General features: G+C 42.8%; 1 pseudogene; it reads left to right on the forward strand.

Annotated features, from left to right (window-relative positions):
• The first annotated feature begins 31,491 nt into the window (after window positions 1-31,491).
• Window positions 31,492-49,594, forward strand: LOC140724604 (carboxypeptidase B-like; annotated as a pseudogene).
• The last annotated feature ends 22,495 nt before the right edge of the window (window positions 49,595-72,089 follow it).

Genomic DNA, 72,089 nt, shown 5'->3' on the forward strand with positions numbered 1-72,089 from the left:
CAATCTGTGAATTGCCCATGACATTAGTCAAACATCAAGTCTGTAGGCTCACACTGGCTGGCGTCCATACATGGTTGGGGGGGGGGCGGGGGGGTGATGCACCATCAATAACTCTCTGAGACGTGAGGCGAGATATTGGCTTTTATTGACTGGAAGAAAGAACAAGCAGCAATTGACCACCATGCTACATCCTGGAGACTGAGAGGCAGGTCTCAGGCCCCAATCGCCTTTATACCGGGGTCAGTGGGAGGAGCCACAGGAGCAGTCAGCAGGGGGGGCATGTCCAGACAGGTATATGTAGTTCACCACAGGGGGGGAGGCTGTAGGTAGTATGGCTGTACGGGTGGCAGCCATGGGACCAGTCCTGGTGCACGGTAGAGGGGCAACATTTGAGGTGCTGGCTGGACACTGTAGCAGGAAGGGATGCCAAGCTGATTGTAGATTATACGTCTCGGCGGGTGTCTATGCCTTTGTGGCAGCTGGTAGGGCGGCTCCTCGGGTTCAGCAGCAGCACTTGATGAAGAGGAGGGGTGTAAGGAATGCTCACCAGGCAGATTTCCAGCAGGTAAGTCTGTTTCCTCACCAGGCAGGTTTTCAGCAGGTGCACTAAACTCCTCCAGCTGATCCCCTTCAGGGGGCTGTGCTGGTGGTGCAACAGGAGCTTGCGTTTCAACCCTCCCTTCTGCTGGTGGGTGCCTGTGTTCAGGCTCCATCTCTGGTTCACCCAATGTCTCATTTCCTTCTGCTGGCACCATGGGGGGCTGGAGTGGCTCATAATGAAGCTCATACTCATCCTCACCGACCTCATCCGATTCCTGAGTTTGATGTGCAGGCTGGTGTCTCTTTTTCTGTCTCCCCTGGTCATTTGTAGCTATCTCTGGTTGTGTCTCAAAAGGTAAATGATCACAGGGCATTAGCAAGTTTCTGTGCAGGACTCTGGAGCGTCCCTTACCCCTTTCTGGTCTCAGTTCATAAATTGGCAGGTCTGACCCCATTTGTCTCACTACTGTGCGGACTGTGTCCTCCCAATAGTTCCGGAGTTTACCTGGTCCTCCTCTGGGTGTCAGGACACGCTCACTGGGTTGTAGCACTGAACTCCTTACTTTGTGTCATAGTACCTTTAACTCCTTTGGGCAGCCCTTTGAGCATTTTGGTTTACAATGGCGTATGCTTCCTCCATACCTTGTTTCCATTTTTCCACATAATTTGGCTGATCACTGGAACCTGGCTCTGTGTGCAGTCCAAAGAGCATATCAACTGGCAGCCTGGGTGATCTCCCATACAGGAGGTAAAATGGTGAGTATCCTGTCACTTCGCAGCCTGTGCAGTTATAGGCACACACCAGTTTGTTCAGGGACTCCCTCCAGTTTGATTTCTGTGTCTCCGTCAGTGTCCTTAGCATTTGCAACAATGTCCACTTGACCGTTCCCCATTGGGTGAGAGGGCGTTGTTCTGGACCCAGCCACTCCGCTGAGTTTCTTTAACTGACTGAACAACTGATTCTTGCACTCTCCTCCTTGGTCGTGGTGGATGCGAGAGGGGAAGCCAAACTTCAGGGCATAGTCATTGAAGATGAGATTTGCAGCAGTTTTCCCCAACTTTGATGTGGTTGTGTACGCCTGAGCAAAATGTGTGAAATGATCAACAATAACAAGGATGTACTCATATCCAACTTTGCATCGGTCGAGATGGAGGAAGTCAATACACAACAATTCAAATGGCTGTGTCGTCACAATATTTGTCAAGGGGGCCCTGGTATCGTGGCAGGGCTTTTTCTGTTTTAGACAAGTACAGGCTTTGGTCACATAGTGCTCCACGTCTGACTGCATACATGGCTAGAAGAAGCGGTCACGCACTAAAGATACTGTGCAATCAGCGCATTAGTGTCCCATGTGATTATGCAGTTCTTCCAACACCTTCCCTTTGTAGCTTTCTGGCAAGACTAATTGCTTGCGGGCAGTGGTGGTTCGGTGTAGAATGCCATCATCATCTATTGTCAATCTGTCCCATTCTCTGAACAGGCATGTTCTCCTTGGACTGAATGCTCTCAGCTCTCTGACTGGTGGCTTGGAACCTGACAGTTTACTCTCTAACACAGGACAGATGACGGGGTCTGATGTTTGTGCTACCCTTAGCTGTTCTTTTGGTATGGGGCTGATTGACACAGTGGCTGGCTCATCTTCAGCTGAGGCTGACATGGATACAGCTGAGTGACCAAGTTGCAGGGGACTCTTTCTGTACCTCAACAGCTTGTATGATGGCAGCGATGGTGTTAGGCGGCAGTTCCTCTTGTTACGAACCCCGTAACTGGGTCACTTACCAGCAAAGATAGAGAGGTCCGTTGAAGTCTGATGGGACTATTTTTAACAGTATTTATTGGTAAAAATACACAAAAATAATATCAATGCAAACATGTATGGGACATTGGAAAAAAAGTTGAATTTCCCCATGGGGATGAATAAAGTATCTATCTATCTATCTATCTATCTGTCTATCTATACAGATAATATACGTTGTCAATACTAAATCTAAACGTGCAGGTATAATAATAATCAATAAGAAATAAGCTCTATTGTTGTCTAGGGGATAATGTATTGTCAAATGGAAATATAAAAGTCACTCAGTTCATGTAGGCTTCAGCCTTTGGTTGAAGTCAAGAGAGAGTTTTTTAGAAACTTGCCAGCTTTTCCTTTTTATGATGTCGATCCTTCGAAATTTCGTTGGTGGCCTCTTCTTTAGCTAAGCCGTTCTTCCGTGGTAAGGCTCCAATCCCAGGCAACGGGAAAGGACGCACGTGAGCCCTCCATCGGCTGTCGCTATTAAACGCTGTCATGGGATTTCTAGCGTTTCTCCTGGTGCGTCTAAAGGAGTTGTTCACCAGACCCTCTTTTATCCTTACTCACGGGGTCTCAGATGTCAATCAGGTTGGGATGATGCAATCCCTCAACCAGCCCACTCTGGTCATTCCCTGAGGGCTTCAATGAATAGTACAGTACTCAATACACAATTCCGTCTCCAAGAGACAATGGCCGTTATCAATGGTTCCGCCTTTCTGGGGCCAGGACACACATTCCAAACCCTTGTGGATTCTGCGTGTCTCTCTCTCTCATTTCCTGGGTCCCAGACACGAATTAATAGCGATCTTGCGATTCTCAAAAAGGAGGGGGCTACTTTGTACCCTTCGGCCCCTCAGAGCTGTGGCACGTTCGTAACACCCCCTTCCTTCAAAGCATGTAATACAGAGTCTTACAGGATTGTAGAATCTAACACAATACAAAAGTTTTTTTTCACTACAGAGTAATACAGTTATACATTCAATTCAGCATCTAAACAGTTAACGATTACATTGTCACGTCCTTTAATATCTTAACAACTTGTACCTTACTAAAGTCTTGTAGCATCAGACTCCAATTTAATAACTACCTATTTTTATTTCTTTCCTTCAGCAAACAAAAACTAAAGAGTTGTGATCTTAGCTTACGTGTATACTACAAAAGTTCATGCAAATACTAATCTTTATTGTTACTTTCAAACTTAACAGTCAAGCTTCCATGGGGGTTGTCTTTATTATTCGCATGCTTTGTCGAAGTCCCTTAAAACCGGATTCTGTTATTTAAACTGGCATCCCATCAACCCTCGCCCCGTTTCCAGTTAACTCCCACGTGGTTAACTTGTAAACTAGTGTGGAATAGGCTTTCGCTTCTTCCTTTCCTAGGAGTTATTTTATCAACAGTGTGTTCCAAACTTAGACCTTTTTCTGAATTTCCACACAATTCTTTAATTTTAAGCAAGTTGCTAGTTTTCTCTTCAGGACCCTTCAGGCTATTAGTTTTCAGTTTAAACTCTTTGTTCAAACAGCATTTGAAATTCGGCCTCTTCACAGCACATTCTTGAATAACAATAGCGTGTGGGGCACCTTTACATTCCAACTCAACCTGTAATTGATTCGCAGGCAACGTGTTAGCAAGCCATTGTCTCTGCAGCCAGGTTGCTGCTTTTGACATCAATCCAGACTTTAAATTTTCTTCATTCAATTTAGGAACTACACTTTTCCCTTTTCCTTCAATAATAAGATTCACATCACCACCTATCATCTCCTCACTAACTTTTAACACACCTTCGAACACAAACAACTGGGAATTCTCATTTCCCACTATTACCAAGGTTAACCCTTTCTTCACTGAACCAAGTCCATCTGACCCACAAGGACTGTATTCCTTTTCAACTGAATCAAATACCTCAGACTTTTTCTGAGCCCCATTACTAGGTTCAGTACCACGTGCATCCACATCTTGAACACACTCAGACGGGACATCTGCCTCTTCCAGGCTTTCAATACCCGTACCCTTTTCAAATTCTAAATTCCCCTGATCCTCCCAGCTACTCTCTGGGCAACTCCCTTCCGGAGTAAACTCAACCCCATGGGCTGAAACAACCTCATCTGCCAACTCAGCAAACTTCTTCAAGGTAATGGCATCCTTTTCATCTAGGACTGCCCTCATTTCATTATCGGGAACACCTTTAGAATTTTCAACTTCTTCAAACAGTTCTGCCAAACCAGACAGATCATCCATGTCCAACTTTGGACCTTTTAACAGCCTTATCTGTTTCTCATCTTTACTTTGTGCCTCTATAAATTTTCTCCTGGCTAAGGGCAGGACTACCTCCTCTCCCTTACTCTCTTTCACTTTCCTATTCTCCGTTTTTCCACCCTCTAAACCCTCGTGATACAGGGTCGGTAAAAACGTCTTGGCCAAATCGATACTGGCCGGATTTAAACTGCTCTCTGTCTCAGCTGCCTTTCTCGACATGCTGCGAGTGATCGCGCATGCGGGATAGACCTTGGAATCTAGGGGCGGGACCTCAACACTCACAGGCTGGCTCGTCAGCTTCATTGCTGGCCAAACCTTACCAGCGGCTAAATCGTTACCCAGAAGGACGTCCACATCAGTTCTCGGGAATTCTGATCGCACCCCTATTTCAACTGGTCCAGATACCAGATCACAATTCAGAATGATCCTAGGCAAGGGCACCACTTCGGTCCCTTTTCCTATTCCTCTCAAAGCTACCTCTGCAGTCTTGCGACCAAAATCCAGTACCTTTCTGCTAATCAATGACAGTTCAGCTCCCGTGTCTCTCCAGATTCGCACTGGAACTGGTGTGTCTCCCTCTCTCACAGACACGGTTCCTTTTGAAATACATGTCTCAGACCCTTCTCGTACTCTGTCTACTCCGGGCTCTCTCATCGATTTTCTGATCACCACAGCACATCCTATAGGGACTGCTGCTTTCCATTTTCCTGTCTCCTTCCTCGGAGCAAGGCACCTAGATGCAATATGTCCCACCTTTCCACAATTAAAACAGGTCAAGCCAGGACCTCTCCTGCTGTCTTGCCTCTCCTCCTCAATCTTACCACTAGCTCCCAGCGGGACCTCTGCCTCAGCCAGCGGGCTTTCTCTATCGTTCCCACGGTCTCTCTGGTAACTTTTATTCGAGGAAAACTTTGTCTTGTGGGATAGGGCATATTCATCTGTGAACCTAGCAAACTCGGAGATGGACTTATTCGGCTTCTCATTCAAATACATCCAGATATCATCCGAAACACAACCTTTAAATTCCTCAATCAGAATTAACTCCCTGAGACGACAAAAATCCTCTTCCACTATTTCTGCTGCACACCAGCGATCCAAGAGCACACCCTTCTCATAGGCAAACTCGGTATACGTCTGATTCCACACTTTTTTTAAATTTCTGAACTTTTGTCTATACACTTCAGGTACCAATTCGTAGGTCCGAAGAATGGCCTTCTTTATTTTTTCATAATTCTCAGACTCTTCCTCCTCCATGGACAATGCCGTATATGCCCGTTGTGCCTTCCTTTTTAACACACTTTGTAACAACTCCACCCATTGCTTTTTGGGCCACTTCTGATTCACTGCCACCTTTTCAAAAAGCAAGAAATAACTATCAACATCCGTCTCCTTGAATGAAGGTACTACCCTCAACTCCCTACTAACATTAAATCTCTCCTCTCGGTCTGACCCTTGAGCTCTTCACTTTTGCCTTAACTTCTCCATATCCAAGTCATGTTGCCTCTGTTTCTCCACCTCCCTCTCCTTCTCGGCTCTCTCCTTCTCTTTCTCAGCTGCTTCCAGCTGTTTTAACTGAATTTCATGATCTCTTTGTTTCTCAGCTCTGTCCTGCTCCCTTTTCACCTCTAACTCCTTTAGCTGGAGCTCATGCTCCCATTGCTTCTTGGCCCTTTCTTTCTCTTTCTCGGCTCTTTCCTTTTCCTTTTCAACTGCTTCCAGCTGCTTTAACTTAATTTCATGTTCCAACCTTAATTTCTCCAACTCTAACTGAGCCGTCCCACTAGCTGGTACCTTTTCAGGGATATTTTCCAATACCTCAGCAGAAAATACATTCTTCACAATATAATACTGAGTTATGGCCCTCTGCACCTCCCGCTTTTTCATTGACAACCTCACCTCTGCGAGGTTTAGTCCTTTCGCAATATTTATCAATTCCGACTTTGTGGCCGCCTCTAGCGCCTCCAGAGTCGGGTTTTCTACAAATTCATCCACGTCCATCTTGGCTGGTTTCCCGTCTGGCTACTTGCGCAACCAGATCCAAGTTTGGACTTACAAGCCCGATTCACTGGCCCTCCAATTTGGTATCAAATCCCGGATGAGCCCCCAAGTTGTTACAAACCCCGTAACTGGGTCACTTACCAGCAAAGATAGAGAGGTCCATTGAAGTCTGATGGTACTATTTTTAACAGTATTTATTGGTAAAAATACACAAAAATAATATCAATGCAAACATACAGATAATATACGTCGTCAATACTAAATCTAAAAGTGCGGGTATAATAATAATCAATAAGAAATAAGCTCTATCGTTGTCTAGGGGATAATGTATTGTCCAATGGAAATATAAAAGTCACTCAGTTCATGCAGGCTTCAGCCTTTGGTTGGAGTCAAGAGAGAGTTTTTTAGAAACTTGCCAGCTTTTCCTTTTTATGATGTCGATCCTTTGAAATTTCGTTGGTGGCCTCTTCTTTAGCTAAGCCGTTCTTCCATGGTAAGGTCCCAATCCCAGGCAACGGGAAAGGACGCACGCGAGCCCTCCATCGGCTGTCGCTATTAAACACTGTCACGGGATTTCTAGCGTTTCTCCTGGTGCGTCTAAAGGGGTTGTTCCCCAGACCCTCTTTTATCCTTACTCACGGGGTCTCAGATGTCAATCAGGTTGGGATGATGCAATCCCTCAACCAGCCCACTCTGGTCATTCCCTGAGGGCTTCAATGAATAGTACAGTACTCAATACACAATTCCGTCTCCAAGAGACAATAGTCGTTATCAATGGTTCCGCCTTTCTGGGGCCAGGACACACATTCCAAACCCTTGTGGATTCTTTTTTTTTTTAATTTTTTTATTAGTTTTTCAAAACATTTTACAAAATTAAAAACCCCAAATCCCAATGAGGAGCATTAATACAGAGCAAGGTTAAGCATACAATAACAATATGCTACAAAGGAAGAGAATTTAACAAAAAAGCACCTAAATTAAAGACAAGTGAGCTTAGTGTCCTCCCCAAACCCCACAACACAAGAAAAAAAACAACAATTCCAGACCAACCACCACACAATATAGAGAGTATAAGTCCGGACAGTCAAACTCCCAGACTGTAAATACACTTAGCAACAGAGGATAATAATGCCTACTACCAGAAAAAAAAAGGGAGCTGAAAGCAAGGGACCGAAAAGAAAAAAAACCCTAGTCAAGAGGAAGGTTATGAAAGTACTCGATAAAAGGCCCCCAGATCTTATGGAACTTTAAATCCGAATTGAGAACTGAATAATGAATTTTTTCGAGGTCCAAGCAGGCCATAATGTCGTTAAGCCATTGCGCATGAGTGGGCAGGGCAACATCTCTCCATCTAAGGAGGATCAAGCGTCTCGCCAGGAGAGAGGCAAAGGATAGTATTCGGCATTTGGTCGGACCCAGACATAAATCTGTCTCGCCCCAAAAACCGAACAGAGCAATTAAGGGGTTAGGTTCTAGGTGCTGATTCAGAATACCCGATAGTGTAGTGAAGACATCTTTCCAAAATTTCTCCAAGCTAGGACAGAGCCAGTACATATGGATGAGAGAGGCCATGCCCCTCTTGCATTTATCACAGAGCGGACTAATGCCAGGGTAGAATCGAGATAGTTTAGATTTAGACATATGGGCTCTATGAACAATCTTAAACTGTAAGAGACAATGGCGAGCACAAAGAGAGGTTGAGTTAACTGATTTGAGAACTGAGTCCCAGCTCTCCTCGGATAAGGAGATATTTAAATCCTGCTCCCAGGCCATTTTAATTTTATCCACAGAGGCCCGTCGTAAGGCTGCTAATTTATCTTGGATAATTGAAATTAAACCTTTACCTAGTGGATTAATGGAGAGAAATAGGTCCATAGCATTTTTCGCAGGCATTTCAGGAAAGTTAGGAATTAAAGGAGCAGTAAAGTGTCGGATTTGGAGATATCTGAAAAAGTGAGCGTTAGGCAGGTTGAACTTAACAGAGAGCTGTTGAAAAGAAGCGAAGCGGTTATCAATGAAGAGATCTTCAAAATGTCTAATGCCCTTCCTGTACCAAACATGGAATGCTGAATCAAACGTGGTAGGTAAAAAAAGGTGATTATGTGCGACAGGGCTAGAAGTGGAAAACCCCTGGAAACCATAGCATTTCCTGAACTGAGCCCATATATGCAAAGTGTGTCTAACCAGAGGATTAGCTATTGATCTGGGCAGACTGCTAGGGAGTGCAGAGCCAAGAAGTGCAGATATAGATACTTCTTTAGTAGAGCTCAACTCCATTGCCACCCAGTTAGGGCACTCAGGTTGACCGTGGAAGAAAGACCAGAAGGCAGCACAACGTATATTAGCTGCCCAGTAATATAAGCGAAAGTTAGGTAAAGCCATGCCACCCTCTTTTTTAGATTTTTGGAGGTGGATTTTATTAATTCTAGAGCGCTTATTCTGCCACAGATATGACAAAATAATAGAGTCTAAGGAATCAAAAAAAGATTTAGGAATAAAAATTGGGATAGGAGTTAATAAGAATGGAGACTCCCCTAGCTTTAGCGGCAAAGGATGAATGAAAATGCTGACCCGCCCACTTGGACAGAAGCCGGGAGTTATCGAAACAACGAATATGAGTTTCTTGGAAGAAAGCAATGTCAGCTTTGAGTTGTTTAATATGTGAGAATACCTTCCTCCTTTTAACAGGGTGGTTCAGTCCCTTTACATTCCAGCTCACAAATTTAAGTGCACTAGCCATTATCAATTACTAATGCATAAAAGGCAGCAGGCATATAAAAAATCAAGCGGTACAATAGCAGTCTGGGAGCAGAGATGTAAACATAGATTCGTAAGGTCAAAATATAAACATGTCCTAAACAATAAAGAAATGTTGGAACTGGAAAATCCACCCCACCCACACAACCCAAAACTAGACGGCTACCAAAACAAGTAGCTAGCTCTACCAAAAAAATTAACCCAAATACAACTTCCAGATCTGTGTCATTGACAGCAGTTCCGTATAAATGCTATAACAAACAGTAACTAGTTTATGCACTAGAAAACATAACTACAGATTAGAACACCTTCTGCCGAGATATACAACTTAATACAGAGAAAATCGGAAGAAAACCAAAACTAACCCACCCGCGAAATATTATAGAAGAATAAAGTAAGAGAAAGGGGAAAAAAAAGTAAGGAAAAAGAAAAAAAGAGGAAGGGGAAAATTATAAATTCAAGACGAGTATTTATCAACCGTTTACCGAGAAGGGAGAGAAAAACATTCAGAGAATGGAAAAAAAAAGGGGGTGAAGAAAAGAAAATGATAAAATAAATAAGTATTTAAAACAGAGGAAAAATAAATCAGCAGTTGAACTGTGAACCGACAAACAGGGAGGCCTTCACTAAAGACTTCAAACCTCCAAAACAAGTCAGATTTAGTTGTAGAACTCTGTAGGTAAAGTTATACAGAGGTAAAAATAGATTACACACACATCAAATCCCGGGAGAGATTGTCAACAGCCTTTAGAGTTTCAGTGAATAATGTCTGAGTGATTCAAGTGAATTCTGAGTCCAGAGAAAGTAATTTTACTACGAGGAGTACTTATCCACCATTTTAGGAGGTCCGATCAGATTCCGAAGATGACTGGATAGCCGGAAGACTTGCCACAAACGCTTCAGCTGCCCTCGCTGATTTGAACCACTTGAATTCCCCGGTATTAAACTTGATTCTTAGGTCAGCAAGATTACGAAAGGAAGGTTTGAAACCACGATCAAAAAGCACTTTCATTACGCCTTTATACTCAGCGCGCATCTTTAAGGTCTGGGGTGCAAAATCTTCCACAAAGCGAATGGTTGTATCCTGGAAAGAAAAAGAGCCTCTGCGACGTGCCTCCACAATCAGACTGTGTTTTACCTGGTATTGATGGAAACACAAGATTACTGGTCGCGGACGGGAGCCCAGAATTCCGGGGGAAACATAGACTCTGTGTGCCCGTTCGAGCTCGGGCGGGTTTGGAAGCAGATCCTTCCCGAATATCTCACAGAGAAACTCGGCGAAAAACTTCACGGTTGACCCCTTCTCAGTTGCCTCTGGTAATCCCAGAATTCCGAAACCCTTGTGGATTCTGCATGTCTCTCTCTCATTTCCTGGGTCCCAGACCCGAATTAATAGCGATCTTGCGATTCTCAAAAAGGAGGGGGCTACTTTGTACCCTTCGGCCCCTCAGAGCTGTGGCACGTTCGTAACACTCTGAACATTCTCTCATCAGTGACTCTACATCCAGCGGCATTCTCAACAAAGCATCTGCATCACTGTTCTCTTTTCCCGGTCTGTACTTGATGGTAAAGTGGAAATCAACCAACTCTGCAACCCACCTGGAGGTGGTCGCGTTCAGTTTTGCAGTCGACAGGACGTAGGTGAGCGGGTTGTTATCACTATATACAGTGAAGGTAGGAGCATAGTACAGATAATCGCGGAACTTGTCAGTGATCGCCCATTTTAAAGCCAGGAATTCTAGCTTGCCTGCATGGAGGTGATAGTTCCTTTCAGCTGCGTCAATGTGCCAGAGCCATAAGCAATAACTCTAAGCTTGCCGTCTTGTTTCTGATACAATACCGCTCCCAAGCCTTGGTGTGATGCATCCGTGTGTACAATGAACGGCTGAGTGAAATCAGGGAAGCCTAACACTGGTGGATGGAGCAGACAGTCAGTCAGCTGTTCAAGTACCTGTTGGTGCTGGTCTGTCCACAGGATCGGCTTGTCAGAGGGTACAACATGGCTCACTTTCTTTACCCTTGTTTGTGGTTTTCTGTTGTCAGGAACTTCAGCCGGATCTGTTTTCAGGAGCTCATACAGACAACTGGCTTTCCATGGAAAGTCTTTGATGTACTGCGTGTAGTAGGTGAGCAAACCAAGCATTTTTCGGAGTTGGCCCACAGTCTGAGGTCTAATGTCTTTTAGTGCTCTAACAGCTTCAAACTCTACTGCCCTCTGCAGAAACCCTTCTGCCCAAATAGCGGTCCTCACGCTTGAATAGGTCACACTTACTTCGCTTGAGTTTGATGCCGTACTCTCTGAGGCTTTGCAGCACCGTTCGTACGTTATTCACATGGTCGTCGAAGGTCTTACTGGAAACCAGTGTATCGTCCAGATAAGGAACGCAGATGTCACGCCGAAGCGCTTCCAAACATTCCTCCATACAACATTGGAAGGCCGCAGGGGCATTCATGAGGCCGAAGGGGATGCGAATCCACTCATAAAGCCCCCACGTGGTAACAAACGCTATCAGCGGTCTGCTCTCTTCTGACATGAATCCCTGGTGGTAAGCTTTTCCCTGATCGAGGAGGGAAAACCAAGAGTTACCACCTAGTCTGTCCATGATGTCTTGGACATGAGGGATAGGCTGAAGGTCGGGATGGGTCTTCCTGTTCAGGTCTCTGTAATCTATGCACAACCGGAGGGTGCCATCTTTTTTTCTAACGCACACAACTGGGGAGGAGTATGAGGTGTTTGACTTCCTGACCCAGCCCTGTGCTATCAGATCGTGGAGGTAACCTTTCATTTCCTGGTACAGGGGGCCTGGCACTGATATATATGTGCGTTTGACTGGTTTGGTGTCTTTGAGGGAAATAGTCATATGCAAGTTTTCAGTGCAGCCAGTATCATTGTCCGACCTTGAGAAGGAATGACACTCCTCTCTAGGCATCTGTCTCACTACCGCTCTCTGATCCTCACTGAGGTGACTTAGATCTACAGGTGGGTCCCACTGTTCACTGGCATGACCTGTGGGTTTCATGCTGGTGTGGCTCACTGTGGCTGGTGTTGCAACTTTCTCAGAAATCGGGGCGGGCAGAACAGTCATAATAGTTTGTACTGTGCCGATTAAAGTGCGCCCCGGCAGAACAATGTCATGGCCAGTTGGGTTAGAAACATCAACTGTGATGACTGGGAGTACCCCTTCCTGACTCTGACTAGTGTGTCATAAAACTCAAGACCATCTAGCCACTGCGGGTTCAGGTCTGGCTGGAATAACATGGTCACGTCCTCTTTAAAAGGCTGTGCAGCTACACGACAGTTAACTTGAATACTACTGTGTTTTGAGACTGCAACCTCCTCTTTCTTCATTTTCACTGCATGCTCATCTTCTTGCTCTGCACTGACAGCCTGGATAAAAGCTCTCACCTTGCTTCCTTTGAGACCTGGGAAAGCTTTCCTCACCGTGCTGTACTGTTTAGTCTTCTCGGTCTTAGTCAGGATGTGCTCAATAACATTGAAGCCAATGATGGGATGAGACAGGTGCCAGCCTTTCATTACAAGCACTGTAATGGTCAGTTCTTATGCTTGGTCAGGTTCAGAGGCTGGCCGGAAAGCCGTTTCAATCCATCCCAAGTACGGCATTTCAGTTCCGTTTGCAGCAGTCAATGTCAAATCATCACATGAGGCAAGGATCTCCAAGACATCCCTCAGCCTTGTGGTTGGCAAGTATTCCTCTTTCCATCTTTCATCGATTATTGACACCTGGGAGCCTGTGTCCCATAAAGCTTGCAGTTGGTGGCCATCCAGGTAACACTCGACAATACACTGCCTGCCAACTAGCGAGGTGACTTTGTGGGGGGTGGCCGACCCGAGCTAAGGGGGGGGCGGAGTGTTAACATTCCTCTCTTCACAGGATGACCATTGTTTCCGTTTGCCAGGTGAGTCTATACTGCCACAATTTGCACGCTTCTGGGACCCTTTTCTAGTCACGGTTAACACCTGTCCCGTGGTGGTAACCATTCCCTGTTTAACGGAGCCTCTCTTGACGGTCTGATTCCTCTAATTTTGCAGCCGGCATGAAAATGTTCTCCACTTCCACATCGGTAGCAGTGCAGACAGCATCCATTTGCTCCCGTCTGCTGGCAGACATAACATCTCCGTGGAGCGTGGACAGAGATTAGGTCTATACTGAGGCTGTATTGGAGCAGGTGCTTGCGGCTGACTGTAGCTGTTGTAATACTGCTGCGGCGAAGCAGGTGGCTGAGGGTCTCTATCTGGCCTGACTGCAGGTGGGGCACAGGGCTGTTGCTGAAACCTCGTCTGTTATAGAGTCTCCTTAATCTGAGCTATCTCTGCACTGAGACCTTTTAAAAAAGCTACACCTGTCTTAAGCTCTTGTATCTCTGTTAACAGTTCGGGGGAAACCTGTGTTTTGTCTTCCTTCACCCGGCACTTAGCAGGTGGCCGGCCGATCCTCTGACTGCACTACGCTTACACTTGTTGCTGACTGTGGGGTGTTAAACTTCTTTTAGTTTCTTCTTTCAGCCTCATTAGCACAGGCGATGTTTAACCTCTCTAACAAAAGCTCATCTGAGGTCTCAGTATCGAAGAGGAGAGGCTGCATGTCTATCCTGATACTGCCATTCTGGAGACCATATAACCATATAACAATTACAGCAAGGAAACAGGCCATCTCAGCCCTTCTAGTCCGTGCCGACACATACACTCACCTAGTCCCATTGGCCCGCACTCAGCCCATAACCCTCCATTCCTTTCCTGTCCATATACCTATCCAATTTTACTTTAAATGACAATACCGAACCTGCCTCCACCACTTCTACTGGAAGCTCGTTCCACACAGCTACCACTCTCTGAGTAAAGAAATTCCCCCTCGTGTTACCCTTAAACTTTTGTCTCAACTCATGTCAACCTAACTCTCAACTCACGTCCCCTTGTTTGAATCTCCCCTACTCTCAATGGAAAAAGCCTATCCAAGTCAACTCAATCTATCCCCCTCATTATTTTAAATACCTCTATCAAGTCCCCCCTCAACTTTCTACGCTCCAAAGAATAAAGACCTAACTTGTTCAACCTTTCCCTGTAACTTAGGTGCTGAAACCCAGGTAACATTCTAGTAAATCTTCTCTGTACTCTCTATTTTGTTGATATCTTTCCTATAATTCGGTGACCAGAACTGAACACAATACTCCAAATTTGGCCTTACCAATGCCTTCTACAATTTTAACATTACATCCCAACTCTTATACTCAATGCTCTGATTTATAAAGGCCAGCATACCAAAAGCTTTCTTCACCACCCTATCCACATGAGATTCCACCTTCAGGGAACTATGTACCATTATTCCTAGATCACTCTGTTCTACTGCATTTTTCAATGCCCTACCATTTACCATGTATGTCCTATTTGGATTACTCCTACCAAAATGTAGCACCTCACACTTATCAGCATTAAACTCCATCTGCCATCATTCAGCCCACTCTTCTAACTGGCCTAAAGCTCTCTGCATGCTTTGAAAACCTACTTCATTATCCACAACGCCACCTACCTTAGTATCATCTGCATATTTACTAATCCAATTTACCACCCCATCATCCAGATCATTAATGTATATGACAAACAACATTGGACCCAATACAAATCCCTGAGGAACACCATTAGTCACCGGCCTCCAACCTGACAAACAGTTATCCACCACTACTCTCTGGGATCTCCCATCTAGCCACTGTTGAATCCATTTTACTACTTCAATATTAATACCTAATGATTGAACCTTCCTAACTAACCTTACATGCAGAACCTTGTCAAAGGCTTTACTGAAGTCCATATAGACAACATACACTGCTTTACCCTCGTCAACTTCCCTTGTAACCTCTTCAAAAAATTCAATAAGATTTGTCAAACATGACCTTCCACACACAAATCCATGCTGACTAGTCCTAGTCAGACCCTGTCTATCCAGATAATTATATATACCATCTCTAAGAATACTTTCCATTAATTTACCCACCACTGACATTAAACTGACAGGCCTATAATTGCTAGGTTTACTCTTAGAACCCTTTTTAAACAATGGAACCACATGAGCAATACGCCAATCCTCCAGCACCATCCTCGTTTCTAATGACATTTGAAATATTTCTGTCAGAGCCCCTGCTATTTCTACACCAACTTCCCTCAAGGTCCTAGGGATATCCTGTCAGGACCTGGAGATTTATCCACTTTTATATTCCTTACAAGTGCCAGTACTTTAATTGTCATAGTTTCCATAACTTCCCTACTTGTTTCCCTTACCTTACACAATTCAATATCCTTCTCCTTAGTGAATACCAAAGAAAACAAATTGTTCAAAATCTCCTCCATCTCTTTCAGCTCCACACATAGCTGTCCGGTTTGATTCTCTAAGGGACTAATTTTATCCCTCACTATCCTTTTGCTATTAATATAACTGTAGAAACCCTTCGGACTTATTTTCACCTTACTTGCCAAAGCAACCTCGTATCTTCTTTTAGCTTTTCTAATTTCTTAAGATTCTTTTTACATTCTTTATATTCCTTGAGCACCTCATTTACTCCATACTGCCTATATTTATTGTAGATTTCCCTCTTTTTCTGAACCAAGTTTCCTCCCACATCCCAAAGCCATACAGTTACGGTTAGTAAGTTCCGGGCACGCTACTATGTTGGCGCCATAGAAGTGATGTTGCTTACGGGTTTCCCAGCACAATCCTCAATGATTTGATTTGAAGCAAATGACACGCTTCACTGTATGTTACGAAGAGCAATTGACACATAAAGGCAATCTTTTTTCTCTTTAGATTTTAGCTCATGTTTTTCATAAAGTAGAATTCTACACATTGATAACTTCCAAAGATTTTCCTCACCTCCAGAGGAAATCCTTGCATTCACAGTGAGAACATATGTCGGTATTAAAGGCGGTAGCAGGAATTGAACCCCAGTCAGTGATTGCAGGTGCTATAAACTGAGCTAGCCACTGTGCTATTGTACTGCCCACAAACACTACTTCAGTGCCATAAAATTCTTACAGACATTCCTTTTGGACCAGATTTAGAATAGAATGAGAAACTGTTACTGTTGTGCATTTAATATTTCAGTTACATTGGAATAATCTAATCTTGTACATATATATCTATATAGGTTGGTTAAGCATTCCTGTTCATTTAAATAATTCATTTCAGGTTATATGTGTAGAGTTCTCAGTAATGTTTCATTTTTCATTTTTAGAATTTTTTTATTGGTACGTAATCTTCTACAGCTATAAAATGATACAAAACTTCAAAAGATTAATATGTATACAATTAATAAAGCTGAAGAAAAAAAGCTGATCATAATATATAAAAATAGAAATTTAAAAAATTTTATATATAGGAAAAATAAGGAAAAAAAGAACCCCGTCTAACTAAGAAAAAAAACCCACTGACTACAAAAAAAAAGAAAAAAAGAAAACCATTAGGAATCAACCCCCCCCCCCCGGAGCAATACGTTTAACCATCATCTAAATATATAAAGAGAAAGAGTCATCATCCGCCAATTCATATTTATATAAAAATAAAATTGGAAAGAAACCATATAGAATAATTCAAATTAAATGGTAATATTTGGCAAAAGAACCCCATCTTCTCTCAAAATCAAATCGGGGATCAAAAGTTCTACTTCTAATTTTTTCCAAACTGAGACATAACATTACTTGAGAAAACCATTCAATTAATGTAGGGGAAAAGATATCTTTCCATTTTAATAAAATAGCCCTTCGTGCCAATAATGTAACAAATGCAATTGCATGTTGATCTGAAGATGAAATACCCTGAATATGATGCAGAACTATTCCAAATAGAACAGTTAGTCTATTAGGTTTTTAATTAATTTTCAGAGCTTTAGAAATTGTAGAAAATAAAGATTTCCAAAACAGTTTTAATGAGGAACATGACCAGAACATATGTGACAAAGTAGCTACTTCAGTTTCACATTATCACAGTGGTTGTCTATACTAGAAAATATTTTAGATAGTCTCTCCTTTGTTAAATAATAACGGTGAACAATTTTAAATTGAATTAAACAGTGGTTGGTACATATAGAAGAAGAATTTACGTTTTTCAAAACTCAAAGCCAATCTTCATTAACGAAGATCATATTAAGTTCTCTCTCTCAACCTTGTTTAATCTTTAATGGTAGGTTCTCTTTTTGTAACAAAAATAAATTATAAATTCTGCTAATGGAACCTCTCTCTAAAGGATTCAACTTCAAAATGGAATCCAACAAATCAGATTCTTGTAAATATGGAAACTTAGGTAAATACTGTTGTAAAAAATGTCTAACCTGAAAATATTGCAAAAAATGTGTATGAGCAAGAGAATATTTGTTAATTAACTCTTCAAAAGTCTTCAATCGACCATCACCAAATAAATCTGTAAAAGAACGGATCCCTTTATTTCTCCATAGGAGAAAAATGGGGTCGGTTATTGAAGGTTTAAATGAAAAGTTTCGATATAAAAACTAGAGAACTTAAATTGTTTAAAATTTAAAAAATTGCGAAACTGAACCCAAATCCGTAGGGATTGTTTAATAACTGGGTGAAGATTTAAATTTGGAACTTTAGAGAGCTGTAAAGGTAATGGAGCTCCTAATATTGAAGCTAAATGAAATTGTTTAACAGCTTTTAATTCCAAATCAACCCATAGTGGTTTTTGGCTGTTATCAAGCCAGTATAACCAAAAACATAATTGTCTAATATTCACAGCCCAATAATACAGTCTTAAATTAGGAAGTACAAGTCCACCATCTTTTTTGGGTTTTTGTAAATGGTACTTGTTAATTCTTGGTCTCTTATTGTTCCAAATAAAGGAAGAAATAAGAGAGTCAATTTGATCGAAAATTTTTTAGTTAAAAAAGATAAGTATATTTTGGAAAATATATAAAAATCTAGGTAAAATCATCATTTTCACAGCATGGATACGACCTATTAAAGAAAGAGTAAGTGGATTCCGTCTAGGAAATAGTTGTTTCATGGAGTCCATTAAAGGAACTATATTAGCTTTATAAAGATCTTTATATTTTTAGTAATTATAATACCTAAATATCTAAATGTATTAACAATTCTAAAAGGAATATCATTATATATACTAACAGGGGCATTTAATGGAAACAATTCACTTTTATTCAAGTTAAGTTCAAATCCTGAAAATTTACCAAAATCTTTAAGTGTTTCCAAAAGATTAGGAATTGATTCCTCAAGATTCGAAATAAAAATCAAAAGATCATCTGCATAAAGAGAAATCTTATGTATGGTTCCATTCATAGAGATAACATGAATATTTTTAGCTTCACGTAATATTATAGCTAAAGGCTCCAATACGAGATTAAATAATAAAGGGCTTAATGGACATCCCTGTCTAGTACCACGAGAAAGTGAAAAAAAAGACCTGTAATTATTAGTAATGACCGTAGCAATAGGGTTCTCATAAATCATTTGAATCCACCTATTAAAATTATTACCAAAACCAAATTTTTCTAATACTTTAAATAAATATGGCCACTCAACTCTATCAAATGCCTTTTCTGCATCAAGAGAGATAACACATTGAGGTTGCTTGCATAATGGTGAATAATGTTCATCAATCTCCGAACATTAGAGAAAGAGTAACGGCCTTTAATAAAGCTCGTTTGATCCATAAAGATGATTTTAGTTAAAATATTTTCCAAGCGATTAGCCATTATTTTAGAGAGAATTTTTGCTTCCACATTTTATAGTGAAATAGGTCTATATGATGAACATTCAACATGATCTTTATCTTTTTTAAGAATTAAGGAAATAGTTGCTTCATAAAAAGAAGAAGGTAAATTACCCTTCTCAAAGGATTCATAAAATATTTCCAAAAGATACGGAGAAAGTAATCTTTCAAATTTTTTGTAAAATCCCACTGAATAACCATCAAGTCCAGGAACCTTACCTGATTGCATTGATAAAATAGCTTTCTGAATTTCATGCTCGGTAATTGGAGTATCAAGCATCTGTTGATCTTCAACAAAAATTTGTGGAAATTTAATCTTATGTAAAAAAACCTTCATTTTGGAGGAATCTGCAGGAAATTGAGATCTATAAAGATCAGAGTAAAAATCTTGAGAAGTATTATTAATATCTTCATGGTTACTTGCTATATCTCCATTATTTTTACGAATCTTTAAAATTTGTCTTTTAGCTCTAGGAAGCTAATTTAATTAGGAAGCTAAGAGCTTATTATTTTTATCCTCAAAAATATAAAATTGACTTTTCAATTTAAGCAAATATCCTTCAATAGGATATGTTAGTAATAGATTATACTGTGATTGTAATTCTACTCTCCTTTTAAAACAAAACGACCTTCAATTTGAAAGTAACCTTCATAATATTAGATAAGGGAAGAAAAACACATCCAAAACAATTCTTGAAATATCTGCACAAAAGAAAAACAATCACCATCTTTAAATTGTCCAATCTATCTTTAAAACATAAGGAAACCCAAATAATTACTTAAAAGATCTTTACTAAAGCATACAGAACAAAAAAAACAATTAATTCATTTAAATGCTGCAGAAAAAAAACTATTAGGTGGTTCAAACTTATCTACAGTTTATCAACAGTTCTCCCGTTATGTCTTCTGAGGTTAAAACCATCCAAACCAGTCTTTTTCAGAGATAAAAATGCATTTTAAGGTAAAGACTTCCTGTAACCATCAAATCTTCCAATCTCATCACTCTTTACACTGCGAGACAATCAAGCCATTATAAATCATTCAATCTTCAGGCTTCAGGCTCATCATCAAATTCATCAGGTAAAGAGTTAATAAAACGCAATGCTTCGGCTAGATCATCAAAAATATGAGCGCCAGACTTTTTGACCAAAAGCCTTAATTTAGCTGGATACTGGAGCAGTGGAAAAAGCTTTTTTTGATATACTAATTTCATGGCCGATGCAAATCCAGCACGCTTCTTAACAATTTCACATGGAAAATCTTCAAAAAAGCAAATCTCTGAATCTTGATACTGAAACAGCCTTTTTATTCTCGCGAGCTTAATAATACGGTCTTTATCTCTGAAACGGAGAAAACGCACAACATATATGTCTGTTTTTACCTTGATCCAAAAATTTTAAAGTGCCAATTCTGTGAGCCATTTTGATATCCGGAGGAAGCGAACAAACCTCCGGAAATAAAGACGGAAACATTTTTGCAAAATAATCCAGTGTGTCGGCCGATTCTGACTTCTCTTTCAATCCAACAATTCGAATATTATTCCGACGTGATCGAGCTTCAAGATCGACGATCCATTGTTGGGCTTTTTCCAAACGAGAAGAAAGGTCAGCAGCATTTCGACTAACTTCTTTAAGATCAAGGTTCAGAAAGTCAAATTTTCCTTCAAATTTCTCTTTTAATTGAGTTATTTCAATGCCGATACTGCTGATTTGAGACTCTAGTCTCGTCACACAGGGGGGGTTCCTCTGAGAATTCGTCAGTATTTTTGGGCTTCCCATTGCCCGGGTCCAGATTTCTTTTGGTGCTTCTGAGAGTAGCCATAATTATAACTGTTACTCTATAGATCCAACTGAGTAAAGTTGAAATTTCAAAGCTTGTCGGAAAAGGGAGAGATTAAAGGCGGACATAAAGAAACTGTGTCTTACATGTCCGTGTGCGGAGGGCAGAGTTCTCAGTAATGTTAACTGCTAAGGCTAATGAAATGGCTTCTTTGTAAAGCTAACTGCTGATGTAATGGTTTCACTGTAGCTGCGATGTTTGGGTTATAACTACAGATAACAGGGATCTAACCAATGGGAGACATGTTATTCTATCTGTTATGTCTGGGAACTGAGCTTTTCGCGGGGTTTTCGGACAAGGCGAGGGAGGAGGAAGAACAAGTGTGGAGAGCACTCGGTGGTCATCGGACGGAGTCTGTGGGAATTCGAGGGTCCGGAGGTTGGCGGCGCTTCGGCGGAGGTCACTTAAGGAGGAACACCGGAGGCGTGAGCTCCAATGATTTTTGTGCATGAACTGTTAACTTTAATAAGAGTGGTGCCTTTGGTTCTTTTATGTTTTGTTTCTCTACTAACCAAACAACAAAATAAGAGTTATGTAGTGTACTCACGTGATCGTTTATTGTGTACTGTCTGATATTTGTGTTGTGAGTTTGTACTGGTGTACCTTACACAGCATCAACCCAAACTTGAATGCCTTATTTAGCGGGGCCGAAAGCTGATTCCCCTGGGCAAACATGTGGGCAAGCCTAATGAGCTACAAATGCATAAATATGTGAATTGCGTACGTCATGTGACATGTGCTCACCTCGTTTAAAGTAAACTTGAAGTTAGACCTGCATTTCAGACTCCCGTGTGTTCCCTTGAACTAGCTTAAGGTTTTGAAGTTATGAAACATAATATTGTTGACGAGGTATTTTTAAAACAAAGCCAAGATGACCATTGACCCATTCAAGCACAGTGAGACATCTGAACTAATAAAACACAGAAAAATACACAGCCCAGCACATGCAGATATATCGAATTTAAAAAGGCTGTAAATGGAAGAATTCATGGGTTCATGAAGAGTGAGTACCAGTTGATAATAATCATTAAAAAAATGAAATAAAATAAATAAATAATTTAAAAATAATCATTAAAAAAGAAATGGCTGGCTACATTGGAAAGATTGATGAGTTTGATTGCACAATGGGTAACTGACTCATGTATACTGAACTGTTGGAAAAGTGTTTTGAAGCAAATGAAATAGCCAATGAGAAGCAAGTGCCAATTTTGCTGAGTTCATTGGGTTTAAATGCATACTGTTTGCTTTGAAGTTTGACTGCTCTAACCAAATCATCAGATATGAGCTTTGCTGATATTGTAAATGTAAGGCAAGAACACCTAGACTGAAGCCATTGCTGATTGCAGAATGCTTTAGGTTTCATAAGTGGAACCAAAAGAAAGAGGAGTCTATATGTGGTTTAATTGAAGAGATTTGTTTGAGTATCGTCAGTTCAGTAATAGTCTTTATGATATACTGAGAGATCTTTTAGTTTGTGGAATCTCACAAGAAAGCATTCAAACACTGCTCCTAACTGAAACACAAAGGGCAGAGCAGTTGAAATCTCCATTTCAATTGAAACTGGAGAGAGAGAGAGAGAGAGAGAGAGAGAGAGAGAGAGAGAGAGAGAGAGAGAGAGAGAGAGAGAGAGAGAGAGAGAGAGAGAGAGAGAGAGACAGAGAGAGAGAGAGAGAGACAGAGAGAGAGAGACAGAGAGAGAGAGATGTGCAATGGAGTGGCAGTCAGGAATGAAAGTGAGCATGAACAAAATTAAATTGGCTCAACAGAAACCAGCCTGGCTGAACAAATTGTGTAACCATTGTGGCAGGGGCTCACATACACCAAACAAATGCAAATATAAATGCGAAACTTGCAGAAAATGCAACAAGGTAGGACACATACAAAGAGCTTGTCGGGCAGACCAGAATAAATGGACTGCACAGAGAAGAGAAAAAGATAAAAAGTCAAATTACAGTTTCAAAGAGAGCACTAATCTGCATGCTGTTGACAAAATTTCTAATAATGGTGAGAGTGACAGAGGACTGTGTAGCCTTGAAATATACAATGTGAAAATTAGCAATAGAGAAACAAAATGGCTTACACTAGAAGTGAATGGAAAATTAATTAAAATGAAATTGGAAACTAATTCAGTTGGTTCAGTTATTTCACAAAATGAGTTTGAACAGCATTTCCAAAATACTAAATTGAAGCCTGCAGATATTCAGCTAAGAACTTATACTGGAGAAAAATAACTCTGTGGGAATGACAATCATGACAGTGAAATACAACAAGCAACAAGCCACATTGAGGTTTTGTGTGGTAGAAAACTACAAGACCAGCCTTCTGGGGTGTGATTAGCTGGGAGAACTACAAATTAATGGGAGATCCATCCACCGTTTGCATTCCACAACCCCTGCAATGAAGCTACATGAAAGCAAAATAAGAATGGTACTGGATGATTCCACAGTTGTCTCCATGCCAAATAACATGAACTGTTGCCCAACAGAGGAAGAACAGATGTTGGTGCCAACCTCTGTTCCTCTGATAGGAAAGCATACTGGACCAAGGATAGGCCATGCTGCTCAGAGGAATCGTGAAGATGACCAAATCAGTGGTCCAACTACAACAGTTTTTGTAGGCAATTTATCTGAGAAAGTTTCTGATATTTTAATCTGGCAGTTACTTGCGAACTGTGGCTTGGTTTCAAGCTGCTGAGGAATTCAAGAAGCTTCAGGAACAATGCAAGCATTCGGATTTTGTGAGTATAAAGAACCAGAATTCATTAAGGTTATTGCATAAACTTCTAGTGGGAGACAAAAAGCTGGTTGTAAAAGAAGATGCAAAGACCAAAGCCCAATTGGATGAATGGAAGGCCAAAAAGAAAGGAGTCAAAGGAGATACAAAAACAGAGGATTCATCAAATGATGTTGTGGATGCAGAAACTAAGAGAGGCCAGATCGTAAAGGGGGGCAAGAGAAGGATTAATAAGAGAATACTCCAGTAAATGACTTTCCCAAAATCAAGGTGCACAAACTAGAAGAAGAAGAGGAGGGAAGAGATGCATAGAAAAAATATGAATGAGAAAGGGAAAGATGTGAAAGATAGAAGGAACATGGAAAAGAAAAAGGATCGAAGTAGATCTAGAAAGAGAAATGGGGAAGAAAGATGTCCAGAGCTGTCAGAACCACTTTCAGTGTCAATTTCTACAACCACCACAGAGGAGGCCCCAGAACCTGAGATTGTTTCACAGCCATGTCTCACCTGCCAAGCAGAGAGATCCCCCTTGTCAGGACAGAATTTGTCCCAGAAGAATAAGAAATCCTCCACAGCAATTGAATCTTTAAGCCAGAGTGGCACAATATAAGTGTACTATCCCATGGATGTCTGTATATAATAGTTGTATTATATACAGTAATATACTGCGTCTATACTTGAGATGCATTCTGTATTGAGTCGGAGTGTATAGCTAAGCACGGAGTGTGTTTTGTATTTAATATTTCAATAATATTTGAGTAGTCTTACATATAAGTTGGTTGGTTAAGCATTCCTGCTCATTTAAATAATTCATTATGGATTATACGTATAAACACGTGAATTGCAAACATCATCACACTACCACGTGATACGTGCGCACCTCACTTCAAGTAAACTTGAAGTCAGACCCGTATTTCGGATTCCCGAGTATTCCCTTGAAGTAGTTTAATGTTTTGAAGTTGCATAACAAAACAATTACCCTTAAGAAGGCAACGATAAGTAGATTACTGAGGGGTTAAGGGCAAGGCTCAGTTCATAGGTTCCATAATTAAGTACAGTTCTGAAGGAGCATTTGAAGGTAGAAAATGATGCCTCTAACAGTATTATCTTCTTAAAGCAAGGTGATACCCTCATCCATAAGAATTACAAGGCAACACCTCTTCCTGGAGATCCTGCTTCTAACAAAACATACACAGCCCACTGAACAGTGAGGTACCAGACAGAAAGGCTCTGAATCCATTATCCACATATAACAATAACACTTCCAACTTGCGGGCAGCAAGCTGAGGACCACTCTCCATATAATTAGGTGCTGAGGTTTATTAAAACCCTGGCCTTGGCGGTTCATATTACTACTGCAGACTCTGATACTGTGTTATCCAACAAAGTCAAACAGCAGATCATTGGCACACAGGATTCTACAGATGCTGGTAGCCTTAAGTGAAGCACACAAAATCAGCAGGTCAGGCAGCATCTATAAAGGAAATAAACTGTGATGGCCAAGGTTCTCAGCCTGGAGTCTGTTGACAGTTTATTCACCTCCGTAGATAGTATCTGCCCTTCTGAGCTCCTCCAGAACTGTGTGTGTGAAACTGAAACAGCAACTCTACCAGAGAACAAATAGATCTCAAGCAAGGGAACAAAGGTCAATAGACAACCTTCAAAATAAATTTCTTTCAGGTGTCAACGATGCCAGGTGAAATGTTTTGAAGGAAATTCGCACATGTGAAGTATTGAACAGAGTGCAAAGTCGCAAGAACTCTGCTGTACTGAGCTGAGCTGTACTTACCTGGCCCCTCGCCTGTTGGCCTGTCTGGTGGGATTGTGCTCACTTGAATGTAGTTACTGACCTGAATAGGAAAGGTAAATACCATTCTATACTTCTGTCAGTATTTTAATTAATATTATTATTCTTAACTCATTTATATCAAGCAAATGTATAAAGATGATCAGGTGCCCTTGGATCCACCACCAGAGACCCATTCACTGTGGAACAGCCATGGGATTGAGATCTGCAGGTTAATAGGAGGGAGATGTGGGGAGGATTTAAGACATGAGCCAAGTTAAGCACCAACTGACACAAGTAACTATGACCACTTTGATCACTTTGCATCAACATTGACTTTTTTTTGTTCCAGTTGCACCCTTTCTTGTATAAAACATGCATAACTTATGCTATACACACATAAGGTGAAAGAGAGAGAAAAAAGACTTTTCCATATGTCACTTGTGCATTGAAACGTACAGTGAACTGAATCACTTGCATCAAATCAAATCAATGAAGATTGCAATGGACAGCCTGCGAGTGTGGCCATGCTTCAGGCTCCAATATGGCATGCTCACAACTCACTAACTCTAACCAGGTACCTTTTGGAATGTGGGAGGACGCGGAAGTGCCTGAAGGAAACCAATGCGGTCATGGGGAGAACATATAAACTTCTTACAGACGGCAACGGAAATGAACTCCAATCTTAGTTCTGGCACTGAAATGCACGGCACTGGTCATTTAATGGTATGTGTCTCTGCAGCAAGTAAGTTTTACATCGTACCGGTGCAAACATGTAAATGCGAGTAGGCCCTTTCCACTTAGATTTGGAGAGATAAGTACGAGTGGTCATAGCTTTAGGGAGAAAGGGGAAAGGTTTAGGGGGAACATTAGGGGGAACTTCTTCACTCAGAGAGTGGTGGGAATGTGGAACGAGCTGCCATCTGACACGGTAAATGTGGGCTCACTCTTAAGTTTTAAGAATAAATTGGATAGATACATGGATGGGAGAGGTCTGGAGGGTGCAGGTCAATGGGACTAGCAGAATAAAGTTTTTGTGCTGTAGTGTTCTATGGTTCTATGTACTTGTGCATATGACAATAAACACTCACAAGTACACACTCACTCACTCACTCACTCATTCACTCACACACGCATACAATGGCTGACTGCTTGCACCCTGGCCTGATATTAGAATTCCAATACACAGAGAGGCAAGAAGCTACAGAGAGTGGTGGACTTAGCCATTTCCAAGTATTCTGGCGGCAGCGAACGAGGGCTGTGACAGATGTGACCACCACCACTGACTCCTCTGTAGGGAATAATGGGGTAGCCACAGAACACTTTAAAGGGTGAAGAGGTGTGTAGACTGTAGGACAGTTCGGCTGAGGGTGTGTACTCCTTCCCCATGTAATTGTTAGAGGTTCTAAAGCATTGCAGAAACTTCTCCACTTGTTGATTGGCTGTTTCTGACTGATCATTGTTGTGTGGATGATAGAAAGAGGACATACTCACTGATGTTTGGAGGATGGACCAGAAAGTTCACCAGAAGTGGGAGATGAATCGTGGGTCTTGGTCCGACATAATGTCCTGAGGGAAGCTGAGGAGGTAAACTACACGTTGGAGAACATGGTCAATTTGTTGAGGCCACTGTCTCAGCAGTTGAAGGAAGTTTGGAGAGGGCAATGAAGTGAGTTGCCTTGGAGAACCGGTCCACCATTGTCATAATCACCAAGGCCCCATTGCAAGGTGGAAAACCTGTGATAAAATCCATGGCAATGTGGGACCACAGTCGAGGGATCGGTAAGGACTGCAGCAGCCCAGAGAGTCGCTGTTTCGAGGAACTGGACTGGGCACCTTGAGGGCTGGCAGCAACAAACTAATGTACATTTGAGATCATGATTGTTGGACAACCAGAACCAGTGTGACAGAAAATCCAGAATCCGTCGTGCGCCGCGATAGCTGGAGAGGGGTGAGGGGTGGGCTCACTAGAGTGACACAGAGCACACTGTCACCGGACTCACACATGTGGTTGTCAGGTGTGTTGGCCAGAGTAGGCTTGTGCTGCGGGACCTGGTGGATCTTGTTCTCGGGATCCCAGATGATTGGGGTGAGGATCTGGGAGGACAGAAAGATGGGCGGAAGGTCAATCTCCATTTTAGCTGGGTCAAATTGCCATGACAGAGCATCTTCCTAGGAGCCAGGTCAGCAGGAATTGCTCAAAGAGAAGGCCCCAGCGAGCCCGATGTGGGTTCAGTTCTGTTGTATGGAGATGGGTAGTGGTCCCTAATGGTCAATTTGTTGAGTCTGTAGTATTCAATGCAGGGATGGAGACCCACAACTTTCCTTTTGATGAAGAAGAATCCTGCACCAGCTGGGGCCTGGGCTGGTTGAATGAAGCCATGCGGTAATACTTCCACAGAATAGTCATTCGTGGCTTGGAACTGAGGAGGTGAGAGGGAGAACAGCTTGGGAAGGAAGAGGTCAGTAGCATCGTTGTGTGGGTGTGAAGCATCAGGGTGCTGGCTTCCTTTTTACTGAAGGTCATGGCTACATTATACACACAAAATGCTGGAAGAACTCAGCAGGCCACCTAGCATCAATGGGAAGCAATAAAAAGGTAATTCGTTGAGTCTCCACTCTTCATCAGGACTGGAAAGGAGGGGAAGAAGTCAGAATGAGAAGATGTAGGGAGGGGAGGAAGTCATACAATTTGTTAGATGTAAGGTGAGACTGGGAGAGGGGGAGGAGGTAAAGTAATGAGCTGAGAAGTTGATTGGTGAAAGAGATAAAGGGTTGGAGAATGGAGGAATCCGATAGATGAGGACCAAAGACCATGGAAGAAAGGGAAGGGGAGGAGCACCAGGGGGAGGTGTTGGGCAGGTAAGGAGATAAGGTGAGAGAGGGAAACAGGAATAGAAATAATGAAGTGGAGGTAGTTACTGGAAGTTTGAGCAATTAATGTTCATGCCATCAGGTTGGAAGCTACCCTGAAGTTGTGGCATTTCTGTGGGAGTTGATGAGGTTGAGGGTTTCCTCCATCTCCACGGATTTCCAGGGTGAAGTCAACTGAGGGTGCGGAAAGGTGGGTCCCCAACTGTTAGGGTTAATGTTAGGGTTAATTCGAGACTGCCATTACAGGTCAGGAGTGGCTTACGTAATGAGAGGGAGGGGGGAGCGAAACTGGGGACCCCGCTACACCGAAACTACCAGTGTCACGCGATTCAGTAAACAAAAGAAACAGGTAACTCGTGAGCATATGGCTGCGGGCCAATAAGATGGACACAAGTGCCCGATATTACCTAATATGTAGCGGGGGGTTGTGCTGGGGGGAAAAGGGATATAAATAAGAGCAGATTGTAAGGGGAAGTCGGAACGCGCCTTCTCCAGCGACTCCGTCGATTCGCTGTGCCAGTTACGAATTCTGCAATAAACCCAAGTTTTGTAATATTCCGGTGTTGGTTGTCTCTCTTCCTAAACGAACACAGGGCAGAATTTCAAGCCCAACACCAACTCAGCAGTGAAGTGGATGACCAGGTGGAATGGTGGTCAGTAGAGGAGAAACAGGCATAACACAAGATGAGTGGGGTGTTAGGTGAGGCAGTCAGGAGAAATCAGACAGACCGACAGTGCTCTCTAGTGCTCATGTGCACAGGCCATCTGTGTGCTCTGACCATCCCAGACCCAAAGCGGTGTCCATCAATGGTTGTTGTGTAGAAGGGTTGCTATGGAGGCAAAGCTGCACACACAGTGACCGGCCCAGTAAGTTACCTGCTCTGCCGGAATCCACCAGAGCCTCCTGTGCACGTTGAGCTGTCGGAGTGTGGAGGAGAACAAAGAGACTGAGTTGGATGAGGGGCCGGGGGGAACTTACCAGATAGAAGGCCCCTCATCTCTACCTGGTTGTGCTGTTCACTGCACACAGTAGGCATTTGATTCCTGGGTGATCAGTGGCTCTGTAGCAAGTGCACGTTATTTCTCCATTGATACTCACACCCTTGGGGGAGTTAAAGGGGCTCTGCCTATCTGCATGATTTCCAGAAGTGTTGCTGATGAGGGTTCTGCAGCCTGAAGTGGTTCTGGGAATGCACCTGCGGTTCTGACTAGTGATCTGAAGGGTCGTTCCCGAACACGCTTGTCAATTGAGATGGCCAGAGTTATGAGGCTTTCAAGGTCGATGGGCATCTCCCTAGTAGACAGCTTGTCTTTCAAGCACTCTGATAGGCCAGGATGGTAGCGGGCCTGTAGTGCTTCCGCTGCCAAGCAGGTCCCGAGTTCCACAGTGTAATCCGACACCAAGCGCGAGCCTTGACACAGGTGAAAAATCAAATCCAAGTCCTCCGTTCCATTTCCTGGATGTTTGAGAACCCAGTGCACCTCAGCAGTGAGTTCTTCATATTTAATGCGAATGGTGGCTTTATTTTCCCAGTTAGCAAAAAGGCCAAGTCAGAGCTCACCCAGTCAAGAAAGAGAAGACCAAGATAGTGATCATGGAGTTTGAAGTCTATAACATACTGGGACAGGGAGTTGTGGCATCAGGTACAGGATCCATTGAGGTGTTCTTGCACTAAATACTAGCCTCTGTGGGAGGAGGATGAGTGGCAAAGAGTTGCTGTAACATGACAAAGAGCCCGTTGAGATCAATGGTCTCCTACAGTTTCTGGATCGAGTACTCCTGTTGGCGGATGACTTCCTTCAGGTCAGCAAATGCTGCTGGATCCACCGTTGGCTCACTCATCCCTTCAGAAGGAGTAAAGGAGGTTTGACCCAAATGGAGAGCAGCAGAGGCGATTTAGCAGTGAATGATAACTAATAATAACCTGCGAGATAACAAGCCACGAGGGGCCTCAAAACGAGAGAGAACAGACACGTAACACAACAAGGCAGCGAGGTAACTGAAGACTGGGTCCACTGGTTGAGGCTGGCAGGTTTGATGGGTGAGAAAGGACTGTGGATCAGAGCTGGGTTTAAATAGGCTGCAGGTGATGGGTTGGGAATGAGTGGCGGGTGACTCCTGTCAGCTGGGTGGAGACAGGAAAATCCCTGCCTGTGCAGGCCTGACACTCTCTGGCTTGCTGAGGGGCACTGGGTAATTATACCCCTGCTGTGACCTTCCAGAAACTTCTCTGGAAGGCAAAGTGGAATGCTGCTGCTAGTACCTTCAAGGGATAATGAGTTTAGGGGACATGCACAAGGTTCTAGAATAAACATTCCCCTCCACAGATGCTGCCTGACCTGCTGAGTTCCTCCAATAGTTTGTGCATTTCTCCTGATTTCTAACAATTTCAGGATCTCTTGTGTTTATGAGTTTTAGGAAAATTTTGAATGCAACCCTCAAATGAGGTAGCGGTGGGAAACATGGCCTGGATTCAGTCCGCCTCTCTAATGTTTCCCTTACCCTGGACGAATACTTACATTAAATGCATAATGGACATGCTGGGCAGACACTGGCACCTCTTCTTGTTGTAGTATTCTCTTGTTGTGAGTTCAGAATGAACGTCTGCTTGTGTACGTTTGGATCGTACTGCAGTGTAAGGTCAGCTCAGTTAATTTTCACATGGTTCCCGGCTCCCCACTCAGAGGAGCTGCTTCTGAAGACAGTGTCAGCCATGAGGACTGAACCCAGATCACAGGAGCCAGGAAGCAGCAACTCTACCAGCAGCGTCACTGTGCTGAGCCCCATTATTTGCCCAGAGTGTCCCCAACATGGACTTGTGTACCACAGTTTGAGGGCAGTCAGCACCTCCCTGGTAAATTTGGTGGGTTTAAAAGATTATAACATAGTGACATCTGGGATCACAGTGAAGCGATTTAAAGAGAAAGGATGATTTCTAATCCCTTCTCAACTTGGGAGTGGCTGCAGGCAATCATCAGATTGTTTCAAAGCTCATAATAATATGATAAACTATTGGAACGTCACCAGACACCTGTGTCATGCAAATTTTAGGATTAAACCAGAAAACTGAGTTTTACACAGCAGTCACCTGTTGGTAATTTGGGCTGGACAAGGTATATATAACTGTCCAATCTCCTTGGGGTGTCAGGCAATCCGAGGTAAACGATGGAAGGACTTCTGTTCCTGGGGCTTGTTGCAGTGATTTCGGAAGCATTTCCCATTGGAAAGCACTCCGGGTAAGGAACATCCCTGCATGTGTTGTAGACGTGATGGAACTGGGGAATTGTCCCAGACAAACTCAATCTGACTTTATTTTTTTGTTCTATAAGTGATAAAGTTTTGCGCCTGAGACCAGGAAATGGTCCAGTTCTTAAGGACCATGTCTCACATTGAGAAGCTAAATATTTTTTATTGCCAGATGAAGCTGAAGTCAGTGCAGATAAACTAAAGAACTAATTGGGTCCTTTCTGTGCATGTAGGTGGATTTCTGGTTGCCAGCTTGGTCAGAGTTGCTGATGATAAACTCGACTGCGGACATCAGGGTCCCTGCAAAGTGGGTCTCGGAAATTTTAACCGAGCTGGAGAAGATTGGATTAAAATATGAGTCAGTTTCAGGTTCCGTCTAAACATTCATCAAGTCTTATCATTGTTTAATAACTCCATTTCTACTGGAAATGAAACAATGCTTTGTCTCCTACAGGGTATTAAATGAAAACCTGCAAGTCTTGATTACAGACCAGTTCAATTAGATGTTTTCAGGAGCAAACTACAGTTATGAAAATTATCATAGTTGGGAACAGGTAAAATGAATTTTATTGCAGGATTGTTTCAAATTGTTCACACAGTCTGGTGTAGGACAGCTGGTAGCCATTAGAGCCTATCTAATTAAGACAATCTCACTTTGACCAAATTAATATTCAGCGATTTATATAATCTCTCTTGGGAAATATGCAGGTCATCTGTCCAAGCATTGGTTGGTGGATAAATCCTGACCAGACATTGGGTAAATACTCTGATTTTCTAATAATATTTCTTTCGGTAATGATGGTATGGGAATTCAGATCATTACTTCTGGTTAGAAGCCTACTGAAATACCCTAACAGTAGAAAACCTCGACTAGGTTGAAAATGGACATTAGCAGAAACTACAAACATGAGGAAGTCTTCAGATGCTGGAAATCCAAAGCAACACAAACCAAATGCTGGAGGAACTCAGCAGGTCAGGCAGCATGAATGGAAAAGAGTAAACAGTTAACGTTAAGGACCAAGATCCATCATCAGTCCTGATGAAGGATCTCAGCCCGAGACATTGACTGTTTACTCCTACGATAGATGCTGCCTGACCTGTAAAGTTCTTTTAGCAGTAACTGTTGGGGATTATTTACATTTCCTGATAATATTAATGCCTTTTAATTATCATGCTTTCTTTGCTGGAATGTGCAATGAATTGTATTTAATTATGTCAACCTAAAATTGACCATATTTTGTATAAACCACTGCACCTCCCTTGAAGTGATATGCATGCAATCTGTTCAATCGATTTAATAATGAAGACTGCTACTTATATTGTGCCTTTAGCAAGACATTACATGAACTACATCAGAACTGTAAGAATTTGGCAGAAAATTAATTTACAGCAGGTTCATATAGCATCTCTCTTGGAAATATGCAGGTCATCATTTCAGGCCTTGATTGATGGATAATATCAATCGAGTTATTGAGAGACTTTGGTGATTTTCTAAGAATATTTCATTTGAACCTTTTGCATCTATTAATTTTACAAAATCAAAGTATCTCCAACAATATGGCCATCTCTTAATAGTCCTGCACTGGAGTGCGAGTTTGGAATACGTGCTAGTGCGTGGTGCGATTTTGGAACCCATATCTTTTTGGAGTTACAGCTCGTATCACATGCTGCATCACAGGAGAGGTTAGTCGTATAGCTCTCCTTTCAGCAGCATCGGATCCAGGATCAAAGTAACCCTCTGTTCATCAAACCAAGGGTCTCCTGTTACTCCTTGGCCTCCAGGTGCCCAGAGATCTGTTTCAATTGCCACCAGTAAATATTTCTAACACAAAAGGTGCTTTGTGTATGTGGTCAGCTAGCTCCGGGATCAGGCCATGCTCAGCAAAGTGGCCCTAGTGTTTTCTAATAGGACAGCCAGAATCTCATCACGGGCTCTGGCTATGGTGGACCTCAGGGCACTGCAGCCACTGTGGACTCCGTGCTATCCTTGTTGGTTGGGGTCATCTGCTTTTCTGTGGGGCACTGACCAAAAAGTTTTCTCTTTTCAGTGACCTTTAAGGCTGTTTCTGTGGCTGTTGTTGTTTTGGTAGCAGATATACAGAGAACAGAGGAGATAACAGTTCTGGTTACCGAATTATAGGTAAGATGTCAACAAAATAGAGAGAGTACAGAGGAGATTTACTAGAATGTTACCTGGGTTTCAGCACCTAAGTTACAGGGAAAGGTTGAATAAGTTAGGTCTTTATTCTTTGGAGTGTAGAAGGTTGAGGGGGGATTTGATAGAGGTATTTAAAATTATGAGAGGGATAGATAGAGTTGACGTGGATAGGCTTTTTCCATTGAGAGTAGGGGAGATTCAAACAAGAGAACATGAGTTGAGAGTTAGGGGGCAAAAGTTTAAGGGTAACACGAGGGGGAATTTCTTTACTCAGAGAGTGGTAGCTGTGTGGAACGAGCTTCCAATTGAAGTGGTAGAGGTAGGTTCGGTTTTGTCATTTAAAGTAAAATTGGATAAGTATATGGACAGGAAAGGAATGGAGGGTTATGGGCTGAGTGCGGGTCAGTAGGACTAGGTGAGAGTAAGCGTTCGGCACAGACTAAAAGGGCTGAGATGGTCTGTTTCCGTGCTGTAATTGTTATATGGTTATATAATGTGGCGGCCACTCCATAAGATATCAATACCTGTTGTTCTGTAGGGAATGCAATCATCCTTCTGGAATCACCATGGCACATTATCAATAGCTTGTAAGCTACAAAAGTCTTCTTTATCAGACCGAAACATCTGAACTAATAATGGTACAGATGCATCAAGACTTATTAAAGCTTTGATTATCAATTGTAGATTGAAGCTTGGACTGCCAAAATAGCAGAAACCAACCCAACACGAATTTCTCGGGAAGAAATTTGGAAAGAGCTATGAGGGAAGAAGCATCTACCTCCTCCAGGTAAGATCATGCTTAAGTTGCATTTATTGTCATGTGTACAAGTACCATGAGATATGAATACAATGAAAACATTGCTTGTAGTAGCATCATAGGCAAATTGGTATAAGCAGCTCACAGAATGTAAATTATAAATAAATTATACAAGACAGTGCGAAGAGAGAGAATGCAATAGAAGGCAGAAACAAGACCTAAGTACAAAGACCAAAAACACAGTTGGAGCCAAATCCATGGAAGTGAAAGTGGTGGTCCATGGTGTTCCATTGTTTAGATAGGGTTAGAGTTGCGCAGATCGGTTCAAGAACCTGATGGTTGTAGGAAAGTAGCTGTTCCTGAACCTTGTGATGTAGGATGCCTAGGCTTGTATACCTCTTGCCTGACAGCAGCAGTGAGAAAACACCATAACCTGGATGGTGGGTATCCTTGATGATTACATGCTGCCTTTCTCATCCAATATTCCGCTTGTGTTGTTCCTGGTCTCCCAGTCACGCCTTGTCAACTTGCACCCAGATAGCAAAGGCTAAACTTCTTAGACATAAGAGATTTTGCAAATGTTAGAAATTTTGAACTGCACACAAAAAAATGCCGAAGGAACTCAACAAGTCAGGCAGCATCTATGGGGTGGAATAAACAGTCAATGTTTGGGGCCAAGTCGCTTCCTGATGAACAGTCTCAGCTTCAAATATTGATTGTTTATTCCCTTCTGTAGTTGCTGGCTGACTTGTTAGTCTCCCCCAGAAATTTTTGTTGCTCAACAACTGAATTTTCTCTCTCAGATATGGGGTGTCATTGCTGTGTTAATCTAGAAGCCATTGGAGAACAGTTTTAGTGGTGGTGGATGAGGGCTAGGTGGCCAGTCATCTGCGAAAGAGGCTTGATAATTTAGTGGCATTGGTGAGATTGGCGAGGTCTGGTTAGAGAGGATTTCCCAGCTTTGGGAAACCCAACCAACTGAAAGCCTGAGTTTGCAAGAAGTGATCCTTTGGAAAGTTGGGGAGCTTCATCTAGGCCCAATGAGGTTACTGGTGAACTACTGCTCAGATGTTCCTGGTCCCCAACAAATGTCTGCCCCTCCCACTACCAATGGAACCTTCTACCACAATTGTCCAAACACTCTTCCCCAGATCAGAGTCTTCTAGACTCTCCCCTAAATTAATGCTCTTTCTCCCAATGTGCCCATTTGTTCTCATAGACTAGAGGGGTTTCAGATGATCAACCATCTTGTCAGTGGGCTGGAATTCCAGTTGGATCCTGCAAGACATTTAGAAACCATCCTATCTGAGATTCCTGAATTGACATCCAAACACCACCCCTGCCCCCAACAAAACCTGTCTTTGGCTCAAGTCCAGGTTTGTGAAAAACAGAAATGCTGGAAGGACTCAGCCATAAGAAGCTGAGAGATGGACAATTAGGGCAGGTGGTGGTGGCAAATAGAATAAAGGCATTTACCATGCTTTTAAGAAGTGCATGAATATGCAGAGAATGGAGGGATCTGGACATTATGTAAGCAGAAGGGATTAGTTTAGTCCGATTTAATTACTAGTTTAATTACTTCATGTACAACCCAGGGGTTGAAGGTCATGTTCCTGTACTGTACTGCTCTATGTTCTATGTTCTATGTTTTCCACCCTTCCTCTAGTTCTGATCCTTGACCTGAACCACTTACTAGTTTCTCCTTCCATGAGAACTGCTTGATTGCCTGAGTTCTTCCAGCTTTCAGATTCCCGCATCTGCAGTTCTGTTTGTTCTGGATTTTCTAAAGGCTCGATTAGATTCGTGGTTATATGTGGCAGTGCTAGCTGGGAATTTGATGACAAGCTCCAATTCCCTTCTTCAAGGTTGGCAAGAGAAAGGATATGGTGAAACCTGCCATCTTCTTGGGATGTGGGATCCACGCCCGGGAATGGATTTCTCCCGCCTTTTGCCAGTGGTTTGTGAAGGAGGTCAGTGGAGAAACCTCAGCTGTGCAATTTAGTTACAGAAGCTTTCTTACTGACATTGAGAAACACACAAGTCATTCTGAATCCATTAAATTTCGTAGGCTGTTGAATCCCATGAAACTGGCTCCCCCCTGGAGACACTTCTCAATGAATTGGATTTCCTAGTTGTTCCAGTTGTAAATGTGGATGGTTACTCTTACACCTGGACTGGGGTAAGCATCATTGTGTAAAATATTGTGCATATGATACTAGTGACTGAGTATTGACTTGGTTCTCTTCCAATCTATTCATCTGACTGGTCATAGCCCAGGAATCCACTGCAATGTTATTTTCTTCCCATATCTACAGTGTTGTTCAGGTATTGTCCTCAGCAACCATGTCAGTGGGTAAAACAGAATTTGCTTCATTCACTAGTTTATTCAACCCTGTGCAATGATGCTACCCCAATGCAGAATTCTAGGCTGTCTTACATTAAATGATGAGGCCTCTGTCGGTCAGAGTTAACCATGGATGTTGCGTCTTAATTGTCTAGATATGCAAGCCAGGGCAGTATGAAATATAGAACAAGTTGTTGCCCATGTAGCAAGCTTGCTCTCTCCAGACATCCGATGAACACAAAGGAACAGCAGAGACTGATACAGTTTGGTACTAGCAGCATCGCAGGAGTTGCCAGTCAGCATTGAACTCGACATAGGACTACCTTAGAGACTCCAGGTCCAGATTCTTCCCTGTTTACTCCTAAAGCCTTCCTCATGAGTGAGTTCAGCCTCAAGGCAGCAGAGGTTTGAGATCAGAGTTTTCCTTCTCCTGGGTGAGCTGCCAACCACAGCTGACAAGCTCCATCTGCCTGAAGTGACTGGTTCTAAGGCGGCAGGGACCCACCTTCACCTGTCAGTAGAGACCATTCTGCTGGGTTTAGTAGCTAAACCACATGTGAAGGCCAGGAGCTGGATTTGGTTGTAAGAGGTGCACATCATTGGAATTTCTCCCCACTACTACCCCAGCTATAACAACCTTGAGGAACCCCTGTATCACAGTTCATATGGCACTTATTATACCCTAAGAAAAATTACATATGGCCTACATCATCTAAATTCTGAATCAAGTTTTAACTTAAGTTTGCTATCAAATGTCCAAGTACATGCTCAGTATGCACAAAAACCTACTTGCAGCAACATATAAACAACATTCACAAGGAAAATACAAATTAAACAGAAATTATACACAAGTTTTACAAGAAGCTAACATAATTTAAAAAAACAAGGTTTATTTTAGAGCAAAGTGATTAGAGTGTTGCTAATCTGTAGCGGTGATTAGATTTTGCCAGTTGATTGAAGAACCACATGCTTGAAGGGAAGTAGATGAACTAAGTCTGACTTGTTTAACTAGAAAGGGATATTTGTTCTGCTACACTAAAAAAAATTGCCTGCAGCAGCCATGAAATTTTATAATTGTTATAAATATGTTATAAACATTATAATATGTGGAGGCCTCTTGGTCTGCCCAATTCTCTTCCACTCTTTGCTCTTCTCAAGCTAATCTGAAAGCTGATTGGATTTAACAAGTAAACTGGTGTCAGGTGGTGTCAGGCGGCGCACTATCACAACCTCCCTGCTTGCTCTGGACTGTCATACCGTTCTACTGCACCCAGTAATGGATGAGTGGAAACAAGTAAGGAAAACGGTGGAAACACACAGCAGGTCAGGCAGCATCTGAGGAAGGGGGAGCGGAATAGAGTTAATGCTTCAGGTGAATAACCATTCGTCAGAACTCAATTTTGATGAAAGGTGTTTGAAATAAAACATCAACTCTATCTCTCACTCTCTGCAGATACTACCTGATCCATTGAATTTTCTGGTATTTTCAGATTACTAACAACCGTAGTGATTTTACTTCAATTTCTAGATGGAGAGAAGTTGTTTGTCCAGATAAGCAGTTTAAGGGGATAAGAGTGTGGGAAGTGCTGCAAGAGGAGATGGTGGCTGTAGGTTCGATTTTGACACAGAAGAGATGTTGAGAAGTTTGGTTAAAAATCAATGGCCTTCATAAGTCAATGTACTGAGTATAGAAGATAGGATGTTATGTTGAAGTTGTAAAAGACGTTTGTGAGGCCTAATTTGGAGTATTGTGTTCAGTCTTGGTCACGTACCTGCAGGAATGATGTAAACATGGTTGAAAGAGTACAGAGAAAATTCACAAGGATGTTGCTGGGTGTGAAGGACCTGAGCTATAAGGAAAGATTGAATAGGTTAGGACTTTATTCCCTGGAACATAGAAGACTGAGAGGAGATTTGATAGCAGTATACAACATTATGAGGGGGTATAGATAGGGTAAATGCAAACAAGTTTTTTCCTCTGAGGTTGGGTGGGACTACAACCAGAGGTCAAGAGTTAAGCGTGAAACAGGAAAAGTTTAAGGGGAACATAAAGGGAAACTTCTTCACTCAGAATGTCTTGAGAGTGTGGAATGAGATACCAGCTCAAATGGTGCATACGAGCTTGACTTCAAAGTTTAAGAGATGTTTGGACAGGTACATGGATGGTAGGGGTATAGAGGGCTATGGTCCCAGTGCAGGTCAATGGGAGTGGACCGTTCAAGTGGTTTCAGCATGGGCTAGCTGGACCGAAGGGCCTGTTTCTGTGCTATAGTTCTCTATGACTCGATGACTCTAAGTAAAAGGATGGGAGGGTAGTGAGGGCTATGCGGAATAATAGTTCGGCTAGATGGGTCTGTTTTTGTGCTGTTGTGCTCTAAGTCTCGAAACAGAGGGAAGTCTGAAGCCACTACAACTGGAGGCTTGCCTGGCCAGAGCGCAGCAACGCATTAGAGAGGTACAAGGTAATAAGAGACATGGATAGAGTGGAGAATTTTCTCAGAGCAGAAATGACAAACATGAGAGGGCATAATTTTAAGTGATTAGAGGAAAGTATACTGTAGGTGAAAGTCAGAGGAAAGTTCTTTACACAGAGTGGTGGGCAGTGGTAGAGCACACATATTAGCGATATTTAAGAGACCCTTAGAAAGGCATAGCAAAATGAAGGGCTATATAGGAGTGGTGGGGTGGAGATATGTCTCTACAAAAGGTGGTGTATGGTGTTCCTTCCCTCCAGTAGCCTGCAGGTCACCCTTGGGCAAGGTGTAGCACCTGCATAGTCCCCTGATCAGAGTCACATGAAGCCATGGGAGCAGGTCATATGAGCCTCAGTAGTAAACCATTTCTGTGGAATGTGCCAAAAACAATCACGGTTACGGAGACCATGATCATACGACATGGTTCATAATGATGGTGATGATGATATAGGAGTGAAGTGCTTAATTAATCTCAGAGTAGGTTAAAGGGTCAGCTCTACATCATGGACTGAAAATCCGCACTGTACAACCTTCAATATTAATCCAGTGATACTGTGCTAGGATGCTGCACCATTAAATCATAATTATTGTACCTGAGGGAAATGGCACAGATTGAAAGTCTGCATAAATTATACCTGTAATGATGAAGCCAACCAGTATTTTAGCCAATTACGTGCCTGTTCTCTGTGTTTTATATGTAGAGTTGATTTTGGAGGAAAAATGCGTTCCAAGTATCCTGGCAATAACTGTACAGGCACCGACCCCAACCGAAACTTTGCTGCCAAGTGGTGCTGTGAGTTTATCCGTTTTGACAGAGACCTTCTGCATAAGGGGTAGTGAGACTAGCTTTGAAATGGTTTTAGTTTTTATGTTTGTGGGAAGGAACAATGCCAATGAATCAGAATTTGTTTATTCCTGCTGCTCCAGCGTTGACACCCGATGTTCATCCAGGATTCTATTGGGTGGTTCAGTTGTGAATTTCAGAAATCAGACCCGGGCTATTTCCACCCTGAAATGTGTGTGTGAGGCACAGGCAGGAAGTGACTCCTGGACAGTTGAATGGCCTTATTATGATTGACAGCTTTTACAGGCATTTTCCTGAGTTGGTCAGTCAGCAGGCCAGTGACAACGCGAGGCCTGTGGAAATCTCACAAAGGAGAGAAGAATGCTTAGTTTTCACAATCACTTCATAGCTGATCCTTTGACAAGTTGGCCTGACATGACACTCTGTGACTGCCTTCACCTCAGATAAGTTAAGTTATAATTGAATTTGAATGTTACTGGAGCTTAATGGGGAAATGTGAAGAAAAGCTCCGTCAGTTTTGGGAAATGTCCTTCCTGCTGCCTCGGACGCAGAACTAAAATCTCTCTGAGGCCTACTTTGAAAAAGTTTGCTTTCTCAATAGGATTTCTGAGAGACCCCCTCACACTGCGCCCCTATAATCACTGCTCTTCGACTACAATCTTGCCCAGACTCAATACCACAAAGACATATCCTTCTTAACGAACTCCCCAATTTCACCTGAGGAATTGAGCAGGCCAGGCAGCAATCTATGGAGAGGAATAAACAGTCAATGGATGGGGCCAGGACTGAAAAGGAGCTTCTGCAGCAGTCCAAGCATAATCCTGATCTCTGATGCTGTCTACGTGGAGTTTCAATGATGGTCCTGAGACCAAGTGAGTTTGTGTCGTGTGCTTCAGTTTCCTCATAAATCCCAACTCTGTGTAGTCTGGCAGGTTAATGGGCCATCAAAGATTCACCCTTTTATGTAGATGAGTGAGTCTGGGGTAATAGATGGGTATGTGGGGGAAGATTCAAGATTCAAAAACTTTATTGTCATTCCAACCATACATCAGCTCTGCAGGGCAGAATGAGACAGCATTTCCCAGGGGCAAGTGCAATCATAACATAACAAACACAACAATAAATAGTAAACACAACAATAAATAGTAAAACACAACAGCCACATGTCGGTTAAAATCAAGTTATAAGTGTCCAGTGCAAGTTAAAGGTGTCCAAAGCAGAGTCGGGTAGAGCAGCTATTTAGCAGTCTGACTGCCTGTGGGAGGAAGCTGTTTAGTAGCCTTGTGGTTTTAGTTTTGATGCTCCTGTAACATTTGCCTGATGGCAGAAGAACAAACAGTTTATGGAGAGGGTGTGAGGGGTCTTTAATGATGTACTGGAGCTTCTGTACTTCTGGAGGCATCGACTCTGAAAGAGGTCTTGGACAGAAGGTAGGGAGACCCCAATAACCTTCTCTGCTCCCCTAACCACCCTCTGCAAGGCTTTTTTGTCGGCAGCACTGCAGCTGGAGTACCAGGTTGTGATGCAAACGGTCAGCACACTCTTAACCATGCCTCTGTAGAATGTAGTTAAGATGTTAGTGGGGAGTGATGCTTGTTTAAGCTTCCTCAGAAAGTGCAATCTCTGCTGGGCCCATTTCACAATCCCAGTGGTGTTCCTGGACCAGGTGAGATTGAATACAATTTGATTAGTGTAAACAGATTGCTTGATGCAGATGCTAGACTGGACTCAATGGGTTGAAGGGCCCATCTCCATGCTCCATGACTCCCTGATAATGACTTTTCCAATCCACAGCCACTGGTGCCTTGAAGCATCCATGCTCTAACGTTTACTGTGGACCATTCGTGGAATCTGAATCAGAAGTCAAAGCTGTTGCGAACTTTGTCCATGACCACCTTCAGCACATCAAGGCGTATCTCGCGATCCACTCATACTCCCAGCTTCTTCTGTTTCCCTTTAGCTACACCTTTTCATACTCACATCATCATGAAGAGCTGGTACATTGTTCTGTAAATTATTAATGAGTTTAAAGTCTATGTAGAATTCTCATGTTTACTTGAGAAAATGCCTGAAACGGTAATGCAACATTTAAAACTAGGATAACAAGACAGAAAGATAAACTCATCTCTGCACTTAGGAGCTTCTGCTTTATCTTGCTTGTGTTCTTTTTCATTAACCGGTCAATCAGATGGCTTCATCTAAAGCTCAACAATCCTGGCCTTCATCCTATCCATTCCTCCCTCAGTTTACTTGATTTTATTGTTTGAACAATTTGTTTTTTTTCTCACTCTGCACTTTGGGTGTTAGGTTTTTTTTTCCATGGGTTCTCTTGAGTTTCCTGTTTTCTGGCTGCCTGCAAGGAGACAAATCTCAAAGTTGTATAGTATGTAGGCCCCCGTTAGTCTCGATAGACCATGGATTTGTGCCTTGGGAAGTTTCCAGGGCGCAAGCCTTGGGCAGGGTGTTTTTTTATGGAAGACCGGCAGTTGCTCAAACTGCAAGTCTCCCCACTCCACACCACCGATGTTGTCCAAGGGAAGGGCATTAGGACCCATATAGCTCGACACCAGTGTCGTCACAGAGCAATGTGTGGTTAAGTGCCCTGCTCAAGGACACCCATGCATCCTCAGCCACGGCTCAAACTAGCGACCTTCAGATCACTAGATGAACGCCTTAACCACTTGGCCACGCGCAAAGAGCCTCAGTCTGAACCATTGACTCTACCTGTCTGCAGAGTCTTTCCCATTTTTTCCTTTTTAGTTTAGATTTCCAACATCCACAGAACACCATCTGATGTTCATTAACAAGTCTTTATCAGAATATATCTGTATTTCTGCTCCACTCTTCCTGCTTATTAACTTGAGCATCTTGTTTGCCTGTATGTTATTAGCTTGTTCTGGTGCTGTGGTGAACTAGATATACCTGTCTGGACTGCTCCTGTGGCTCCTCCCACAGACCCCTGTATAAAGGCGACTGTGGCCTGTTGCTCTGCCTCATTCCCCAGGATGTAGTGTTGTTCATTCGTCCAGTCAATAAAAGCCGATACCTCGCTTCCTACGTCTCAGCGTGAGTTATTGATGGTGCATCAGGTGCCTTTATAGATTTTTGTGGCTTTGATCCTAAAGATCCAGGAAAATGCAATAGTTTGTTTATGCTGTGTTACTTTATTATATGGTTTGTCTTTATTGCTGTGGGGGGGGGGGGGGGTTTATGCTATTCTGACAGACATGGCATGGTGAGTGACCCCGGCAACTAAAGTGTTTGCACCTGGGGTGAGTGTGTTGATCCAATGTACTGCCACGCTGTTCGTAAAGCAGAGTAGGCTTCTCCTCCTGGCTGCTCCAGACAGGTTCCTTGACTTTGGGCACCATGATGGAGCAACTGGTCAGACCAGTCCTTCCTGTCTTTCAGTCTGACATTTCTGATAACCAAGGTTGTTTCTGGTGTTTTATTTCAGAATGCCCTAGCTGGAAATGCAGTTGCAGAATTGAGAAGATTTCATGGAACTAACTATTACTATGGTCCTGGAATATCAACAATATGTAAGAACATAAAATCAGAGAGCCATACAGCATAGAATCATTGATTTCAGCCTTGACAACTGAGGAAATGAAGTTCCCTGTGATAGCAAATCCTAACAATTTCTGGTCCATTTGGAGAAATAATTTCTCCTTGGACAAAGGCTCTTCAGCCCAATTTGTCTATGTTGTCCACGGCACCCTCCAAACCTGTCTCTTTTGGCCCATATACTTCTAAACTCTTCCTATCCATGTACATATCCAAATATCTTTTGAAAGTGTACTGTCCATGTTTATTAATCTGGGTCTCTAAGTGGACGATCTCTTATACTGAGGTTCCTATTTCCACATCCTCTTGTCTGAGGGAGCAGCTACATTTTCAAACCTCCCAAGCACATCTTGGTGTGCTAAGTACCGTGTAGGGACTAATACCCAACATGGTTTTCCCTAAAGAGATAGCAAGATTGGGAAAAATTAAATTAAAAGCAACAGCATTCCACAGTAGTGTGATAGAAGAGCCTTTGTACATTTTCATCTGTTGGTGATTGCTTCTCCAAATGGGACCTGTGTGCTGGGAATTGAGCAAACCACAGAGCACTTTCTCCATGATGGTCACATTTAAATATGGTTGTAAAGGCTAATATTTGGGTGAGGTAGGATATGGGGTGGGGATGGTTTGGAGGGCAATATGTTACTTTCCTTTGTGTCTGGCCACAACTGCCCCAGAAAAATCAAGTGTGACAGTGGAAAAGTGTGTATGGAACCAGAGGTGGTAGCATGCTTTGCTTTGCTTTTGGTAATGAATGCTTTGCTTCAGTATTCACTATGGAAAAGGACCTTGGTGATTGTAAGGGTACTTACAGTGAACTGAAGAGCTTGAGCATGTAGATATTAAGAAAGAGGATGTGCTGGAGCTTTTGGAAAGCTTCAAGTAGGATGAGTCACCGGGCCCGGACGAGATATACCCCAGGCTACTGTGGGAGGAGAGGGAGGAGATTGCTGAGCCTCTGGCAATGATCTTTGCATCATCAATGGGGACAGGAGAGGTTTCAGGGGATTGGAAGGTTGCAGGTGTTATTCCCTTATTCAAGAAAGAGAGTAGAGATAGCCCAGGAAATTATCTTACTTCAGTGGTTGGTAAGTTGATGGAGGAGATCCTTAGAGGCAGGAATTAGGAACATTTGGAGAGGTATAATATGATCAGGAATAGTCAGCATGGCTTTGTCAAGGGCAGGTCGTGCCTCACAAGCCTGATTGAATTTTTTGAGGATGTGACTAAACACATTGATGAAGGTAGAGCCGTAGATGTAGTGTACATGGATTTCAGCAAGGCATTTGATAAGGTACCTCTTGCAAGGCTTATTGAGAAAGTAAGGAGGCATGGGATCCAAGGGGACCTTGCTTTATGGATCCAGAATTGGCTTGCTCACAGAAGGCAAAGAGTGGCTGTAGATGGGTCATATTCTGCATGGAGGTCAGTGACCAGTGGTGTGTCTCAGGGATCTGTTCTGGGACCTCCTCTTTTCATGATTTTTAAAAATGACCTGGATGAGGAAGTGGAGGGATGGGTTAGTAAATTTGCTGATTACACAAAGGTTGGGGGTGTTGTGGATAGTGTGGAGGGCTGTAAGAGGTTACAGCAGGACATTGATAGAATGCAAAACTGGACTGAGAAGTGGCAGATGGATTTCAACCCAGATAAGTGTGAGGTGGTTCATTTTGGTAGGTCAAATCTTGGGGTCTAAGTCCATAGGACGCTCAAAGCTGCTGCGCAGATTGACTGTGTAGTTAAGAAGTCATACAGTATATTGGTCTTCAACTGTAGGAATGAGTTCCAGAACCGAGAGGTAACGTTACAGCTATATAGGACCCTGGTCAGACCCCACTTGGAGTACTGTGCTCAATTCTGGTCACCTCAGTACAGGAAGGATCTGGAAACTATAGAAAGGCTGCAGAGGAGATTGACAAAGATGTTGCCTGGATTGGGGAGCATGCCTTACGAGAATAGATTGAGTGAACTTAGCCTTTTCTCCTTGGAGTAACAGAGTTTGAGAGGTGACCTGATAGAAGTGTATAAGATGATGAGAGGCATTGTTTCTGTAGATAGTCAGAGGCTTTTTCCTTGGGCTAAAGTGGCTAATATGAGAGGACACAGTTTTAAGGTGCTTGGAAGTTGGTACAGAGGGGATATCAGGGGTAAGTTTTTTACGCAGAGTGGTGAGTACCTGGAATGGGCTGAGAGCAATAGTAGTGGAGGCGGATACGATAGCGTCTTTTAAGAGGCTCGGATAGGTATATGGAGCTTAGAAAATTAGAGGGCTATGGGTAACCCTAGGTAATTTCTAAAGTAAGTACATGTTCGGCACAGCATTGTGGGCCAAAGGGCCTGTATTGTGCTCTAGGTTTTCTATGTTCTATGTGATAAGTTGGCCAGCTCTGCTTTAGACCACTGCAAACAGTGGGTCATCAACAAAACATCGAGAGCTACTCAGAATTAGAACACTGAACTTAAAACAGAACAGTGCAGTGTGGGTAATTTAGCACACAATGTCACGCCAACCTACAGGTAACTATTCCACAATCAATCCAACCAGTCGAGCCTGACCAGAATCAGAATCAGGTTTAATATCACCAGCATAAGTCTCAAAGTTTGTTGTTTTCCAGTAGCAATAGCAGAATAGTGCAATACATAATTTTTAAAAACTACAAATTACAATAAAAAATATAGAAAATTATATTAAATGAGTAGTGCAAAAAGATAGCAAGAAAGAAAAAAAAGTGAGGTAGTGTCCACGCGTTTATTGTCTATTCAGAAGTCAGATAACAGAGGATGCAGCCTTTTTTAAAGTATTACATTGAAGATGAACTCGATGCTGGGAGGCTGGTGCCCTTGAGTGAACTGGCTGAATTTGCAACTTTGTGCAGCTTTTCCCAGTCTTGTGCAGTGCCCCGCCATACCGCATGGTGATGCAACCAGTTAAAATGCTCTCCACGGTGCATCTATAGAAATTTGCTTGAGTCTTTGCTAACATACCAAGTCTCCTCAAACTCCTCACGAAGTATACGTAGCCACTGTCATGCCTGGGTAGATCTTCAGAGATACTGACACCCAGAAACGTTGGACTGCTCTCACTTTCCAGTGCTGATCCACCATGAGGATACGTACACGACGCTGGAAGAACTCAGCAGGTCAGGCAGCATCCGTGAGAAAAGAGTAGCCAACGTTTCGGGCCGAGACCCTTCATCAGGATCCACCATGAGGACTGGTGTGTATTCCCTCAACTTTACCTTCCTGAAGTCCACAATTAATTCTTTGGGCTGGTTGACATTGAGTGCAAGCTTGTTATTGCACTTAACATAATCCCTCATTTTTCCTCCACCCTTGAGCCTATCCGAGAGTCTCTAGTGTACCTGCCTCTGCCACCAGCCCTGTCAGTGTGTTCCAAGTACTTACAGAACTCCGTGTAAAATAAAACCTAACTCTGACATCTCCCCTAAACTTTCCACCACTTACCATAAACCGATATCCTTGGGTATCAGCAGGTGGCACAGTAGCATAATGATTAGCGCAATGTTTTACAGAACCAGTGACCCAGGTTCAATTCCTGCAGTTCCCTGAAATGAGTTTGTACACTCCCCATGACTGCGTGGGTTTTTCTGTGTGCTTCAGTTTCCTCCCACAGTCCAAAGACGTACCAATTGATAGGTTAATTGGACATCGTAAATTTTCCAGTGATTAGGCTAGGATTAAGTTGGTGAGGGGGCAGGACAAAGTAGTGAGCTGGAATAACTGGGCCCTTTTCAGATAGAAGGAACATAACTGGTACAGTATCCAATGGATCAGTTCTTGGTCCTCAAGATATGTGAGGAGGAATACGTGGCTGGAAATGGCATTTGCTAACATGTTGAGTATAAGGATGTAATACTTTATAAGGCATTGGACGGACTGCGCTTGGAATATCATGAACAGTTTTGTAAGAACTGCTTATGTAAGAAAGTTTGTGTTGACATTGGAGAGGGTTCAGAGGAGGTTCACAAGGATGATTCTGAGAATTAAAGGGTTAAAGTATGAGGAGCATTTGATGACTCTGAGGCTGTACTAGCTGGAGTTTAGAGAATGAGGGGATCTCATTGAAACCTATCAAATGTTGAAAAGCTGAGATAGAGTGGATAGGGTGCTTCCTATAGTGGGGGAGTCTAGGACCAGAGGAGACAGCATCAGAATAATGGTATGTCCATTTAGAATGGAGATGAGAAGGAATTTATTTAGCCAGAAACTGGTGAATCTGTGGAATTCATTGACACAGATGGAGACCAAGTCACTGGGTATATTTAAAGTAGAGGTTGATAGATTCTTGTTTAGTAAGGGTGTCAAAGGTTACAGGAGAATGTAAGCAACACACACAAGATGCTGGTGGAACACAGCAGGCCAGGCAGCATCTATAGGAAGAAGTACAGTCGACGTTTCGGGCCGAGCCCCTTCGTCAGAACTAACTGAATGAAGAGACAGTAAGAGATTTGAAAGTGGGAGGGGGAGGGGGGAGATCTGAAATGATAGGAGAAGGTAGGAGGGGAGGGGTGAAGCTAAGAGTTGGAAAGGTGATTGGCAAAAGGGATACACAGCTGGAGAAGGGAAAGGATCATGGGACGGGAGGCCTAGGGAGAAAGAAAGGGGGAGGGGAGCACCAGAGGGAGATGGAGAGCAGGCAAGGAGTTATTATGAGAGGGACAGAGAGAGATCAAAGAAAGAGAGAAAAGAGGAAAAAGGGGAAATAAATAAATAAATAGATAGATAAATAAATAAATAAATAAATAAGGAATGAGGTAAGAAGGGGAGGGGGACATTAACGGAAGTTAGAGAAATCAATGCTGATGCCATCAGGTTGGAGGCTACCCAGATGGAATATAAGGTGTTGTTCCTCCAACCTGAGTGTGGCTTCATCTGACAGTAGAGGAGGCCATGGATAGACATATCAGAATGGGAATGGGACGTGGAATTAAAATGTGTGACCACTGGCAGATCCTGCTTTCTCTGGCAGACAGAGCGTAGGTGTTCAGCGAAACGGTCTCCCAGTCTGCGTCAGGTCTCACCAATATATAGAAGGCCGCACCGGAAGCACCGGACGCCTGGCCTGCTGCATTCCACCAGCATTTTGTGTGTGTTGCTTGAATTTCCAGCATCTGCAGATTTCCTCGTGTGTACAGGAGAATGGAGTTGAGACGGGTAATAAATCAGCCATGATGGAATGGTAGAGGAGACTTCATGGGTTGAATGGCCTAATTCTGCTCCTGTGTATTATGGTCTATTTCAAGGTGATTGTGGTACATTTATATGAGGGAGAGGGGAATAGAAGGCTACATGGCTGAGGTTGGACTAAGTAGCTTGGGAAGGGTTCCTGATGATTGATGGCATAGCCAGAGACCAACTAGGCTGTTCAGTGTTGGAATTTCTTAAGTCTTATTTAAGAAAGCAAGACCACACACTGGGCCCGTCTTTATGGGCCACTCACTGTCTTACTGCTCCTTCCATTCGCCAAGCAAGACACTCCTGTGATCTGTCCCAACAGGCTTTTGAACCCATGTTGTTATGCCTACCTGGCCACTAACCAGTTACTGAAATATCATCAAGTTCAAATGGGCCAGGAAGAGATCCAGCCCAACAGAGGGATCAGAAAACATATTCTTGTCTGACTGTGTGGAATATTATACAATATATTCATTAAACTGGCCTCAATTAAAAGTGTTTTCCCTTTAGATGCGGTAGTTGGAAGTTCATCTGATTGGGCCAATGATCTCAGCATCATGTATGCATTTACCTTTGAACTCCGAGACACGGGTAAACATGGCTTCCTGTTGCCTGAGTCCCTGATCAAACCAACCTGTGAAGAGACTATGCTGGCAATCAACTACATCGCCAATCACGTTCTCAACCATCTTTATTAAACCTCCTAATGATGGAGCAAAGTTAAAGGTGGATGGAGGCTGGACTTTAGATTTAGAAATAAAAGCAGTTTTGACTTTGAAAATGTAAGTGGTTGTATTTTTCACAAGTACAATGTACTTGCACACTTTCAGTAGGATAGCGTTCACCTTGATAACTTGTTCTTGTTTTACTCATAGGATCATTCAGTCAGTGGCCACTTTATTAGGTACACCTGTACACCTGCTCATAATGCAATTATCTAATCAGCCAATCATGTGACAGTAACACAATGCATGAAAGTATACAAACATGGTCAAGAGCTTCAGTTGTTGTTCAGACGAAACATCAGAATGGAGAAGAATTATGATCTTAGTGACTTTAACCATGGAATGATTGTTGGTGCCAGACGGGGTGGTTTGAGTATCTCAGAAAGTGCTGATCTCCTGGGATTTCCAAAATTGACAGTCTCTAAAGTTTACAGAGAATGGTGTGAAAAACAAAAAGAACATCCAGTGAACCAGAGTTCCTTAGGAGAAAACACTTGTTAATTAAAGAGGTCAGAGGAGAACAGCCAGACAAGTTCAAGCTAACAGGAAGGCAATAGTAACTCAGATAACAACACATTACAGCAATGGTATGCAGAAGAGCATCTCTGAATGCACAACACTTTGAACCTTTGAACAGAGGACACAGTTAGCCTGAAGTTCCTTTTACAATGTTCCTTTTATTAAAAATTACTTGCGTACGTATCTAACTCAATTGAAACCTGTTTGAATATTTTCTATTACTGCATATTTGTTCCACATTACGATAACTTGAGGTACTGAGATGTTCCTCTCATCTCTGTCCTTTGTCTCAGACTGAAGGAACAACAGAGCTGACAGCACAACTTGCCCAGTTGTCCGTCTGCTGTGGCCTGATCACTGGGGAGGTCTGTCCTGCTCCATCTGAACTGGAATTAACACGAGGATGAAGTTGGTCCCTAGCCACTAGCACTCAATGACCATCTCCCAATGCTTAGTCCATTCATTCTGACCAAAATGAATGGAACAAGTAGATATTCAAATTGAGTGCTATGACAATTCACGCAGTATTGCACTGGACACCCAGTTAAACTTTAATCTTGATTATCAGATCCACTAACATCAGTCAAACTCAGTATCTATCAATCCAAGACAAGCCAAAGTCAGGTTTATTGTCACATACATAAGTCTGCACAGGAGCCATGAAAAACCTGTGCCCATGATGCATCTGCACGTACATTTTTCATTGCAACATTCACAAGAAAAACATAAATTGAACATTATACACAAACATTAAATTATACAGAATTTGTATGAGAAAGAATGCATTTAGAACAAAAAATTAAATAGTCCATTTTAGTGCAATGTGTTCATAATGTTGATAAACTATAGTGATTACAGATTTAGTCGGTTGATTCAAGCATCGAATGGTTGTAGGAAAGTAGCTGTACTTGAACCTGCAGCAACACAAAAAATTCTGGAGGAACTCAACAGTTCGGGCAGCTTATGCATTGCTTCAATCTGGCACAGTAGCATACTGGTTAGCGCAACGCTTTACAGAGCTGGCAGTAAGATCCAGTTTCCATTCCCCTCACTGTCAGTAAGCAGTTACTGTGCTCTCCGTGTTACCCCGTGGGCTTCTTCTCGCTAAGGTTAATGAATTGTGGGCATGCAACGCTGGCTTCAAAAATGTGGTAATTCTTATGGGCACAATCCTCACTGATCTGATTTTGATGCAAAATGAGCCATTTGACTATACGTTTAGATGTATACATGACAAATAAAGTTGATCTTTCTCTTTTATCTTATATAACTTACACAACAAAATAAACATAGCAACATTAGTGAACTTTGAGGGAAATAGTCCAAGATAAAATTGGCATTTTTCAGTTTGCTTCAAGAACCTGAAGAAGGTGTTGTTAAATGTTGGGGTGTGGGCCTTCAAGCTCCTGTACCTCCTGCCTGATGGCAGCATCAAAAATAGGGCTTGGCCTGATGGTGGTCCTGAGTGATAGGTGTTCCTTCCTGAGACATCACCTCCTACAGATCTCTTCGACATTAGTGATAATAAACCGGATTCTGACCCTGACTTCAGTGAAATTGTTGAGGCAGGTGGACAGGTACATCTGCCTCAACAATTTTAAACTCTTAAAAGAACCACTTTTAAAAAACAGGTGGACAGGTACATGGATCTGAAAGGTGTTGAATCTCTGCTTGTTTTCTGATCTTTACGGTTCTTCGCGGAGTCCAGAATGATGAGCTGCCTTAATTTCAAGATTTAAGTTTATTTTAGATACAAACAAACATACAAATACTAAGCAAACTAAATAAAGAGCTGAGAAACGATGCCGAGAGGTGAATGTGAAAAGGAATAAAGAAGCAATGATTGCGCCTCTGAAAAATCCATCACTTCAATAATAAGATCAGGGAAATTCCTTAGATGGGAATAAACTAGCTAATAGGCTACATAATAAAACAATTATACCACCTGGGTAATGTGCTAATACTTGGCCCATGAAAAATGAGAAAGGTGATGAACCAGAGAAGATCGGCAGATGCTGGAAATCCAAGCAACATTCAAAAATTCTGGTGGAACTCAGCAGGCCAGGCAGCATCTATGGAAAATAGTAAACAGTTGACGTTTTGGGCCGAGACCCATCTTTGGACAGTGTGGAACAGATGGACTGAATGGCCTGTTTCAGTGCAGTTTTACTATCTAACTCTCTAACTTCATTTTAAGTAATTCTAATGAATTAAGAAGGCCTGGACCCAGCAGTCCAAGGAAACCAAGACCAGAAACTTGCTACCAAGTTGCATTTTAAATGCACCTCCCTAAGGTCTCGAGTGGGGTCACCCCAGGGAGCAGGGGACTTGCCCCAATCATGGCTCTCACTTCATTTGCAGCTTTAGGTTCATTGGACGGCTTGCTTGAGCACCTCACGCACCTTGGCCCAATGACAGCACTGCATGGCTTTTGGAGCTGGAACAGGTTCAGATCCTACAGGCGTACTGCCAGCTCAGCGTATGTTAGCCCCTGATGTCGTTAATATGGACATGCTCTGGGGCCTTTTTACTGAGATTAATGTACTGTTTAGGCTCTTTGTTGGAAGCTACACTTGCATCCAAAGGCTCCAGGAGCTAGTTAACGGTCAGGCATTGCATGGTTTTGAAACTGCAAATATCCCACCCAGTATGACAAAGGTAGCACAGCAGTTAAAGCATCTCTCTACAGCACCAATTGTACGATCATGGGTTGAATTCCCACTGCTGTACCTTCACCCCTGACCATGTGGATTACTTCACCCACTCCCTCTCTTCCAGCTTCACCTATCGCCTGCCACCTTGTATTTCTTTCACCCCTCTCCCCACCTTCCTAGTAAGACTTCTTCCCCTTCCCTTTCCAGTCCTGAGGAAGGGTCTCAGTCCGAAACGTTGACTGTTTGCTGTTTTCCATAGATGCTGCCTGGCCTGCTGAGCTCCTCCAGCATTTTCTGTGTGCTGCTGCAGTGCTATGAAATATACCCTCATCATGTTTGGCTTATAGCAGACGCACAAGAGCTAAATTGCAGCTCAAATCAGGGTCATGTGAATGTTTTAACACTGGCTTTTAGTTCCAAATAGCCAAACTGCATCTCCACCTAGGGTTATGCTGATGTTTAAACATTACCTTTTAATCCTATAATTATCAGTGAAAAGACAATCCCCTTCACTAGTTCTCAGCACCCTCTTAATCCTGGATGAATGACTTACTTAGAACAGGTTCACTGACAAGCCTCGAAATCCTCGATCAGGTTTCACTCAAAGTTCAAAGTACATTTATGATCAAAGAATAATACAACCTTGATATTCATTTGCTTACAGGTAGCCACAAAGGAAGAAACCCAAAAGGACTCAACTAAAGACCAAACAGGGGGGAGAAAAACTCGAATCATGCAAACAGTTGAAGTGAGCAATACCATTCTGAACCAAACTGAGTCCTCAGACCTGAAACCCGGAGCAGCCCGGAGTAGGCCCAAAGCCTCCGTTATCAGTTCATCATATTAGAGAGCATGGAGCACAGCAGCCAGGACAGCCTTCATAGCCCCAGCGCCACGGAGAGAGGAGTGACCATCGTAGAAAGCAAGCAAAATCAGTTCTCGCCTCAGGCCCCGACACCCTGTCTTTTCAGTCTAACTGGGACAGCATTTAAATTGACCAAACAATGGATTGTACCTCGCATTGTACCCGGGAAGCACTGCAGCAAAAGTCCCCGGTGCCCTGGAGAGAGGGGCGAATATCACAGAGAGCGAGCGAAGTTGGCTCTCACCACCGATCTGAGCTGGTGTTTAAATTATCTAAAAAGGGATCATGCCTCAGTGTGTTCTCTCTCTGGGTCTTCTACTGCACCAGAGGTGTATTTTTCAGATGCTCCTGGGCAGGGATACAATATCTGTCTCTAGAGCATTACACATGACATAGGTTTCCCATCCATACAGAAACACTATGCAGTAAACAGCAGGACCCTGAGAAGCAGATAAGGGATTCTGAGCTGGAAGTCTACAGCTCCCTGAAAGGGACTAAACATGTAGATAAGGTGCTAAAGAAAGCATTCAACAAACATACTGTACGTCCATCAGTCAATGTGCTGAGTATTAAAATTGTGAAGTCACATTACAGTTGTAGAAACGTTGGTCAGGTCATATTTGGAGTTTTGCGTGGAGCTCTGGTCACAGTATACAGGAAGGATGTAGAGGCTTTGGAGATAGTGCAGAAGAGGTTCACCAGCCTGTTGCATTAGAAAGTACAACTATAAGCAGAGGTTGTACAAACTTGGAATTTTTTTTTTGGAGCATCAGAGGCTGAGGGACAGGCTAATTGAAGAACATAAAATTATGCAAAGCACAGACAAGTTTGATCATATTTTTCCCCCAAGCTGGAAATGTGATGTCAGTATTGGTTTATTATTGTCACATGTGCCAAGATTACGGTGAAAAGCTTACCTTGCATACTGCTTTTGCAGATCAAATCATTACACAGTGCATTGAGCCAGATTAAAGCAAAACAATAACAATGCAGGATTGAATAGGTACAGAAAAACAGAAGATAAGTAATAAAGTGCCAATTATGAGTTAGAATGTGAGGTCACGAGTCCATCTTATCAGATAAGATGTCCTCTCAAGAGTCTGATAACAGCAGGATAGAAGGTGTCCTTGAGCCAAATCGTTGTGCGTTCAGGCTTTTGTATCTTCCTGATACCTGCGGAGGGCTAAGGCACCGGTGACTCCTGTTTCCATCCAAGGTGTCAATGTGGACATGGTGGAGGATTACAGATACCTGGGGATACGAATCGACAATAAACTGGACTAGTCAAAGAACACTGAGGCTGTCTACCAGAAGGGTCAGAGCCATCTCTATTTCCTGAGGAGACTGAGGTTCCTTAACATCTGCCGGACGATGCTGAGGATGTTCTACGAGGCTGTGGTGGCCAGTGCTATCATGTTTGCTGTTGTGTGCTGGGGCAGCAGGCTGAGGGTAGCGGACACCAACAGAATCAACAAACTCATTCGTAAGGCCAGCGATGTTGTGGGAGTGGAACTGGACTCTCTGATGGTGGTGTCTGAAAAGAGGATACTGTCCAAGTTGCATGCCATCTTGGACAATGACTCCCATCCACTCCATAATGTACTGGTTAGGCACAGGAGTACATTCAGCCAGAGACTCATTCCACCGAGATGTAACACTGAGCGTCATAGGAAGTCATTCCTGCCTGTGGCCATCGAACCTTACAACTTCTCCCTCAGAGTGTCAGACACCCTGAGCCAATAGTCTGGTGCTGGACTTATTTCCGCCTGGCATGATTAACTTATTATTATTTAATTATTTATGGTTTTATATTGCTATATTTCTTCACTATTCTTGGTGCGGCTGTAATAAAACCCAGTTTCCCTCGGGATCAATAAAGTATGTCTGTCTGTCTGTCTGTCCGTCTGTTCTACCTGAGGGGAGAAGGGAGAAGAGAGAAGGTCCAGGTAGGGTGGGGTCTTTGACCATGTTAGCTGCTGCACTGAGGCAGTGAGAAGTACAGACGGAGCCCATGGAGGAGAGGTTAGTTTTCTGTGCTGTGCTGAGATGTGTCCACAGCTGTCTGTAGTTCCTTGTGGTCACTTCAGACCTGTTGCCATACCAAGCTGTAATGCATCCAGCAGAATGCTTTCTATGGTGCATCACTACAAGCACTAGGAATACTAGGGAGCCATAGGATTAAGTTGAAAGGGGGAAAAGTTCAATGGTGATATCATGGAAAGTTTTTATACGCAGAGGGAGGCAGGTATCTGGGACGTGCTTTCAGGGAAAGTGATGAAGTAGATATGATAGCAATATTTAAGAGGCATTTTGATAGACACGTGAACGGACAGGGAATGAAGGGATAGCGATCAGGTTCAGGCAGGGGGATCATGGTCAGTGCAGACTTTGTGCACCGAAGGAGCTTTTCGTGTCCTGTCACATCCTATATTCCACGTTAGTTGCTGGGAATGGGATTAGTACGGGTAGGCACTGGATGGCTAAAGAGTCAGTTCCATGTCGTATCATACAAGCTGGTGCTGGGCTGTGTCTCCGCCAAGATCAGGGCTCAAGCCTAGTTGTTCTTTAGGGTTTTTTTAGGTTCATAGGAATGGTTTTGGGGACTGAGGTGGGAGTTAGAGGTCACGTTAGCACTTAGGGACAGGGACGTCAAGAAGTTAGTACTCAGGCTCTAATCCTCAGCTCCAACCAGTGATATGGTTGTGGTTGGATATTAGGCCGACAGGCCAGGAAGGTTGTTTGGGGTCCTGTCATTGGAGAGTCTGGAATTCAAGGCATGGAGTCTGGGTCCTGATCTAGGGTTCTCACTCGTCATCATCTGCGAGCACTGGAAGATCAAAGTCCGAAGATGAAGCAGAAGTCCAGATCGAAGCCCAAAGGTCAATCAGAAGTCCAGATGTCTAGGCCCGATGACCCAGGTGACCCGAGTCTGCAAATCTCTGTAAGTTCACAGGAGAAGTCGATGGCCCAGTGCTTGTGAATCCATGACTGGGCTAGAGGTTGAAGGAGAACTAGAGTGGGAGAACTGGGTATGTGCATGGGTGGGTGGGAGTTAGGAACTGGGGCTTGTTTTGCTGTTGTTGTTTTGTCGCTTGGTGTATTCTGTTTTGATATGTCTCGATGAACATTGTGAGCGTGTTACGTTGGCACCAGAATGTGTGGTGGCAGTTGTGAGCTGTCCCCAGTACATCCTTGGGTGTTGGTTATTAATGCAAATAACACATTTCACTGCATGTTTTGATGTATATGTGATAAATAAATCTGCATCAGAATCATATAACTCCATAAATCTGTTTTTCTGCTCTCCATGGCTAATGTGTTACTGGAGCATTGGTAGAGATTAATTGCTGAGATGAGCCAACAATGTTAATAATTTTCTCATTGTCCAACTATCAGAATAGCAATTAAATGGTCCACCACCATCTAATGGTTTTTATACCTCTCAATTATTTACTTAAACCGGTGACTACATAAACGAAGCAAATACTGTTGGAAATTGCACTCCAGTTCCTTCAAGCCATTCCTGCCTCTCAGACCTGCCTTAGACTTGAAGCTTCCTCTACTGAGTGCAACAATTCTCCATTGTGGCCCTGAAGTCCGTCCACATTCTGTTCTACAGAGTGAATCACCATCCTTAAAGTTGAAGTCATAGAGTTCTACAGCACAGAAACAGGCCCCTAAGCACAACTTATCAAAAGACTCTTACAGATTTCTCCAGAAGTACCGTTGGGAGAGCATTCTGACCATTTGTATCACAGCCTGGCATGGAGGCTCCAATGCACAGAATCACAAGAGGCTGCAGAAGGTTGTAGTTGTAGACTCAGCCAACTCCACGACATGCATTGCCCTCCCCACCGCTGATAACATCTTCAAAAGGCAGAGCCTCAAGAAGGCAGCACCCACCACTAAAACACCCTCACCGTCAGGGAAGCAACATGCTCGCTTCTCATCGGGAAGGGGTATCGGAGGCTGAAGACCTACACTCAGTGACTCAGAAACAATTTCTTCACCGACACCATCTGCTTTCTGAACAGAATCGTGAGCACCACCTCATTTCTTTGCACTGTACTGCTGCTGCAGAATAACCTATGTCACATCATTTATGTCAGTGATAAAAAAAACTGATTCTGATTCTGCAAGACCATTATTAGTCCATAAGACCATAAGATATAGGTGCAGAGTTAGGCCATTTGGCCCATCCAGTCTCCTCCAGCATTTCATCATGGCTGATCCAATTTTCCTCTCAGGCCAATCTCCTGCCTTCTCCCTGTATCCTTTCATGCCCTGACCAAACAAGAAACTTTCAACCTCTGCCTTAAATATACATAAAGACTTGTCCTCCACACCTGCCTGTGGCAAAGAATTCCATAGATTCACCAACCTCTGGCTAAAGAAATTCCTCCTCATCTCAATTCTAAAAGGATGCCTCTCTTTTCTGAGGCTGTGTCCTCCGTTCTTAGACTCTCCCACCATAGGAAACATCCTCTCCACATCCACCCTATCAAGGCCTTTCGACTTTCAATAGGTTTCAATGAGATCACCCCTCATTCTTCTGAATTCTCATGAATACAGGCCCAGAGCCATCAAACACTCTTCATATGACAAGCCATTCAATCCTGGAATCATTTTCATGAACCTCCTTTGAATTCCCTCCATTTCAGCACATCTTTCCTAAGATAAGGGGCCCAAACCTGCTCACAATACTCCAAGTGAGGCCTCACCATACTTTATAAAGCCTCAACATTACATCCTTATTTTCCTATTCTACTCCTCTTGAAATGAACGCTTAACATTGCATTGGCCTTCCTCACCACAGGTTCAACCTGCAAATTAACCTTCAGGGAATCCTGCACAAGGACTCCCAAGTGCATGACTGTTTGTTTCCCAACACTGTATTCCATCTGCGATTTCTTCGCCCATTCTCCTAATCTGTACTTCAGTTGGATCTCTACTTCCTCCAAAATACCTGTCCCTCCACCTATCTTCGTAGCATCTACGAACTTTGCAACAAAGCCATCAATTTCATTATCCAAATCATTGACATACATTGTAAAAAGAATTGGTCTAGAAAAAGTATTAGTACTAAGTACCTGAACTAGACAAAGTACAAGTACTTAGTTAGTCCCATAAGCTTGTATTTGGCTTGTACCCCACTGAAAATCCCTCTCTATCTACCTGTATAAATATCTTTTAATTTTCATAATGGTATCTGCCTCTACAAGTTCATTGGGTCATGCATTCCTTACACCAGGCACCTGCGTGAAAAATATCCCCTTTCAAATATTTCTCCTTTCACATTAAACCTATGCCCCCTAGTTTTAACTTCTCCTGCCTTGGGGAAAAAAGCACTGATCTCCTACTTAATCTGCCCCTCATGATTTTATATACCCGTCAGTGCTTTTTAACATACTCTTGTGTCGAACCCACATCAGGATCAGATGATCGCCAACCAGCACATCCTTCCTGCATTCTGACTATTTGGCTCCCTCTGGTGTTAACTATTTATCTGCACATTTAATTCAAAGTCAAAGTAAATTTATTATCGAAGTACATATATGTCACGAGACACCACCCTGAGATTTAAATCTTTCAGGCATTCACAGTAAAAGGAGTACAATAGAATCAATGCATGCCTGCACACAAAGTGACTAACAACCAAAATGCAAAAGAAAACAAAATGTGCAAATTAAAAGAAATACAGTGGTTTCCTGTAAATTGGAACACATCGGGACCAGTACATTTTGGCCCAATTAAGCAGCTGTCCCAATCATCCAAAGTTTCATGGAACTGGGCAAAAAGGTATAAAAAAGACAAACTACTGTTTAACTGTGTAACATAATGTGTATTTAAATGAAATATGGAACAATTTAGAATAGTACCAATATTACTACAGTACTATAAAACTGTGCGATAGTTCATATTAGCTACCAATGGAGGAATTCACAGAGTGTAGGCTGGCATGTTGTTTAAATTGACTGTAAATGAACAAAATCAGTGCAGACACCTCATGCAGATAATGGACTGCCTTCATTGCCTTCCTGCATGAAGAAGTCGTAATCCAACAATAAATTTCCTGGCATCCTGTGTAGTTACTGGTTCAGTTCTGTCACCTTTATCACTTTCTCCATCTTCATATTCTCAACCTTAACATTTAGATACAATGCTCTCGATGATTGCACCCCACCCCCAGTCTTCATTTTCATTGTAACATTTATGATAATTGTCGATGCCTTCATTCTGCATGTTGAAGCTGTGAAATCGTTTCATTTTCACTCCCAGCCGTTTTTGGTCTGAAACCAGGTATGATTTGTGGGAGGCTATTTCAAGGGCGAAGAGATAATTTCGAGCAAGGTTGGAGGCAACATCGCATGTATGACAACTCTGGCAGGGTCTGCAAGGCATTACTTCCTACAAGGCAAAACCCAACATCATGAATGGCAGCAATGCTTCACTACAGATGAACTCGATGCCTTCTATTTCTATGCCCACTTTGAAAGGGAGAATATAACTACAGCTGTGAAGATCCCTGCTGCAGCTGGTAACCCTGTGTTCCTTGACTTAGAGGCCAATGTTAGTCTGTCTTTAAAGAGGGTGAACCCTCTCAAGGCAGGAATTCCCAACAGAGTACCTGGTAAGGCTCTGGAAACTTGTGTCAACCAACTAGCAGGAGTATTCAAGGACATTTTCAACCTCTCACTGCTACGGGCAGAAGTTCCCACTTGCCTCAAAAAGGCAACAATTATACCAGTTCCATAGAAGAATAATGTGAGCTGCCTTGATGACTATCGCCCAGTAGCACTCACCACTACAGTAATGCTTTGAGAGGTTGGTCATGACTAGACTGAACTCCTGCCTCAGCAAGGACTTGGACCCACCGCAATTTGCCTAACGCCACAATGGGTCAATGGCAGATGAAATCTCAATGGCTCTTCACGCGGCTTTAGACCACCTGGACTACACAAACACCTACGTTAGGATACTGTTCATTGACTATAGTTCAGCATTAAACACCATCATTCCCACAATCCTGAATGAGAAGTTACAGAACCCTGGCCTCTGAACCTCTCTCTGCAATTGGATCCTCGACTTCCTAACCTGAAGAACACAATCTGTGCGGATTGGTGATAATATTTCCTCCTAATTGATGATCAACACTGGTGTACATCAGGGATGTGTGCTCGTCCACTGCTCTACTCTCTCTATACCCATGACTGTGTGGCTAGGCACAGCTCAAATACCATCTATAAATTTGCTGATGATACAACCATTGCTGGTAGGATCTCAGATGGAGATGAAAAGGAATGAGATATGCCAGCTAGTGGAGTGGTGTCACAGCAACAACATTGCACTTAATGTCAGTAAGATGAAAGAGCTGATTCTGAACTTTCAGAAGGGTAAGATGGATGAACACATACCAATCCTGATAGAGGGATCAGAAGTGGAGACAGGGAGTAGTTTCAAGTTCCTGAGTGTCAAGATCTCTGAGGACCTGACCTGGTCCCAACATATCGATGCAGTTATAAAGAAGGCAAGGTAGCAACCATGCTGCATTAGGAGTTTGGAGAGATTTGGTATGTCGACAAAAACACTCTAAAACTTCTATAGATGTACCATAGAGAGCATTCTGACAGGCTGCATCACTGTCTGGTATAGAGGGGCTACTGCACAGGACTGAAAGAAGCTGCGGTGGGTTGTAAATTTAGTCGGCTCCATCTTGGGTACTAGCCTACAAAGTACCCAGGATGTCTTCAAGGAGCGGTGTCTCAGAAAAGCGACGTCCATTATTAAGGACCTCCAGCACCCAGGACATGCCCTCTTCTCACTGTTGCCATCTGGTAGGAGATACAGAAGCCTGAAGGCACACACTCAGTGATTCAGGAACAGCTTCTTCCCCTCTGCCATCTGATTCCTAAATGGACATTGAACCTGTGAACACAACCTCCCTTTTTTAATATATATTTTTTCTGATTTTGTACAATTTTTAATTTATTCAATATATGTATACTGTAATTGATTGATTGATTGATTTTCTTCTTCTATATTATGTATTGCATTGAACTGCTGCTGCTAAGTTAACAGACTTCATGACACATGCCGATGATAAGAAACCTGATTCTGATTCTGATTCTGAATTGTCTTAGTGCTTATTTCTCGCCAGCTATCACTGACAAACTCTCCTGCCTGTAAGAGGCTAACCCTTGCATTCATTTCCGTGGCTGTTGAAAAGGGTGTCAGTGATAAGGGGCTTCTTCTTTATGTTACTGCGTATGGGTATCCATGTTATTCTTCCTTTGGGGTGATATGCTGTCTCATACGGCTGGGAAAACATATGGTTTTGGCGGGGAGTCGGAGGGGAGATCGAGAGGAAGACAGACGTGCTGGGAGTGCTCTGGTCGATCACTGCGGGTGGTCCCGAGCTACGAGTCGTGGGGTCGGAGGGGAGATCGAGAGAAGACAGACGTGCTGGGAGTGCTCTGGTCGATCACTGCGGGTGGTCCCGAGCTACGAGTCGGGGGGTCGGAGCGGATCGCAGGGGAAGAAGGAAGGTCCCGAGCTCAACTGTGTGTCTACGAAGAAACTGAACTTTGATAAGTCTGGCGCCTTTTTTTTGTTTCCATTCATTCCATTTTGTATTGTATCTTTATTAATCTCATAGTCCAAGTAAGATTTACAAAGTGCAATTTATAAAATGTACATTGTGTGCTGGCTGACGATTGATGTTTGAGGCCATATCAGGTGGCATTGCACAGCAACCGTGAGACAAGGTTGGGCGGGGGACGGGGTCTCCCCTAGATACGTACGAGCCGAGATAGTTGAGCGTTACACTTTAAGAATGTGGTTCACCAACTTTCCACAATATATCTTTAAATATTTTATTATTTCCATATCCATTGACTGCACCAAGGCTGTTGTATTGGTAGACAGAAATTCCAGCTGGATGTATATCAAACATTCTATATTTGGGTATGCTGCAAATTGTCAACAAGCAGAATAATTTTGTTTGATTTCCACTGTAGTTTCATATCCCAACTCATCAGCCATTTCTTAAAAATTTCGGACGGCATCCACGCATCCTTATTAGCATAGTATTTGATTGGTAAGCTATCAATTCTTAGCCCCTTAAAGCGTCAAGGTTTAACACTTCCCCCAATAACCAACAATTAATTTTTATCAGTTCTTGACATATTTGAACAACACAACGCAGTTATGTGATCAAGTGCTTTCTTTGAACTTGATGGTGTTGCATGTTTGTAGCAAAGAGAGCCATCCAGTGTGGAACCATAAACAAAAGGCCTGTTTCATCGGCATTGTAGGTATCACCTCCACAACATTTTTGAAACAAGTCAAGGAGTTTTGTAGATCTCCATATTCCTGCTCTTCAAGTATCAGCACTACCTTTCTCACCATGTGCTTTCTTGAATTTGATCTGGTGTTTACATTTCCAAGAACACAACCAACCACTGTTGCATTAAAATCTTCATGACCCAGCTTCTTAGCTAGCTCCTTTGATTTGATTTTTAACATTGGTTTACTGACATGCACACCTTGTCCAGTTATTATGGAAGACCATTATTTGAGGGCTCCTTCAACATCTGGATCCTTACCTTCACGTGCTCATTTTTGTGAAGTCTCTATAACGCCTCGTGTAATGCCCAGTTTTCTCACAGTTTACCTTGCTGATGTATCAAGCATGCAATTGTAGCTTTCGGAAGTCCGGTTATCTCTGCCAGCTGATAATGAGAGGAGTTAGGCGGATGGCTTTCAGTTTGGTCCAGTAGGGTAATTCTTTCAGCTGGTGTCAAATACTTTCATGGCATCTTGACAAGGCTCTCAAAAATGTTTTTTAAGGTAAAATTTCAATTGGCATCCATTGGGCCAAACGGAAAACGTAATATAAATACACTCAGCTGTTCACTCGAAGCATGATGTAGTGTCTAACAGCCACACAAGTGCATGTAACTGACCAGCTCCTGCCCAAGTTAATGGCATCGTGTCCCAAATAAATTAAAGGAATCTCAGCTATTTTATTGATTTGATTTTCTTCCTCGGGAGTTGTCCCAAATAAGTAGTTGTCCAAATTAACCGATAGCTCAATAAGAAAGAAAGATAAGACTGAGAACTTGACTTGTCGAGTCCTTGGAAATGCATGTATAGGTGGTGGAATCAGTTCAGAGTTGAGGTGTGAAGTTATCTAGTGGGTTCAGGAACCTGATGATTGCAGGTTAATAACTGTTCCTGAACCTGTTGGTGCAGGACCGAAGACTCATGTACCACCTTTCTGCTGGCAGCAGTGAAAAGAGAGAATGGCCCGGATGGTAGGGGACCTTGGTGATGGATGCTGCTTTCTTGTGGCAGCACTCCTTGGAGATGTACTCGATGGTGGTGGTGGGGGGCTTTTCCTGTGATGGACTGGGCTGTATCTACCAAGCATTTAACTATTAAAGAGGCAAAGAGTATCACAAACTAAATACCACAAGCTGAAGAAGGCCAGGCAACCCCACCCCACTTCTTCAGTTCAAAGAGATCCTTGTATTTTTCTTTCCATTCTTGGTGACTTAAAAAGAGGCCGTTCAGCTACCAAGTCTGTAGCCTGAACTCCCAAACCGCTAATAGCAGCTATTTCCCTTCAACCACCCAGTTCTTGAACCAGCCTACAAAATCCCACAATGCTAATCTCTACATCAATATAGCCTCTTTGATCACATTGCAATAAAATGGAATTTATTTTATGCAAATTGTGTTCTTTCTTGTATAAATCATGTATAATTTTTGTTTAACTTAAGTATTCTTTTCTTGCGGGTGTTACTTATAGGACACTGTGTGACCTATGCATACATGGACGTGTACATATGACACTGAACTCGCCTTTAAGTCTATGCCAGCTCTCAGAATAATCCTAACAACCCCGTTCCCCACTACTTAAAATTCACAAAAGTTTTGATTGCAGAGGGGAGGGTGCAGAGGTTTACCAGGATGTTGCTGGGACTGTAACATTTTAAGAATGAGTGATGATTATATAAGCTAAGGAACAAAGGAGGCTCAGAGGAAACAACTGGAGTAAATAAAATCATGCGGGATTGAGAAAGACTAAGTTGAAAGCACCCATTTTCCTGACCAAACTTCTCTAAAACGGGGGAACATAGATGGGAAGTACTTGGAAGAAGGCTCAGACGGGAGTTGGAGGAGATGTTTTCTTCAACCAGAGGGTGATAGGGGTCTGGAACTCTCCGCCTAGAAAGGGTGGCAGAAATACCACACAGATTAGGAACCACGGCTTGATTCAGTGCTAATTCCCAGAGAAGACTCCAGCAAATTTCCACAGGTGCATGGTGGAGAGCATTCTGTCTGGTTGCTTCATGGCCTGGAATGGAGGCTTCAATGGGCAGGGTCCAATGAGGCTGCAAAGACTCATCCAGCTCTACAATGGGCACTAGCTTCCCCACCATCAAGGACATCTTCAAAAAGCGGTTTCAGAAGAAGGCAGCGTCCATCGTTAAAGACCTTCACCTTCACATGCCCTCTTTTCACTACTGCCATCTGGAAGGAGGTATAGGAGCCTGAATACTCACTCTCAACATTTTAAGAACAGCTTCTTCAACTTGGCTATCATAGATTTGAACAGTCCATTCACCCATGAGCACCACCAAACTATTCCCCTTTGGCAATAATTTTTTTTATTGGAATTTTAGTGACAGTTCCTGGAATTCTTGGGTAGCAGGGTGGAGGTACGTCTCTACCAAAGGAGGTGTAAGGTGCTCCTTCCTTCTGATAGCTTACAGATCACCCTTGGGCAAGGTAGAAAACCTGCTTAGCCCTCCTGATCAGGGTCACGTGAAGCCATGGGAGCAGGTGGTGGATGGTCGTATGAGCAGCCGGTGCAGATCAAAAGTCCTGGTTATGTGACCACTGACGCCAGGCAGACAATCTCTGAAGCATATTGATAATGGCTGGAGTCACCTGTCTTGTAAAGACACTACCCAGAAGAAGGCAATGTCAAACCACTTCTGTAGAAAACTTTGCCAAGAACAATCATAATCAAAGATCATGATCATCCATGTCTTACAACACGGCACATAATGACGATGATGTGATAATTCAAAACCTTTTGCCTCTCTCGTACAATCCCCCCAAGGTCTTGTCATAAACTTTCTTTGCAACAGTAACACAAGCCGTCCAAGCTGCATTCCAGTCGCATTTCCATTGGAATAGACGACACCTTGCTGTCATTCTGGTATTTGAAATGAGCTACTAAAACATCTCAATTTCCAGCTCTTTTTCCTCGTTCATAAACTCATCTGAAGACCCATCTAATAGGTCATACACTGACACACTGTGCATCGCCAGTTTAACACATTTTTCCTGTTAATTTTGTTTGGGATCTTGTCATCACTGGCATGGTCAGCCATTTTTACTTATTCAAAATTGTTTTGTCGGCCATTTCAAAAGATTTAGAGAGTTAGCCATATTGCTCAGCCCTGGAATTAGATTTGCAATAGAATTTGAATTTGAATTTAAATTTATTTAAATCTTTCATCCATCCCACAACATGAGGGAGTAAAAATCTAAGCATTATGACTCCATCGCAATGTACAGACATGTGAATTTAAAAGTCTAATGGCTTGTAGAAAGAAGCTGCTCCTTTGCCTGTTGGTCCTGGCTTTAATGCTGCGGTAGCATTTGCCAGACAGAAGCAGCCGAAACAGCTTACGGTTGGGGTGACTGGTGTCCTAGATGATCTTCCAGGCCTCCTTTATGCACCTGCTGCTGTAAATGTCCTCAGCTGAGGGAAGTCCTGATGTGCTGAGCTGTCTGTACCACTCTCTGCAATGCCAGCGATCAAGGTTGGTACAGATGGTGATACAGCCAGTCAGGATGCTCTCAATGGTGCCCCTGAAGAAGGTCTTGAGGATTTGCGAATTCGTGCCGAACTTCTTCAGTCGCCTGAGTTGGAAGAGATGCTGTTGTCACACAGCCGGTGTGTACAGTCCAGGTGAGATCATCAGTGATGTGTATACTGAGGAACTTGAAACTACTCACCCTCTCAACTGCAGACACATTAATGTTGGTCGGGCCGAGCCTGTCTCCATTCCTCCTGTAATCCACAATCAGCTCTTTTGTTTTTGGGACATTGAGGGAGTGGTTTTTGTCCTGGCACCATGTGGCAGGGTGTTAAACTCTCCTCTGTAGGCTGTCTCATCACTGCTAGAAATAAGGCCAATCAATGTTGTGTCATCCGCAAATTTGATCAGCATATTGGAGCTGCGTGTGGCAGCGCAGTCCTGGGTGTAAAGGGAGTAGAGGAAGGGACTCAGGACACAACCCTGGGGGAGGTCCTGTGTTGACGACCAGAGTGGCAGACGTGAGGGACCCCACCCTTACCACCTATTGGAGATCAGATAGGAAGTCTAGGATCCAGCTGCACAAGGCAGGATGCAGGCCGAGGTTTCTGAGCTTCCTGTCAAGTCTGGAGAAGATTATGGTGTTGAATGCTGAACTGTAGTCCAGGAACAGCATTGTAATGTATGCTTCCCTCTTCTCCAGGTGAGTGAGCATGGTGTGTAGTGCCGTGGCTATGGCGTCGTCGATAGACTGGTTCTTTCGGTAGGCAAATTGTAGAGGGTCCAGTGTGAATGATAGCATGTTGCAGATGTAGTCTTTAACCAGCCTCTCAAAGCATTTGCTTATAATGAAGATGAGTGCAATAGGGCGCCAATCGTTCAAACATGCTACCTTGGTTTTCTTAGGTACAGGAACAATGATGGATGATTTGAAAAAGAGGGCACTACACACTGGGAGAGAGAGATTAAAAATATCAGTAAACGCACCAATCAGCTGTTCCACACACACTTTGAGGACCCTCCCTGGGATGCTGTTTGGCCCTGCTGGCTTGCAGCAGTTGACACGCTGGAATAGTCTATGTACCTCAGCCTTGGAGATGACCAAGGAGCAGGTCTTGTCGGTGGCTCTCTTCAGGGTTCGGTCTTATCAGCCTTGAATAGAGCATAAAAAACATAGACCAGATTAGTGCAACAGAATTCCTTCCTGAAGAGCATCAGTGAAAGAGCTGCGATCTGATCAAACTCCAACCATTTCATGGGTCATCAAAGTAATGAGTTTTGATTTAGAACCATAGAACATTACAGCACAGAAACAGGCCTTTTGCGCCTTGTTGGCTTTGCCGAACCATTTTTCTGCCTAGTCCCACTGACCTGCACCTGGACCATATCCCTCCATACACCTCTCATCCATGTACCTGTCCAAGTTTTTCTTAAATGTTAAAAGTGAGCCCGCATTTACCACTTCATCTGGCAGCTCATTCCACACTCCCACCACTCTCTGTGTGAAGAAGCCCCCCCTAATGTTCCCTTTAAACTTTTCCCCCTTCATCCTTAACCCATGTCCTCTGGTTTTTTTCTCCCCTAGCCTCAGTGGAATAAGCCTGCTTGCATCCACTCAATCTATACCCATCATAATTTTATATACCTCTATCAAGTCTCCCCTCATTCTTCTACACTCCAGTGAATAAAGTCCTAACCTATTCAACCTTTCTCTGTAATTCAGTTTCTAAAGTCCCGGCAACATCCTTGTAAACCTTCTCTGCACTCTTTTGACCTTATTAATATCCTTCCTGTAATTCAGTGACCAAAACTGCACACAATACTCCAAATTCGCCCTCACCAATGCCTTATACAACCTCACCATAATATTCCAACTCTTATACTCAATACTTTGATTTATAAAGGCTAATGTACCAAAAGCTCTCTTTACTACCCTATCTACCTATGACGCAACTTTTAGGGAATTTTGTATTTGTATTCCTAGATCCCTCTGTTCTACTGCACTCCTCAGTGCCCTACCATTCACCTTGTATGGTATACCTTGGTTTGTCCTTCCAAAGTACAATACCTCACACTTGTCTGTATTAAACTCCATCTGCCATTTTTCAGCCCATTTTCCCAGCTGGTCCAGATCCCTCTGCAAGTTTTGAAAACCTTCCTCACTGTCCACTACATCTCCAGTCTTTAACTTCCAGGTTAATAGCTAAATTTAATTCCACAGTTGCCGAGATGGGATTATTGCTTATTTATTTTATTCTTATTATTCCATTTTTCTTCTTTCTTTTTGTATTTGTATAGTTTGTTGTCTTTTACACATTGGTTGTTTTTCCGTCCTGTTGGGTGTGGTCTATATTGATTCTATTGTGTTGTTGTATTTACTGTGAATGCCCATGAGAAAATGAATCTCTGGGATGTACATGGTGACATACAATTACTTTGATAATACACTTACTTTGAATTTGAACTATATTGTATGCCTTCTGATTTATTTTTATGCTGTTTTTGACTTCCTTTGTCAGAGGCAGTTGCCTCATCCTCCCTTTAGAATATTGCTTCTTCTTTGGATGAACCAACCCTGCATTTTCCAAACTACTTCAAGAAACTCCAGCTATGCCAGCTTAATCATAATCCCTGCCAGTCTCCCCTTCCAATCAACTTTGGCCAGCTTCTCTCTCATGACGTTCTTGTTCTTTTTACTCCACTGCAATACTGATATATCTGTTAGTCCCACTGGACAGCTCTGTGTAACTTCATTACATTACAGTATTGTACAAAATATCCTTTTTGCACCATTAAGTGGAATCATGCAACAATTTGGGGATGAAAAATCAATAGCGACGAAACAACATCGTGCTCCTTTCGCTTTGAATTCTATGACGAGGCTGCTGAAAGTAAGCAAGTTAATCGACCTAAAATAAATCAGCTCTTAATCTTTGTCACTTCTTTCCATTAACAGTGCAGTCCAGAACAAAATAAGCAAATGAAATCCCGTGCTCATTCTTATTTTGAGCCTTGTACTGAGATGTGAGCCTGAACCCCATGAGATCTTGGATAAAGGATTTGGAAATGGAGAGCTAAACACATACAAATGATAGAATAGTCTGATAGAACATACCACCAGGCTCAATGACAGCTTCTACCCCCAATGCTGTAAGACTATTCAGTCTTGATCTCACAATCTACCTCTTTGCCCTTATTGCTTGACCTGCACTGCACTTTCTCTATGCATTATATTCTGTATATAGGCTTCACCTTGTGTTCCTCTCTCCCCTCCCCCATCTTGTAAATCTACTCCTCATCTTTTTCCTCTCCAGTCCTGCCAAAGGGCCTCAGCCCTCAACGCCCACTGTACTCTTCTCCATGGATGCAGCCTGACCTGTTGAGTTCTTCCAGCATTCTGCATGTGTTGCTCGGATTTCCAGCACCTGCAGATTCTCCCGTTTCTGTATTCTGTTGTTGTTTTCCCTTGTACAGGTCCGCAATCCCTCATCCGAAATTCTGAAATCCAAAAACCTCCGAAAACCAAAGTTTTTCTCGCCAACAGCTGACGTCACTCAGGTGTGACGTGGCAGCACCAGCAGAGGCCGCCAGACGTCAGTTGTGGCTCAGCGCTTGTCCTGGTTACACGTGCATTTGCTGTTCGCTGATATTTTGTGTTCACTGTTGACTTTGTGTTTAATTTCACTGTGAAAATGTCAAAGAGGGCTGCAGATACCCCTTTGGGTCACAGTGAGAAAAACAGAAGGAAGCATCTATCATTATCAATAACACAGTGTTACGGACTCAGCAACAATAAATATATACGTGAGGCAGGGGTCTTTATAACAAATAAAACATTTATTAAACACTGAAAAACAAACCCCCAAAAGTAAACAAACCACTAACGTAACCGGAAATCAGCTACTGTGCGGCAGCTTAAACAGTTCTTAAAGCAATGTTGCAAAAACAGTTCTTCAAAGTAGTACTGCAAAAGTTCAAAATGCTTACAGTCCATTAAAGGAGAGACTTTTTAGACGACTTAAATTCTCTTTCACGTCGTGTTGTTGCGGTTCCCAGTCGAACTATACTTTTCCCATGGAGAATTTACGAAGATGAAAATGAAATGGCTTAAAGGCACTGACCTTTCCTTTACAAAACTGTACCCCAATCCTTTCTGCTATTCACAGGGGTTACCACAGGGACAGCCAACGAATTCCTTCTGAATGAGGATCAAACAAAGTCAAACCTGTTTCACCGTCGAAATCGACTTTCCTCGATCTTTTAACTCCCGAACTCCGATATTCATTCTCCACTGATTTTTAACTGGCAGTATTATAAAGAAACTGCAGGCAATGACCTTTTAAACTTTAGGCATTGAGTAAAACTCCATCTTTCAACCAAACTGCGTCATAATATTGGACCACGCAGTGGCATGGAGTCAAAATGGCAAATCCAGCCACGAACTGCCCTCCTCACAGGGAGGGGTCCTCCTTTTATATCCTGTAAAAGAAAACCGTCACATGACCTCTACTGGCGGGAAAATAACGTCACTCCACCATCACAAGACCACTACCTTAAGTCCAATATAGCTTCAACACCACTGTCACGGGTACGTAACAACAGAAAGTGGAGTTATTGCAGAAGTTTGATCGTGATGTGTCTGTGCGGTGTCTTACTGAAGAATATGGTGTTGGAACTACAACTGTATATGATTTAAAGAAACAGAAAGACAAGCTACTGAAGTTTTATAGTGACAGTGAAGTTCTACATTTATTCCCATAAGTCATTTACCATGTGTTTAAGTCGGTTCATTTGAAGCTGTATATTTTTATGTTTTATTGAATGTTTTTGTTGGAAATAAAATATTTTTCTTGTCATTATTCCCTAAACAATACAGTATAATGACTACTTACATAGCATTTGCATTGTATTAGGTATTATAAGCAATCTAGAGATGATTTAAAGCATACGGGAGGATGTGCGTATGTCTGGAGCTCCGCTGGGTCCTAAAGTCCACCCGCACTGAGACAAGTTAAATAAGGGGCTTGAGCATACATGTTTTTTGGTATCCACGGGGAGTCCCAGAACCAATGAGGAGGGATTCTAAAATCCGAAAAATTCTGAATTCCGAAATGCAACTGATCCCAAGGATTTCAGAAAAGGGATTGTGGACCTGTACTACCTTAATGTTACTGATGTGATGAAATGATCTGTATGGATGGCATGCAAAGCAAAGATTTTCACTGTACTTTGGCACATGCAACAACAATAAAGCAGTTATCCACACAAGTCAGTCTCTCATTCCAACTGTCCCTCCAAAATTAAATCAGAGACTCAAAAGTGTGCAGAATTGTGTACCTGTCACTGAACATACTTCCCATCAGAAACTGGTGCTAACATTTAAAAGTACTGAATATTGGAGGGGGTAAATGCACGTCCTGCTGTTATGTGGCATGTGTCTGCGCAAGTCCATAGCATTGTCCTACGAATGGTAGTGGACTCGTCCCAGTACATCACAGGTAAAGCCCTCCGAACCATTTGAGGACATCTACATGAAACACTGTCGTAGGAAAGCAGCGTCCATCATCAGAGATCCTCACCACCCAGGCCATGCTCTTTTCTCACTGCTGCCGTC

The sequence above is a fragment of the Hemitrygon akajei genome, chromosome 3 (assembly GCF_048418815.1).
Source record: "Hemitrygon akajei chromosome 3, sHemAka1.3, whole genome shotgun sequence".
Taxonomy (NCBI): domain Eukaryota; kingdom Metazoa; phylum Chordata; class Chondrichthyes; order Myliobatiformes; family Dasyatidae; genus Hemitrygon; species Hemitrygon akajei.